Here is a 71,130-nt window from a genome sequence, read left to right as displayed (position 1 = left end):
CACATAACAGATTTTGGACTGTCCAGGCTAATGACAACCTCGGCGAACACTAACATCATTGCAACAGCAGGAAGTCTAGGATACAATGCACCAGAGATCTCAAAAACAAAGAAACCAAACATGAAATCCGACGTATACAGCCTTGGAGTGATCATCTTGGAGCTCCTAACTGGGAAGCCACCTGGGGAACCAACCAATGGAATGGACTTGCCACAATGGGTGGCTTCTATAGTTAAAGAAGAGTGGACTAATGAAGTTTTTGACTTGGAGCTCATGACGGATGCACCAGCCATAGGTGATGAGCTTCTCAACACATTGAAGCTTGCCCTTCATTGTGTTGATCCTTCACCAGCTGCTAGGCCTGAAGCTCAGCAAGTTCTTCAGCAATTGGAAGAAATCAAGCCAGATTTGGCTGCTGGTGATGATGATGATGACGGAACTCTCAAGACTGCTGAATAAATTAAAAGTTTTTTTTTTAAATTTAATTTTGAATTAGTAGAGAAAGGTTCTTTCAATATTTCATTCTTTATTTATTTGTTGATTATTTTGTTTTTGGTGAAATTTGTTGATTCTCAGTGTATGTACATAATCAAGTGAGGAAGTATGCTAAGCAGTTTTGTATTGAATGTTATAGTGGTGTGATGACAATATGATACAAGAAGCTATTGAATGTAATAGTTAATTTATGTTTTGAATATAAAGAAAGTTTTTTCGCCAATGATATATAGCTCAAATGACATAGTCTCTCCATACCCAATTAAGAGGTTGCGGGTTCGAGTCTCTTATCTTTGGTAAAAAAAAAAAATAAAGAAAGTTCCTTCTTATTTTATATACTGAGAAAAAAAAAAAACTAATACGGTAAAAATTTAATAACTAAATATAATAACTTCAAAAAAAGAGAACTAAATAAATAACTTCAAAAAGAAAAAAAAAAGGGAACTAAATATATACTGAGAAAAAAAAAACTAATACGGTAAAAATTTAATAACTAAATATAATAACTTCAAAAAAAGAAAACTAAATATAATAACTTCAAAAAGAAAAAAAAAAGGGAATATCTTCGGGAAGAGGCTAAATTTATCCATATATATAATAAGTTAATAACTGAGCTATTATAGCAATAAAAAAAAATAAAAAAAATGAAGTCACATGAAAGTAGAAATATACTTCAAAGGAAATTGACACTACACAAGTTAAAATGAAGAAAGTAGTTCCTCACTAAACTTCCTAAGTAACAGAAAACCAAAATATATGTTTAAACTTTTTTTTATATCATTCTTAAATTGATAATATTACTGTTATTTTAGAGATTTTATTTTTAATATAAGAATAAATTTACGACAAAATTTTATTAAATTTAAAGTAATATTACAAAAAAAAATGGTAATATCCACACCCATTATATTATCTTATACTACATTTGTATATTTTTTATTAGAATTTAATTTCCAATATTATCATAATAAAAAAATTTTATACTAATAATTAATTAAGTATTACTATATCTGTAAAAATAATTAATTTTTAAATTTATTACTTAAAAAATTATTTAAATATATAAATTTGATTGAACGATCGTATAAAAATTTGATACTATTATACTATTATGTATCAAAATTAAACTCCATTATTATCAATTTTTTTTTTATTAATTTGTATATTTTTCATTTTACAACAATTATACAAAGAAACTTAAAAACAAAAGAGAAAGGAACATAAACATTCTTACAAAATAACTAACCAATAATGATCGAGAGTTTTAATCTATTCTACTAATTATCCTCTTAGTACTTAAAAGAATAAAAACTTTAAATGATAAAAAAAATCAAAATTTTTTTATTTCAAAAATTAGAAGGATGAGTTATATAATTCTCAATATTTTTTTAATTATAAATTAGTGCACGCAAGGTCTTAGTCAATAATAATAATTTTTGTCTTACAACAATAATAGTAGATGAAAATCTTTAAGTGGTTATTCTAAGGTAACACCTGAAATCAAGGTGATATGAATTTACACGTGAGGTTCAAACTCTTTTGAGTGAAAATTTTGACTTGTTTGCTGGTCAAGTGGATCTGTCCGATGTGCTCGCTTGAATGGTGGTGGAAGATACCTACAAGGACTCCAATACTTAAATTAACAAGAGTTTTAAACAGATTTAAGTGAATTGTGATTGAAAAATGCTTGAATTTGATAGAGTATTTATAAAGAGATGTGATGACTTTGCCATCACTCCTATGCTATTCTATTTACAGTAATGGGCTATTTCTCTCCTAATTTTTGGGGAGTTATCTCATATTACAGTAGTAGATGAGCTGTGGATTATCTCATGAAGTGGTGCTTGACAAGATCTTACTTGTCATACAAGTCAAGTTGGGTATGGATTGTGGAGCTCGTGCCTCGAGTAGGTCGGGATAGATCTGTATGCTTGTCTGGGCCCACATGATTCGGCTTCTTTTGTTTTAAAGAGATTAGAGCAACAATTTTTGGCCAAGGCATCATTTTGGTAGCATTTGAAAAAGAGATAGAGACTAAAAGACAAAGACTGAAATAAGCCTCAGTATTGTGTTTGGTGTAAAGTGGGAGACAGAGATTGAAATAAGAATTATAAAGGAGAAAGTTGAAATTAATTCATTGAAATGTGAGTATTTTAGGTATAAAATATTTTTAAAGTTTTAGTTTCTGTCTTAAAAAATTTCAGTCCATTGTGCCCCCACTTTTTAGAAGTACTGAAATACTGAAATTTTAGGGACAGAGACTGAAATTTTAGTAGCAGTCTTTGGACCAACAAACATGATACTGAGTTCGAGTTTTCCGAGTACCTCAAAACAAACACTACGCATGGTAAGAACTAGGGGTGTTTAGATCCAAACCGCTAAAAAAAAATCGCAAAATCGCACCGATCCAAATCGAAAATCGAAACAAACCGCTCAATTTTGGATGTTTTTTAGATTTTGGATAGGTTTTATTACGGTTGGGTTCAGTTTGTGGTTCCACTTTACACAACCAAACCGAACAAAATCGAACCGCATATATAATAATAATAATAAGACCCTTAGTCTTTAGTTTGTTACTGTACTGGCTTACTCCCTTAGCAGAGCACTGCACACACCCCATTTTCCCCAAACAATTATACAAACCCTAACCTAAAGAAACCTCTCTCTTCACTTTTCAGTCTCTTGTATTTGTATCTTACACCTCACTCACTCTCACTGTCAAACACCGACGCCGTCCGCCGCCTCTTCTTCTCAATGATACCCTTTGCCGCCTCCTCTTCTAAGTGATGCTACTGCCGCCTCCTCTTCTCGGTGACGCCGTTCGTCGCCTCCTTTTCTCGGTAACGCCGCTATTGCCTCTTCTTCTCAGTATAATTTTTACTTGTTTTTGTTTAATTTTGTTTTCTTTTGGAAGAATTTGTTCTTGTTTTTGTTAAACTTTGTGTTAAATTTTGTGTTGTTCTTATTATTTTTGATAATTTGTCTTTGTTGATGAAATTTTGTTAAACTTTGTATTAAATTGAGTATTTTGTTCTTGTTGATTGAATTCTGTTTTTTTTTTTATCTTTTGCAAATTTTATATTTGTTCAGTTGATTTTAGTTTCTAATTTGAAGGTAAAAAATGTTAGCTTCACATCTTGAGGTAATATTTTTATTTTTTAATATGTATGTTAGTAACAAACTAACAATTCAATATGTTGATTAGTTGAGAAAAATATTAAAATAACATAAACTGATTAACTATTCTTTGTTATCACTGGATGTTCAAAACAGGGAACCAGAATTTACCAGTGCTACTCCATTCATCTTTGAATCAGTTAGATCTTCAAGACAGTTAGAGTCGATGTCGCCACCACAGCCGCAGTCGCAGCCACAAACTTAGACGCAGACACAGATGCAGATGCAGCCGCCACCGCGCAGTGATCAGAACAATGAAAGAACTAGATCTAAGAGGAGGAGAGGCAAAGCAAATATTGCTGATTTGTCGCCTAATCCTAACTAGTCTGAGGAACCAGGTACAGACACTAAAAAATCTGTTAAACCTAGATCTTGGACTTGAGAGCATTTTAAAAAATATAAAATTGGTCTCAAACCTAGGGCTATATGTAAGTGGTGTGAAGTATCTTATGCGGCTCATTCACATAAAAATGATACTAGCAATCTTAAAAATCACTTGTTGAGTCACTATAAAAAATTTTCAAAAAATTCACTTGATCCCACACAAAAAGCACTTGTTATGTAGCAACTTAAAAAAGAAGAAATGGGCTGGAAAATTATTTGATTGTTGTATTATTTTATTCTGATTTATGTAGACAAGCCCTTACTAGAATGATAATCATAGATAAATTGCCTTTTAGATTTGTCGAAGGGGAGGGGTTTCGTTATTTCATGAGTGTTTTGCAGCCAAAACTTCATATTTCGGGTAGATTTCAGTTGCTAGGGATTATTAGAACTTGTTCATGAATGAAAAACATAAGTTGAAGAGTGTCTTTATAAACTCAAATTAAAGTGTGTGTTTGACCATTAATTGTTGGACTTCTGTACAAAATTTAAACTATCTTTGCCTCATTACACACTTTATTGATTAAATTGAAAGTTGTAAAAGAGAATTCTTAATTTTTGTCTCATCAAGAATTATAAAGTTGAAACAATTAGTAGAAAGATAGAAAAATGTCTTTTAAATTGGAGAATAAGTAGAGTTTTTAGCATCATAGTTGATAATACTAGTTCAAATGATGTTGCCATTTGTTACTTGAAAAATAAAATGGAGGATGGAAATTCACATCCTTTAAAAGGTGAACATTTGCATATTAGATGTTGTGCTCATATCTTGAATTTGTTGGTCAATGATGGTTTGAAAGATATGCATTCTTCAATTAGCAAAATTAGAAATGCTGTTAGATATGTCCGTACTTTCTCTAATTGCATGGATAGGTTTAAAAGTTGTATTAAAGAAGGTAGGATCCAAGACTGCTCTTGTGTGCAATTAGATGTTCTCACTAGATGAAATTTCACTTACATAATGCTTGATAGTATTTTAAAATTCCAAAATGCCTTTAAGAGATTAAGTGAGAGGGATGCTGCGTTTGTAATGATGCAAGGAGCATTCTGTAACACCCTAATTACCCTAAGCCTTACCTCGCGCCGTAAAGCAAAGGTTAATCAGAGATTACGACAGTTCTAAAGCCCATACGTATAATATATATGTAAGAAATAATATAATCTAGATGCCCGATGAAGGATATAACTCAAAAACAGGATTTCAAAAGCGCAAAGCGTACTAATGAAGCTACTATCTTAAGGCATAAGAAACAGAAGTGATATAAACAAGGTAATAGTATAATAGTGAAATATCATAAGAAACTAGCCACGACTCGCGGAGTTTAAGCTGGCTAGCCATATACGGACCATACAAAAACCTAACAGTTTAAAAACAGCTTATACAAGTTTTTCTCTCATAATACAAGTCTCTAGGCAAAGACAAAATACAAAAAGAGAGATGTATAAACAAGATAAACCAAAAGACTCCAAAAGAATCCAAGATCCTCCGCTCCTGTCACCATCCAAAGTAACTCACCGAGGTGGGTTGCGACCTGCATCTGAAAAACACAACAAAGATATGGTATGAGAACCGGAGGTTCTCAGTATGGTAACAGTGCCCAATGATGTAGGATATAAGACCCCGGGATGCCAAAGGCAATCCTAAGCTCCATATCCATCACAAGATTCAAACTTAAGCATTCTAAAACAAATAAGCATAATAAAAACCTTATCATAAATAAACCGGGTAATCTATCTTAAGGGATTTCTATTCTAACCAAACACCATTGTCCCATAGCCTTCACCAACCTATCCTCCATGCGATCCAATCGCCACCGCCTTCCGAACCTCCTCAATCCTAGTAGAAAGCACAATTAATAACAATGCAAGTAATTCACAAGTAAAAGCATACAAGGCAAGTAGATCAATTAAGCAATTAGGCATGTTATTCAAGTAGGCATACAATTACAAGTCGGCAAAGCAAACAAACAGATAGAAAATGCATATGATGAATGCCTACCCTACTAGCTGTGATATCACATTGTCGGTTCAACTGCCAACCCGACACATCTCCATGAAGACGTCGCCCTTCGGATTTTTCATATGGGAACCCCCGAGATATAGTGCCCGGATCACTGTCCAGGTACCGGCGTCTGCACGCCCTATAGATCCGAAGGGATGCGAACGGGATGCTCTTGCCTTAGACCTCACATCTCAACATAAGCGGGATTAACCACCGTCCTTACGCCGTCGCCGCTACCTCGACAGGCGGGATTAACCACCGTCCCTGCCGGGCGCGTAGCATCTCATAATTTCAGTAAAAATATTATTTCAGTGGTTTTAAAAAAATATTTTTCAGTATACAGAGATCCATCATCTCAATCCGAGTCCTCGACTCATCTCAACCACTGTCCATTCATAACTCAGTTTCCAAATATCAAAAGTTCATCATTCCTCATCTCATACATCAATCATCCTTCACCTAACGTCAAACCATTCTCAGCACGCCAGAATCCTAGGCCTTCGTTTTCTAATTCATCATAAAATCATGTACTAGAACCCTTAAGTTATATTCCATGTTCTATTACTCAAAACTAGGCCCAAAAGTCTTAAAATGGTGTTATAGAAGCTTACAACCTTGTTGGGAAGGTAGAATGGTTGAAAAACAAGGAAAATTTGAGAAACAGGACGTGTGCGGCCGCACAGGGGTCTGTGCGTGCGCACGCCCAGGAAATTTTTAAAATGTGTGCTACGCACAGGGGTGTGCGTACGCACAGGTGGCAAAGCTTACAGAATCTGTTCACTCGCACAACCTGTGCCAGCACCCCTAACAGACTGGCTTTCCCAACGTGTGCGTCCGCACAGGTTGAAATTTTTCTTTAGATATGCGCGCGCACAAGTTGTGCTAGCTCTGCAAACAGAACGCACTTCCCTGCCTACGCGTGCGCACAGGTGTGTGCGTCCGTACAGGTCAAAATTCTCACAGGGTATGCGTCCACACAAGGGTGTGTGCTCGCACATATCAGAAATCATGAAATTCTGCAACTTTGCAGAATTTCAGATTTTTAACACCAACTTTGAATGATCATAACTTCCTCTACCAAATTTCAAATTTCACAACTTTATATCGATTTAAAGGGTTTTCAAAGATATTTAATTATAAACAAATTTCAATCAGTTTCAAAAATTGAGGCAAAAGTTATGATCGAGCAAAGTTCACCAAAAATCCAATTATACCAAAAGCCACAATTTACCAAATATTCACAATTCTCAAACCACCTCCAACCAAAACAACATCAACCTCCCATTTATAGCACAATTGCCCTCTTGGGTCAAAATTCATCACTTACCACATCTTTTCATCACATTTCACCATTCTCCAACCATCAATACCAATCATGCAATACCACAATAAATCCCCTTTCAACTCTTCAAATCACATAACCATATCATTAACATTAATTTCACATATATCTTAACATTATCAATCATCATACCTTTACCTCAATAATCATCACACCATCATAAATCATCATTCATTAACATTTCATACAACTCATCAACCATTATAATTCAAACCTATCTTATGGGTCACTAGCCTAAGTGTCCATGAATATTACATACTACATAGAGGAAACTGAAACTATACCTTGACCGATTCCCTTTATGCACCAAAACCCAAATGAGCACAAGCTATGCTTTCCAACATAATCCAAGCTTTCAATTACACTCCAATAAGCACAATTAAGTTCCAAAAGCTCCCAAAGCCACAATAATCAAACTCTTCCAACAGATTTAGATGTCAAAATCCAAGGCTAAGCAAGGCTTAGAGCAAATCTCTCTAGTTTTTTGTATGTGTTTTGTAGAGCTCTTCACGAGGAACGCGTAGCCGCAAACGGTGCGGCGATCGGAGCTCTCTAGCTCAAGATATGAGCTTTGGAAGAAGATGGTGAATAGTGCTTCTCCTTCCCCTTCTCCCCTTTCTATTTTTCTGCTGTGTGTTGTTGTGTTTAGTGGCTGGTGGATTCACTTATGAACCCTTATATATGTTGGGCTTGGGCCCAACTTGGACCCGATCCAACCCGTTAGCGTTTTTAGCCCGTTTGGCCCAACTTCAGGCCAAACCTTTAAAATTAACGCCCGGTTTTCCATTTCTAACATTTTTCTAAAGTTTTTGCCGATTTTCACGTTTCTCATGCAGTACCGGATAGACTTGAACCAGTTCAATCGGTTCAACTGTCGGTTCGCGGTTTTTTGCGATTTTTCGTAGAAAGCACATTTTCTGACTCAGAAAGACCTACTGAGTCCAAAAATCACCTTTAAATCCTCAAATTCTCACTCTAAATTTTCGGAATCTAATTTGGACAATATTAATTACTTGATTATCCGGTTGATTTATTGCGGTTCTTACAGATTCCAAAGAATGAAGATTGGGATAATGCAAGATGCTTTATGAGGTTTTTAAAGATTTTTTCCGATGTAACCAAAAAAGTCTCAGATTTTATATTTATGACCTCTTCTTCATATTTTCATCACTTTTGTTCAATTCTTAGTTCTTTGAAAACTTAGTTTGATAGTAATGACATATTACTTAAGGGTATTGCTACAAAAATAAAGGCTAAGCATGATAAATATTGGGGTAACTTGAGGAACATGAATATAATGATTTTTGCTGTTGTGGTACTGGACCTTAGATACAAGATTAAGCTCGTTGAATGGAATTTTCAAAGGTTATTTAAGAAGGAGGATGCTGATTTTTTATGTGGCAAAGTGAAAGAAGTATTCAATGACTTGTTTAACAACTATAGGGTTGCTCTCAATAGTGATCAAACACATCAAACTGCACAACACAGTCAAGATGTGGATATAAATGATAGTGCCTTTGATGATGTTCGCTTTACAGCAACATTTGAAAAAATGATATACAAGCGAGAGTCTCAACACAAATGAAGTGGATTTGTATCTCATGGAGTCCCTGGAAAGATTAGTTGATCCAAGTAGTTTTGACATCTTAATTTGGAGAAAAGTGAGCTCTAACAATTACAAATATCCTATTCTTAGTCAAATTGTAAGGGATATTCTAGCTATGCCTGTATCAACAGTTGCTTCTGAATCCGCCTTTAGTACTAGAGGTAGAATACTTGATCAATATAGGAGCTCTCTTACTTCAAAAACTATTGAAGCTTTGATTTGTGCGCAAAATTGGTTTCGAGCCAATTCATTGCCAATGAACCTTGAGGAGTGTTTTGAAGAATTTGAAAAATTTAAGAAAGGTATGTTTTATTTTATCTACATATATTGATTAATTTTACTATTTGATAATATATTTAAGTAATTAATATTTATTTGATTATATTTTATTGTAGAATTTGAGCCAATTTTTTAACTAATAGATGAAGAAGAGTCTAATGATAAATTTGATTAGTGATGAGTACTTCACCTCTCTGCTTGGAGTTTTTTATGTTATGTTTTTATTAAGATTTGTATGTTATTTAATTTTGTATTGTTGAGATTTGTTTTTATGCTGAAGAATTATTATTTTATTAAGATTTGTTGAATTTGTTGGATGATGGACATGTTACTTTATAATGTTTTTGGAATTTATATTTTATTATTATATTAGATTGTTAGACAGGTTACTTTTTAATATTTATGGGATTATTAGTACTTTAGTAGTGTATATTTATACTATGTCAGGCAGCATTAATTTTGTAGATTAAGTTATTATTTTTTATTTAAAAAACTGCAAATTCAAACCAATCAAACTGCTTGTGATCGGATCGGATCGGATCGAATTTTCAAAAGAATTCATCCAATCTAAACTGCACTGCACATAAAATAAGTATTTAAATCGGATGACTTTTTTTCCTTAAAATTAAACCAAACTGCACCGCGAACACTTCTGGTAAGAAAAGTTATGTTTGGAAGAGAGAATGAGACCGTGAGATAGAAACTGAAAGGCAGATTAAATTAAGTCTCTATATTGTGTTTGATGTAAAGTGTACATGACTGAGTTATGTTCTAGTATACTGTTGAAAAAAGAAGGGTGAAGTTAGATTTAGAATTTGAAAAGTTGAACTATAGTAATTTTAAAAATAAATGTTATTAAAATTTCATCTCTGTCTTTAAAAATTTTAATCTCTTATGTTTTCACTTTCAAAAAGTACTGAAAGAAATAAAATTTTAATTTTAGTCACTAACTAGCAAACACAATACTGAGTCACAACATCAATTCCTACTTGTTAATACTACTTAATATTAGATATGTAAGTATATAGTGTATATGAGTGTTGTAATTGTAAATTGTAATATATAATAACTAGGATTGGGATTATCCAAACCATCCTCCAACCCAAAAAAAAAAAAAAGAAAAATTATAAATGAGTAATTAGAATAAATTATTAAAATTATACTCAAAATTTTATTATGATGACAAAAATAATTCTTCAAGATATAAATGACAAATAAATGTGAAATTATTTAAAAATACTATAAAAATAACTAATGAGTATAATATTTTTATAAGTGATAAAAAAATTTTATATTTAAAAATAATTTATCCATTTAATTCAAAATTTTTGGCGATATTTGAATAACTATTATAAAGTGCATACAAACATCGAATTAAAATTTGATTTTTATTTTTTATTTTTTTAAAAAATTAGTCATTCACAAATAATTTTTAAACAAAAATCCACTTTACATAAAATTTAGAAATTTTAAAATAAAAATATTTTATTTTTTTGAAACATCTTGATAATATACTCTTAATAATTATGTTCCATCATTAAAAAAAAAAAACGATAAAATAAAATGAGCAGTCGACTACTTGGTTATTTTTAGGAGTGGCAAACGGGTCTAAATTCGCCGGACCGATCCGCGTATCTCGCAAAAAAAAGTGAGTCGAACTAGAAAATTGAGACCGCCACACTTCAAAAGTCTGTCTAACTCGCACCGCTTAAACCACGGGCTTTGGTGGGGTGAGACGAGTCTCCCCGACGGCCCCAATACTTTTTTTGGCTAAAGACATCTTTTGAAGATGTTCTAATTTAGTGTTTTGGATTATGTTTTACGTTTGATTGATTATGTTCTAAATTTGTAGATGTTTAATTATATGTTTTGGACAATATTAGTTTTATTATTTTATTTTAAAAACTTGGTTTATAATAATATTTATCACATATTTATGATTTTAAAGATTTTAATGTTTATAAATTTAAAAATTATAAATTTATTAAAATAATAATAAAATTATATATATTATTTAATATTTAATAATAAAAAAAGATTTGACGAATTTGGTCTGCCAGTTTATAGGAGTGGATCATCTCCAGTAAAAAAAAAAATGAATGATGTCTAATGTCTCATTCTTTATTGCTCTCTCTCCTCTTTATTTTTGGTTCCACGTAGGTAGTGTTTATTTTGAGGTATTGGGACAGAGACTGAGAGACTGAGATTCAATATCATGTTTGTTGGTTTAGAGATTAGTACTAAAAGTTCTGTCCCAAAATTTCAGTATTTTAGTACCTCCAAAAAGGGAGGACACATGAGACTGAAATTTTTAGAGACGGAAATTGAAACTTTAACAACATTTTATATCTAAAATATCTTCATTTCAATTAATTAATTTTAATTTTACCCTTTATATAAATTAAATTAGAATTTTATTCTTGTTTTAATTTATATCTCCTACTTTATACTAAATAGAATATTAAAATTTATTTCAATCTCTGTTTCTTAGTCTCTGTCTCTGAGTCTCAGTCTTTCAGTTTCTAAAGCTATCTAAAAAAAATTAGAGAGAATTCATTTTTCCAATCTACTAAGTACTAACCTGTCATTAAACAAGATGAGGTGAAATTTTAGGACTCCCTCATTAGATAGGGCAGAATGGACCAGGGTGGCTTTTGGCGGGGCGGGGCTCCCCGTGTGCCACCCCTAGACTACTTATTATTGCCAACCCGAAGAAAACAAGTTTAAACGCAAAAAAGACTCACAGTTGCAGACTTCACTCTCACTATCAACCAATCTCTCTCTTTCTCTCTCTCTCTCTCTCCCCACCGTATTCCGCCGCCACCCACCACAAATGGACGACCGGCCGCCGCTACAAAAGATCGCAATCTCCGGCCCAACACTCGCATCCCTAATCCAGCGCTTCTCCACTTCCCCTTCCTCCCTCGATGGCCTCCTTTTCGGCCACGTCACCCTTCTCACTCCTCTCAACCTCTCCGACGATCCCTCCACCGCCTCCTCTGCCACCACTACCTCCGATGAATCCACCTCATCCGCCACCCTCGTCGCCACCGTCACCGGTTTCATCTCCTCCCCTTCCCCAACCTCCACCTTCTACGACTCCACCGGCACCGTCACACAAACCTCCCTCCGCAACCTCCTAAATAACCACCACCACCATAACAACCACCACCTGATAGGTTGGTTCTCCGCCCGCCGGAAAACCCCACTCCGTCCCTCCATGCGCGAATTCTCCGTCACGCAATCCCTCTCTTCTCTCTCCGCATTCTCCTCCCAAATTCAGAACTCATCAAACCCTAATTCCACATCATCTTCAACTGCTTCTTCCTCCTCCTCTTTCTCCCCTTGCATCTTCATCCTCTTGTCTTCTCCTTTCTCCAACGACCACATCCACACTCACGAGTACCGCGCGTACCAGCTACGCGCTTCCTCCTCCTTCGAACCGAAACTGATCGATATCGTCAACATCGGGCCTGCGTTTCGAGGGCATTATGGTTCCTTTAGTCCTAACGCGGCATTCCCGGTGTTGGAATGCGATTTGGGAATGTCAAGCATGAATGAAGATCGTGATGGTAATGCTGACAAGGAAGATGAGAGATTGAGTGTGATGAAGGAGAAGGCGAAGGATCAGAGGGAGCTCGATGGTTGCGCCGAGGGTTTCGAGGTTGGGAGGTTGAGCAGGATGATGGGGTCGGAGGCGAGGAGTTACACTTCGAATTTGGAGGATTTGTATGAGAAGATGCTTGCAAAGGTTGAGAATCTGACTAGGTTGGTGGAGCAGAGTAATGCCAAGGTTCTTGAGCAGGTAAAAATGTTTTTCTTTTTTTGGATTATCATTTTTGCTTTATGACTGAGTAATCATATAACATCTTAAAAGTGAAGTATAAAGTAGATACTTATAATCTCTTGGAATCTAGAAAACAATAAATACGTCACTCGTTTGTTAGAACATAGAAGGATGTTTAGAGGATCTATCATGGGGATAAATCATTTCTCTTAAATGTAGATATTTTATTATTTTTACTGTCCTGAAATCTTAGTAGTTCGATGTTTAGGACAATAAATCATTTCTCTTTATGATGGAATGCGATGCAATGCTTTGATTAGTGTAGCGGTTCCTAGCTAGTGGTGAGCTTGATAAGAATGTGGCGATTTAAATTGCACGAGTTGCATGTGATATTGTGATGTTTCTTCTCTTCGTCATTGTTGTTTTATAATAGGAAGCAACATTGCTGTTTGATCCATATAACCCTAAACCTTAGGTGTTGTTGATTGACTAAACTCTGAAGGGAAACTTTCCATAAAATGCGGTTTGAACTTTGAAGTATTGGTTTATCCCACCTTAGTTGTTGACATTCAGAATGTTGTCAAATTGGAGTCATAATGTTGCCGTGTTGAATGTTAAATAGCATATAGTAACAGCTTTGTCTTGTCGTTGAGCCGTTTAGGTATCCTTCAGAGTTGAAAAACATTAGTGCCTACATAGCCAAAAGTGGTATGAGTTGAATGGTATAGAGCGAGATTTTGTACCTTTCTGCAAGAGTGTCTGCTACCTCTCTTTTGTTAATAAACTTGATAGAAACTAGTAACTTATGTTCATTTTTTCTTTTATCAACTTTGAACAGGAACATTATAATAGAAAGTTGAGGCAAAAAATTAGAGCTGCTGCCTCAGAGTAACTATCATTATCAATGATGGCAATGCTTTCGTTTTAATTTCAGTTCAGGTAATTTTTTTATGTCTTGTATTTGTCTGTTCCTACCCCCCCCCCTTCTTTTTCTCTAAATTTCTAAGCAATCTTCTCAAATAAATAAAAAATTCATGCTATCAATAAAAATAAAGCAGATTTGGTAATAGATCTCGTGATATCAATTATTTGTTTATAAGCTCGTCTTTGCATTATTAAAACTGCATATTCATCAAAGTGAATTGTAATATTACTAAAGCTCATTTGGTTCTTGCTCAAGTTGAGCTAGCTAACTGTATAGCCTTCTAGGGACTCAATTTTGTTATGGCCCTTGTGAGTTTGGAGATGGAAATACAGAAATACTTTTACTCATCATCATCATCATCATGGTGTTAGCTGATGATGTTTGGTGCAGATCTGTAGTCATAATATCCTAGATTCTTAATCAAGCACACTCATTCTATATCAAGAGTCAAGACATTTATTACTTAATTTTGGTCACTGTTGTAAAAATTATAATTATATCATTTCACATATAAATTATGTCCTTAACATGCATAAAATTTTTAGTAGCTTCCTACCTACAACGATACTATTCTTTCAGCTTCTTGTTATTGTGTCTGAAAGAGATCTTATTCATGTTTTCCTTAATAGTAGATGCACTAGTGCATATTCATGTATATTTGATAGACGTTCTTTTCTGGTTTTAGGGTGGTCCACATTGCAGAGCAGAAAGCCTATGTGTATTGTGCTATATAGTCCTACCCAAAATATGCATATTTCATATTGTATTTGAGTTTAGCCTTACAGAAGCATTTTCCTGAGGACGTGCACTTTTATCTCATCATCCTCACCCCTTTCTGTTTTCTTGTTTTGTTTTCCCGGTTTTTGCTATCAATTGAGTTACACAAGTTATTTGAGTTTTGTATAGCTTAGGAAGGATTCTTTTTGAGAATTTGATATAAAAATTAACAGTAAACTATTAATGCAATCAACCTCTGAATGTCAACTATGTTAGTGTTGAATAATGCGACCTTGAGTTTAATGCAGCATTTAAGCAGTATAAAATAGTGGCTTATTTCCTGCAAATATATCTGATTATCTTCTCTTATGCTGGCATATGGTTGGATTACTTATGTCAAATAGCTTCTTGAAACTCACTAATGTCATGCTTATATTAACTACATGTTCCACTTGTTTTCATGCATTATATGACTGGGGCGCACTAGCATGGCAATCATCCATGTTAACAAGCTTATTTTTTGTGTGGCACAAAGCAGAGGAGGGTTAAGCAAATTGACGATTTCAGCCTTGTACACCTGACCTGGATAAGCAACAGTTTCTTCTGGTATCACTGGAAACATGAGACCGGCTGTTTGGACCTTTTGGCAGGCCTATCATATAATCTGTCCTGCTATTGTAGATTTTGTATTTTTTACTTCATGGTGACTCTTAAAGCTGAAGAAGGCGGTAAATCGTGCAGGGTGGTTGAATGGTTTTGGTCTTCCTCAATTCAAAAAGTTTTGAAGCTTTCTCTCCCAAGCTTTTGTGGCACATATTTGCTTCCTGCAATGACATGCCAACTGTATTTTGTATTGTTTGCTTTTGGTTCCTTTTATCCCCTTCATAGAATATTAAAATTTCAGCTTTAATAGTTAGTTTTACTTTGTTGCTTGCACAAAGATCACTGTAAAAGAAAGAAATGAAATCAACAAGCACTCGGTTAATTTTGGTATGTTTACAAAATTATCATTCTATGGTGAACTTCTGAAATTTTCTGTTCTGTAATTATGCCCACCTTCTAGATGCTAAGCATTCATTATAAGCAAAATGTACTACATTATGTACGAAGGTAATTTAATGGTTCAAAATTTATGTCCTTGAGGTACAAGCTATACACTATATGCACTATTGAATTATCTTGGTGCATCACACACTAAATTAAATGTATCATAGCATTCTCTTTGATTATAAATAAGGTACTCTAGTCTTGCATCAAGTACTAAAAATGCTGGGATTCCTCCTCTATTATAGTGGTATAACATCCTAGGGTTGGTTCCAAAACAATGTCTTCGATGAGTAGGAGAAAGAAGCGTATTTTACTAATATTTAAATTTTGAGAAAAGAACAAATAGGTCTCTGTTTTCTTTCGTTCCTGACCATTGAAAAATATTTTTAAGTCCATGACGTCTTTAAAAGTTGGACGGATCAGTCTCTTCGTCCAAATGCTTCCGTCAGACCCAACGGAAAAGTCTGAAGTGGCTCCCGTAATGCTTGTCACGCGTACGCGTGGGTCACGCGTACGCGTCGCACTTCCCTCTCACGCGTACGCGTCGCCATGAATTCAGCAAATCCTCATTTCTTCACGATTTCTCCACTTTGCATACTTTTTTCCCATTTCTTTCAAGTCATTCTTGCCTTCAAAACTTTAAACCACTCAAACAAACATATCAAGGTATCGAATGGGAGAAAAGTAAATTAAATTTAGCCTTAACCCCATTACAACCATTGAAAAGACCTCTTGATATGTGTATTCATGCATTGAATATATGTTGATTGGTAGAAGAAGAGTAAGCCTTAGAAAGCAAGATTAGTAAAGAAATGAGAGAATCGACCCTCAAACACTAGAGAGATTAGAGTGCAAACACTTCCGGTGAGGATTCGATGCTCAATTCCTTATTCCTTGCTTCCACGAGCTTTCTTCTTGCAAGTATATTTATACTTCATTTTGAGAATTGAATTAGTAGAATTCATAAATCATCATACTATCTTAGCCCTACTTGTTCATATATGTTCTTGGAGATTGATTCATTTTTAACCAAATAGGTAGACGCATTTTGCATATTAGTTGATGAACCACAAGAGTTTAGCATGGGGACATGCTAATGTTTAACTGTGGAAAAATTGATGAACCATAATTTTATGGTTTATATTGTATTGAATTTGGTGGATTTTATCAACTTTTTCCACATTTATTCATTAAAATAGCATGGTTTTGTGAATTTCTCCTAAGTGTGCTTAATGATTGAAAACATGCTTTCTAGGCTATTAAATTGCTAAATTTAATTTATTTTTCTCACATTCGATGTCTTGATATGTTTGTTTGAGTGATTTAAAGTTTTGAAGGCAAGAATGACTTGAAAGAAATGGAAAAAAAAGCATGCAAAGTAGAGAATTCATGAAGAAATGAGAATTTGCTGAATTTATGGCGACGCGTACGCGTGACCCACGCGTACGCATGACAAGCATTACGGGAGCCACGTCAGACTTTTCCGTTGGGTCTGACGGAGGCATTTGGATAGAGGGATTGATCTGTCGAACTTTTAAAGACTTCAGAGACTTAAAAGTATTTTTCAATAGTTAGTGACAAAAATATCTAAAAAAAAAAGGTCAAAAAACTATTTATCCTTTTCTCTTAAATTTATTTACTATCTTCTACAATACTACAATGCCAATTTCTTAAAATTTTTAGTAAGCCAATTCGATTGTTTTTCCGGTCAATATTTGATAATAATTAAAACAATAATGATATGATTTATTAAAGTTAATTATTAAATCGGTTATTTATATTGAATACATATTAAAATATAAAATATATATTAAATTAAATTAAATAATACGTATATTTACGCATAAATATATAACAACAAAATTTTATCTCACTAAAAAAGATTACAACATAGACCAATTATTTGTATATATATGACATAATTTAATAATTGATTTTTTTATATGTATAACATAATTCAAATTGTTTAGAATTGGCCAATGGAAAACACGAATAACATTAGCATTAGTAGAACAAGGGCATTTTTTGAGTTTTTTAAATTTGTAAATTGTTATGAAATTTCTTTCAGAAAGTCTTTCTTCTCTTATAAATTTTTAAGTTCATTAGTAAAACAAAAATAAAGCCTATAAGTTTCTTTTTATACCAAAAGAGATGATAACATACACAAATGGAAAATAATAGAAGGTTTGCTGGAATAGTGGTAAGTAGTAACTATTAACAATATAAAACAGCTATGAATCGGAACTGAAAATAGTATATTGTATACTGGGCTTGTATTAAAAGTCCAAATGTTGAGGGAAGGTGGCTGCTAACTTGCTTTATGTCTGGGAGTCGCTGCCCGATTTGTATGTTTGAGAGAATAAGGGATGGTACTTACAAAGATACTCCGATGTCTAAGTTAGTAAGGGGGGTAAACATGTTTGAATGTATTGGAGCCTAGATTTACCTGAGTGAGACAGTGTATTTATAGAGAGGATCCAATAACCACCGTTGAAGTAGTTCTACTTCTGATGGTGGATAACCGTCCCTTTATCTTAGGGTTGTTGGAATCTCTCTTCTAGAGGTGGGTGAGAGATTCAAGGAGGCAGTTACTCACTTGGATAAGTGTTGACTGCTTAGTAGGTGTTGACTCCGAGTTCTTGGTGGAGGTCAGATAGTACGTGGAGGCCATCCTTTTGGATTGGGCCTCTTGTCTTGATTTGGGCCTGGCTTACATTTTGGGACAGGACATAAACAGTGCCCCTACTCGAGTCTGATCTCTTAGCTATGAGTTGGATTCGAGTATTAATCGAACTCGGGGATGCTTTAAGTCGATTTCTTCTCTCATGTCGGAAAACCGACGTGGTTTTTAGTTTTTGAAACCGACGTGATTTTGAATTTTCAAACATTGCGTCTAATCAAATGTCGCATCCGTTTGGCCTCTGTATTTACATGTGGGCGGGCAGTTACATTGGTAACGGCGCGTTCTTTTAATGACCGATCTGTTTTTACGATTATGCCCCTAGTGGATTATGAATGTCTTTCCCTCTTCTTTCTTTCCTTTCTTTCATTTGCTCTCTGAGAACTATTTCGCTCCTTCGCTCCTTTCCTCGCTCACAAGATCCTCAAGCTTTCTCTTTCGTTGCAGCGTTCGTCTTTCTATCTTCTTCTTCCCAAAAGGTTAATTCTTTGTATCTCCTTTTTGTTTTTCTTGATATGCTGCCTGTTTTGAGAGCGAGATTCTTTACTGTTCGTAGTTAGGAACATTTTCGAAATTTTGTATTTTCCCTTTTGCGAGGCTCTCTTTTGCATCTCTTTTGCTATGGCTTCTATTTGCTTTTTCCTTCTGTTTGAAAAGAACTTCTTCGTTATGGGTTGGTTTTTTGATGATTTCTTTTTTCTGCGCAATGTAGGTATTATCAATTTCTCATACATTTTTTCTTTTTTACGCAATGTCTTCCCAAATTTCTGAGGCCCTTTTGAGATGGGTGGATACCTCTGTCCTTTCTGAGAACCCTTTAGTGGATACCGTCTTCATAACTGAACTCAGGAAGCACCATAGGATCTGTAACCTTGAAGGGGACGAACCCAAATATGAGTTGGTAGCCCCTAAATCCTGAGGACCGAGTTTGTTATGGGAGGAATGACGATACTGATCCCCATTTTATTTTTATGTATGACTGTCTTTTTACCCGTTTAGGGGTTACCTTGCCTTTTTTCTGACTTTGAAATAGAAGTCCTGTCCCACTGTAGGGTAGCTCCTTCCCAACTGCACCCCAATTTCTCGGATTTTATGAAAATTTATCAACTTGTCAGCCGAGAGCTTGACCTCCCGATCTCTGTGAAGATCTTTTTCTATCTTTTCTACTTGACCAAACCTTTCAGTAAGCAGAACAAACAACAATGGGTGTCTTTCCGTGCCATTCAAGGCCGGAAAGTCTTTTCCATCTTTGATGAGTCCTTCCACGACTTCAAAAATTTATTTTTTAAAGTCCAAGCCGTTGAAGGCCATCACCCTTTCTTCCTGGATGAGGATAATGAGCCCCGCTTTCCTTTGTACTGGGTAGAAGCCTCTCCCGTGGAGAAATATAGCTTAGCAGACTTGGATGGGGTAGAGGAGGCTATTATTGAGTTCCTTCGAGAGGCTTGGGGATGGGCTCCAAACCTGGACACCAAGAAATTTCTTCTTGGATCTCTGAGTTCTGTCAGGGCCGAGCTAGGTAGTTCTTTATTTTTTGCTTTTATAGTCACACCTGACTTCTCCGACTTGTGTTGATTTGCTCCCGACTTGTGTGCTAATGAATCTTGTTTTTCTTTTCAGAAATGGTGAAGAGCGGTTCGAGAGCAACTTACCAGAAGGTTCAGGAGGCGAAAAGGAATGCTCGCGCCCGAGCTACTGCGCAGGAGGTCGGGGCTTCTACTACTACTCCTCCTCTTCATGGGCTTGGTTAGGGGACTTCTTCCTCTCGGCCAATCTTGGTAAATCCTATTCCTACTCATCCTCCTCCTCCTCCTGCTCCCCTTGTTCAGTCCTCTCCTACCAGTGTGCCATGGAAACCGGCTCCTCTTTTGTTGGGGATGCCGGTTTTGATGGTTCGAAGTTTACTAGGAAGCACATCCTTCCATTCAGCCAGATTGCTATGGATGATGCTGCTATCCGAAATCATCTTAATATTTTGATCCAAGGGGGAATTCAAACCGCTAGGGTTTACACCTCCCTTCTTGATATATTTGATAAAACTCCTTGGAGTACTACCCAAAAATCTTTAGAGGATCTCCAAGGGAGGATTGCCATGTATCAGGAGGATGAGAGGAGGTTACAGGAGGAGAACAACAAGCTAAAGGAAGAGCTTGCCCAGGCCCGGGAGAGGGAGAGGAAGCTGATGTGCCAGTGTGCCATGGCAGAGGGTTTGAAGGAGAAGGCCAAATAGAATTACATTCGCCTTTTTACAGATAAAATTGAATTGAAGGAGGAGCTGGAGAAACTTAGGGAGGGGTACCAGGATTTGGAGGAGTCTGTGGCTGAGGGGACTGAACTGTTGTTTGAGGTGTTGAAGCAGCAAGTTAGGGTTTTGGCCCCTGACTTGGATCTGTCGCCTTTAAACCCTGACAAAGTTGTTGTTGATGGTGCCATAGTCTCCCCTCCACGCCCTGTTATGGATTTCGAGTTGAAGACAGCGGGACAGTGCATTGTTGAATCTCTTTCTCGTGAGGTTGATATGCCGTCTTCTTCCACCGCTCCCAAGGTTATTCCATCTCCTAATGCTAAAGAGATTCCTCTGACCCCTCCGACTTCAGTGGCCGAAGCTCCAAGTTCTCTTCCCGGTGATGATTCCAATCCTCTTCTTGGTCCTCAGTGATTTGAAGCTATTAAGGCCCGGCTTGTGGGTCCTTTTTATAAACTCATTTTATATTTGTTTGTTAATATCTGCGTTGATGGTTCCTAACATTTGATCCTTTTCCACGGGGTCTTTTAACAACAATTTTTGTTTTTTGGTCCTTTTGGATATGGCCTTTAACAAAGAAGTTATTTTTATCATGCATGTTTGTTGTTTTCTTGCTGCTTGATTAGACTCAACTCACTTTGAATTTTCTTAAAGACTTTTTGAAAAAGCTCGAATGTTCTCTAAGGGTAAGTGCTTTTACTGCTCTGTAAAGTTTTCGAGAAAAACTTGCTTTGAATAATTTTAGCAAAGGTTTTTCTTTTGTAGAAAACTTTTGTTTTCGATCCTTGGGCCGAAAGCTGTGAAGTTTTAAGTTCTGAAAAAACCTTTTGCTAAGTAGTCTTCTTCTTAGGCAGGGTCTTTGTGAAAAAACTCTTATCCTTGATTCTTCCCTAAGAAATTCTTGCATCTCTTTGTTTTCCATTACTTTGACCTCGTACGTTCAACTTTACTTTGCTTTATTGAATCATTTACATAACTTAGGTTATTCTTACGATATATTTTACTCTGCTCGGGCTTTTCAACTTATAATTCGTTAGCTATATTATGTCCGAGCTTGTCATGATCGACTTTTATTACCTCTTTACACTGACTTGTACCTCGTCACTTTATCTCACCGACCACACGGGTCGGTTGATGGATTTCGCGCTTTATCGAGCTTAAGTCGATGCGTATCGTAGTAATAGTAAATGAAAATTTAGAGGGAGATGATAAAGAGATAAAAGAGAGATATTATTACTTAATGAATTGTGGATAATGATGCTTTTGCTACTAAGGGAATGATTATTCTGCCCCTAGCTCTCGTTTTGATGCTTCGTTAAAACCCCATCTAGTAAAACCCTTTTGGGAAAAAAACCATAAAGTCAGAAAAAAGAGTACATCAGGGAGCGAAGTTTGCTTCTAGCTATAATATCTCTTCATATTACAAGCATGCCATGATCTCGAAAACTCGGCTCCTCCTAAATCGGACACTTTGTAGTATCCTTTTCCTAAGACCTCTACTATCTTGTAGGGTCCTTTCTAGTTTGTGGCGAGCTTCCCTTCGCCTGACTTGTTTACGCCGATGTCATTTCTAATTAGGACCAGGTCGTCTGAGGCGAAGCTTCTTTGAATGACTCTTTTGTTGTATCTATTCATCATCCTTTGCTTGAGCACTGCTTCGCTTATCTGTGCTTGTTCTCGCACTTCTGGAAGTAGTTTGAGTTCTTCTTTGTGAGCTTGAATATTGCCGACCTCATCATAGAATCTTACCCTTGGACTTTGCTCGTTGACTTCAACTGGGATCATGGCTTCCATGCCATAAGCAAGTCAGAAGGGTGTCTCTCCAGTTGTTGACTAAGGTGTGGTTCGATAGGCCCACAATACTTGAGGAAGCTCCTCAGCCCAGGCTCCCTTTGCTTCTTAAAGCATTTTCTTCAATCCTGCCAGTATGACTTTATTGGCTGCCTTAACTTGCCCATTTGCTTATGGGTGCTCTATCGAGGTGAACTGGTGCTTGATCTTCATACTGGCCAGATTTCTAAATGTAGAGTCGGTAAATTGAGTACCATTATCGGTGGCAATGGAGTGGGGAACTCCAAACCTTGCAATGATATTTCTGTAAAGGAACTTTTGACTCCTTTGAGCTGTAATAGTTGTCAAGGGTTCTACCTCGATCCACTTCGTGAAATAGTCCACTCCCACTATGAGGTATTTTACCTGCCCAGGGGCCTGGGAAAAAGGCCCGAGTAGGTCCAGTCTCCATTTTGCAAAAGGTCATGGGGAAGTGATACTAATAAGCTCTTCTGGGGGGGGGGGACATGGAAATTTGCATGCATTTGGCATGACTGATACTTCTTCACGAAGTCGTTGGCATCTTTCTGTAAGGTCGGCCAAAAGAACCCAGCTCGGATAACTTTTCTGGCTAAAGACCTTGCTCCGAGGTGATTTCCGCAGATGCCACTATGTGCGTCGTCTAGGACTTTTTATGTCTTAGAAGTCGGGATGCACTTCAGCAATGGTGTCGATATTCCCCTTCTATAGAGGATATTTTTCACCAAAGTATAACTTTGTGCTTCCCTTCGGATCTTTTTGGCCTCTTTTTGCTCCTTAGGTAGGATGTCGAATTTAGGTATTCGACCAAAGGAGTCATCCATCTGACTTCACAACTGAGGGTTCTTGGAGAGTTTTTTGAATCAGGCTTTTGTTGTTCCCTCCTGGCTTGGTACTTACTAACTTGGAAAGGGCATCAGCTCTGCTATTAAGCTCTCGAGTTATATGTCAGGCCTCGGTTTCTGGGAAGCGCCTAAAATGTTCAATAGTTTTTTTAAGTACCTTTTCATATTTGGATCTTTGGCCTGATATTCTCCATTGATTTGAGAAGTCATTACTTGAGAGTCATTGAAGACTGCTACTTTGGTCGCGCCGACTTCTTCAGCTAGCTTCAGCCCGACAATCAAGGCTTCGTATTCTGCCTGATTGTTGGAGGCCGGAAACCTAAACTTCAGAGAGACCTCTATTTGAGTTCCTTTCTGATTGGCCAATATGATGCCCGCACCGCTTCCAACTTTATTGGATGAGCCATCCACATACAACTCCCAATATGTGGAAGCTTCCTCTTGGTCTCCCACGTATTCTGCTGCGAAGTCGGTGAGGTATTGAGCTTTAATTGCTGTCCGAGTTTCATATTTCAGATCAAACTCGGACAGCTCTATAGCCCATTGAACCATTCTCCCTGCAATATCCGTTTTGTGAAAGATTTGCTGCAAGGGTTGGTTCGTTCGTACTTTTATAGTGTGAGCTTGGAATTAAGGTTGAAGCTTTCTGGACGGCACTATTAAGGCATACGCAAACTTTTCAAGTTTTTGATACCTTGACTCGGGGCCCTGTAGAACCTTGCTGGTAAAGTAAACAGGATGCTGCCCGACCTCGTCTTCTCGTATAATGCTGACGCCACAGCCTTCTCGGCGACAACCAAATACAAAGATCAGTTCTTCTCCGATTTTAGGTCGAGTTAAAACAGGAGGTTGGCCTAAAAACCTTTTGAACTCCTGAAAAGATTCTTCGCATTTAAGAGTCCATTCGAACTGGCATACTTTCCTTAGTAGAGAAAAAAGTGGTAGGGATCTCAACGCTGATCCCACTAGGAATCTAGACAAAGCTGCAAGTCGGCCATTCAGCTGCTGGACTTCCTTTAAACAAGTCGGGCTTTTCATTTCTAGGATTGCTCTATACTTATCGCGGTTAGCCTCTATCCCCATTTGTGTTAGCATGAAGTCCAGAAATTTTCCAGCCTCTACGGCAAAGGTGCACTTTGCGGGATTCAATCTCATCCCATGCGCCCTTATAGTGCTGAAGACTTGTGAAAGTTTGGACAGGAGGTTGGCCTCATCCTTGGTTTTTATTAACATGTCGTCCATATATACTTCCATTAAACTCCCAAGGTGAGGTGCAAACACCTTGTTCATCAACCTTTGGTACGTGGCTCCTACATTTTTTAACCCAAAGGGCATGACCACATAACAATAATTTGCTTTAGGTGTGATGAAAGATGTCTTCTCCTGATCCGGTTTGTACATTGGGATTTGATTATATCCCGAGTACGCGTCCATGAACGACAAGTATTGATACCCCGAGCTAGAATATACTAGGGCATCAATATTTGGAAGAGGATATGGATCTTTTGGGCATGCTTTGTTAAGATCAGTGTAATCAACACACATCCTCCACTTGCCATTTTGTTTCTTGACCAGCACCACATTTACCATCCAGGCCGGATACTTGACTTCACTGATGAAACCTGCCTCTAGTAGGGCTTGTACTTGCTCTTCGACCACTTGAACCCGCTCGGGACCGAGCTTCCGTCTTCTTTGTTAGACAGGTCGGGACCCTGGATACACAGCCAATTTATGCGACATGAGTTCGGAGTCTATCCCAGAAATGTCGGAAGCTTTCCACGCGAAGAGGTCAGAATTTTCTTGTAGGAGTTTAGCCAGCTTCTGCTTCATTTCTTTGGCTAAACTGGCTCCAATGTTGGTGTTTTTTCTGACTTCTTGCCCGATCTGAACCTCCTCGGTCTTTCCTTCGAGTTGTGGTCGTAGTTCTTCTTTAGCTCAGATTCCTCCGAGCTCAATAGTGTTGACTTCTTTGCTTTTACTTCTCAGGTTCAAGCTTTCGTTGTAACACTTTCTCGCCAGCTTTTGATCTCCTCTAATGGTGACAATCCCCTCTGGCATTGGGAACTTCATGCAAATATGGGGGATAGAAACCACTGCTTCAAGCCGATTTAGGGTTGTCCTGCCTATCAGGGCATTATAGGCGGAGCCCACATCGACGACAATAAAGTCGATGCTTAGAGTCTTGGATCTCCTTCCCCTTCCAAAAGTTGTATGTAGGGGAATGAAACCTAGTGGTTTAATTGGAGTATCCCCCAATCCAAAGAGAGTATCCGGGTAAGCCCTTAACTCCTTCTCGTCTAATCCCAGCTTGTCAAATGTTGGTTTGAACAAGATGTCTGCTGAGCTCCCTTGGTCTACCAGAGCTCTGTGTAGATGAGCGTTGGCGAGAATCATTGTGATCACTACTGGGTCATCATGCCCAGGTACAATACCTTGTCCGTCTTCTTTGGTGAAGGAAATAGTTGGAAGGTCAGGTCCTTCATTCCCGACTTGGTAAACTTCTTTCAGGTGTCTTTTTCGAGATGACTTGGTCACCCCTCCTCCTACGAAGCCTCTCGATATCATATGAATATGTCGTTCGGGGGTTTATAGGGGCGGACTTCTTCGTCCGTGACCTTCATCGCCTCTTTTCCTCTTTCCATGATCGTCCGACCTTTTCATGAGATATCTGTCTAACCGACTGTTACGATGGGTAACCGGAGATTGTTGGGCTGGACTCACTGGGTTGGCCCAATCGTCTGAGGAAGGAAGCCTTCGAGCGGGTCTGCGTCTTGGGGGCCTCCGTCCGACTTGTGAGTATGAACGAATGGGGGTGGTACCTGCAAAGACACTCCGATGCCTAAGTCAGCAAGGGTGTGAGCAGGTCTAGAGAGTATTGGAACTTAGAGATACCTGAGAGGTGTCAGTGTATTTATAGTGGTGAACCAATAACCACCGTTGATGTAGTGCCACTTTTTTAGGGTGATAACCGTCCCTTTATCTTAGGGAGGTTGAGATATGGCTCCTGGAAGTGGTTAGAGAGATTCTAGGGGCAGTTACTCATTCAAACGAATGTTTATCTGCCAGCTAACTCTCGTCCCCGACTTCTTTAGGGTAAGTCGTGGTAAGAACCGACTTCCCAGGAGGAAGGTCGGTGCTGGGTGAGGCTCAACCCTTCAGATTGGGCCCTTTATTTGTACCTGGGCCTTATTGTTGGGCCAGGGTATGAATAGTGCCCCTACTCGAGCCCAATTTCTTTTAAGATTTTGGGTTCGAGTATTCTACTCGGGGACGTAGCCGACTTGGGAGGGAACCGACATGTTTGTTTGGAACCGACGTGACTTTCGTGACTTTTGATTTTTCACAGTTACGTCTAATCAAACATCGCGTCTGTTAGAGGTTCGCGTAGGTATTGATTACCTTGGTAACGCTGCACCCATTAATGACTGCTCTGTTTTTACCATTATGCCCCTAACGTGTTTATAAATACTTTCCCTCACTTTCATTGTTTCGTTTCTGCAATTTTTCAAATTTCCTCTTCACCTGTTCGTGCTGCACTCTTGCGCTTGAAGGCTTTCATTTCCTCCAACCTTTTTCGGATAAAGGTTAGATTTTTCTTCTTCTCCTTTTGCAACATGCTTTCGGTTTGCATGCTTTTATTTTTCGGATGGATAGGTTGATTCGTAGGTTTCTGTTTGATTCCGTACTTCCCCCTTAGAGACCATGTTTTTTATTTTCTTTTCTTTTTCCTTTGTAGGTTTACCAAAACCCTTTTTTAAAAGAAAGAAAATGTCTTCTGTTGAAAGTCTTGCTCAGTGGGTCAATGTTACGGTCCTGGGGGAGGAACCTTTGGTTGACACTGACTTTCTTACTGATCTTCGCACTCGCCACCGGCTCTGCACCTCTGATGAGGATGAGCCGAAGTATTAACTACTTGCCCCGGGTCCAGAAGACCGGGTCTGTTTTGGGAGGGCTTCGGAGGCAGCCTCTCATTTCTTTTTTATGTATGAGAGCATGCTTATCCGCCTGGGCGTTTTCCTTCCTTTTTCTGACTTTGAGATGGATGTTTTACCCCACTGCCGTGTTGCACCTACCCAGCTTCATCCCAATTCCTGGGGTTTTCTGAAAATTTATCAATTTGTCAGTCATGCTTTGGAATTTCCGACTTCCTTGAGGATTTTCTTTTTTCTTTTTCATATGACTAAGCCCTTCAGTGGGCAAAATAATAAACAACAATGGGTGTCCTTCCGAGCTATACAAGGTCGGAGGGTCTTCACCCTTTTTGATGAATCTTTCCATGATTTCAAAAATTATTTTTTCAAAGTGCAAGCTGTAGAGGGTCACCACCCCTTTTTCCTGGATGAGAATTCTTCCCCTCGCTTCCCTCTGTATTGGTTGGAGGCCTCCCCCTGTGAGAAATATGGTCTGGATGACCTGGATGAGGTGGAGGCTGCCATTGTGGGGTTCCTCCGAGAAGTATGGGGGAGGGCCCCATATCTGGATACTAAAAAATTTCTCCAAGGGTCTCCGACCTTTGTTCAGACACAATTAGGTAGCTTTTATTTGTTTTATTGGGTTTCCGACTTGTCTGACTATCTTTTTCCGACTTGTCTAACCTTTTGGCTACTACTTGTTTTTACAGAGATGGCGAGGAGGAATTCGAATGAGTCTTACCAGAGGATCCAGGAGGCTAGGGCGAGGTCTCGGGCCAGGACTGGTGGTGCCAGGGCAGTTATCTCTCCCCCTCCTCCTCCTCAAAATTTGGGGACTCCTTCTGAACCTATTGTTATCTCCTCTTCTGCTCCTTCCCAGCCGTCCCCTCCCCCCCGATCCTCCCCTGAGCTTGAAAGGAAGAAGCGCAAGGCTTTAGAGCCTAGTTCTTCTTTCGAGGGTGAAGCCAAGGTGGATGCCCCTGAATTTATCTGGAAGTACATCTATCCTCATGCCCGTATAGGCTTGGATGATGTTTCTATCCGGAACCACCTCACTATTCTGGCTCAGGAGAGTATCAGGGCGGCGGCGGTGTGCACCAAGTTTCTTGATATTTTCGAGAAGACTCCTCTTAGCTCTCTTGGTTCGTCCTCAAGGGCTAAAGAGATGGAGGAGAGACTTCTTTTATATCAAGAACATGAGAAGAAGTTGAAGGAGGAGGTCGCTAAACTAGAGGAGGAGAGGAAGGGTCTCCAGGAGAGGGAGAGCAAGTTGCAGACCCAGTGCAACATGGGGGTCGGTTTAAGGCTGAAGGCGCAGGAGAGCTATTCAAGCCTTTTTGAGGACCTTGTGGTTGTGAAAAAAGATCTGCTGAATGCTCGGACTGCCTATGCCGAGTTGGAGGACTCTATTGCCGAGGGATCTGAAGAGGCCTGGAGGATTTTTAAGGAGCAAGTCGGAGTCATTGCTCCTGGCTTGGATCTCTCTCCTTTAGATCCTGACAAGGTCGTCATTGATGGTGCTATAGTGTCTCCTCCTGCCCCCCAAGTTGTTTCTGAGTCAGACTTGAAGACTCGGGGGCAGAGGATTATTGAGTCTCCTCCTCGTTCAAAGGATGCTCCGAGCTCTTCAAAGGTTCCTCCGACTTCCTCTCCAACTCCTATGGATGCCTCTCTCCCTGGTCCTGACATTGCTCCGACTACTCTTCCTGGCTCTGGTGGTGATCCGTCTACTCCTCTTCCGAAAAAATAACTTTATTGGCTATATGGGGTCCCGGCCTGTGGGTCCCCCTTTTTTTTAAACTCTTTCTTTGTTTGTGTTGGTGATGATTGAACAATTTCTTCTGGCCTTTTAAGGCCGTAAACAAAATATTTATAAGTACCCTTTTTTTTGGATAAGGGTTTTGAGTTTCGAAAAATACCATTTTTTAGATAAGGGTCTTAGTTACCTTTTGTGTGTATGCTTTTCTGACTTCAGTTTTTGAAAAAAACCCTTTTTGATCTTTTCAGTTTTGAAAATCTTTTTCCTGGCTGTCTGTCCTTTTGGGTTCCTCTTCTCTAAGGACTTCAGGACAGTACTTTACGCTTTAATAGGTTTTTCGATCTTTTTTGCTATTCCTTATACTCAACTTTGTCTTATTGAGTTCTATGACTTAGGTTATTTTTGCGATGCGTTTTCTTTTCTACTCGGTTTTTTATTTCGACTTATAAGTCGGAATATCTCCGAGTTTCTCACGATCGACTTTTATAACCTCTTTACACCGACTTGTACCTTGTCGTTTTATCCTGACGACCATCTAGGTCGGTTCAAGGGATTTTCACGTTTTGTCGAGCTTAAATCGGCACGTTTCGTAGGAAAAAAATAAACGAGAAGGAATTTATAAGAGATATTATAAAAGATCTTTATTTATTGGGGAGGTACCTTATTGCTACTAAGGGCTTTTGATGGCCTATTTTCCCTTAGCCTCTACTATGATGCCTCGTTAAAAACCCTTCTCCAGAAAAAACCCTTTGATTTTGGGAAAAAATCATGAAGTTGGGAAAAGAGTACATCAGGGAGTAGAGTTCGCTTTTAGCTATAGTACCTTTTTCATGTTACAAGCATGCCACGACCTTGGTAACTTGGTGCCGCTTAGGTCGGTCACCTTATAATAACATTTTCCTAGGACCTCGCTAATTTTGTAGGGTCTCTTCCAGTTGGCGGCGAGCTTTCCTTCCCCCGATTTATTGACTCCAATGTCGTTTCTGATCAAGACTAAGTCATTTGGGGTGAAGGTTCTTCGAATGACTTTTTTGTTATATCTTGTAGCCATCCTTTGCTTCAGCGCTGCTTCTCTTATCTGGGCTTGTTCTCGGACTTCGGGGAGCAGCTCTAGCTCCTCTTTGTGCCCCTGTGTGTTTCCGATTTCATCATGGAGAATCACCCTTGGGCTTTGCTCGCTGATTTCTACTAGTATCATAGCCTCTACCCCATAGACTAATCGGAAGGGTGTTTCTCCAGTGGCAGATTGGGGGTTGTCCTGTAAGCCCATAACACTTGTGGGAGCTCCTCAGCCCAGGCTCCTTTTGCTTCTTGTAGCCTTTTCTTCAGCCCTACCAGTATGACTTTGTTGGCTGCCTCGGCTTGTCCATTGGCTTGTGGGTGTTCTACCGAGGTGAACTGGTGTTTGATTTTCATACTGGCCACCAGGCTTCTGAAGGTAGAGTCGGTGAACTGGGTTCCATTATCTGTAGTGATGGAATAAGGGATCCCATACCTTGTGATGATATTTTTGTAGAGGAACCTCCGACTTCTTTGGGTTGTGATGGTAGCCAGTGGTTCTGCTTCTATCCATTTTGTGAAGTAGTCTATTCCCACGATCAAATATTTAACTTGTCCTGGCGCTTGGGGAAAGGGACCTAACAAATCCATTCCCCACTTTGCGAAAGACCATGGAGAAGTTATACTGATGAGCTCCTCGGGGGGAGCCACGTGGAAGTTTGCATGCATTTGGCATGGTTGACATTTTTTCACAAATTCTATGGCATCTTTCTACAAGGTCGGCCAGTAGAATCCCAGCTCGGATTACTTTCCTGGCTAGCGACCTGGCTCCGAGATGATTTCTGCAGATCCCGTTATGGACCTCCTCTAATACCTCGGTGGTTCTCGAGGTCGGTACGTATTTTAACAATGGTGTTGATATTCCTCTTCTATAGAGGATATTTTTCACCAGAGTGTAGTGTTGTGCTTCCCTCCAGATTTTCTTAGCCTCTTTTTCCTCCTTGGGGAGGATGTCGAATTTCATGTATTCGACCAAGGGGTTCATCCATCCGAGGTTTAGTCCGGTTACCTCAAGGACCACTTGCGTTTCCTCCGTTTTTACCACAGAGGGTTCCTGGAGAGTTTCCTGGATCAGGCTTCTATTATTTCCTCCTGGCTTGGTACTTGCTAATTTGGATAGGGCATCTGCTCTGCTATTTAGATCCCGAGTTATATATTTGACCTCGGTTTCCGCAAAGCGCCCAAGATGCTCCAGAATTTTTTCCAAGTACTTCTTCATATTTGGGTCTTTTGCCTGATATTCTCCACTTATCTGGGAGGTCACCACTTGGGAGTCGCTATATACCATCACTTTTGTAGCACCGACTTCTTCTGCCAGCTTCAACCCGGCGATCAGGGCTTCATATTCGACCTGATTATTTGAAGCTGGGAATTCAAATTTGAGGGAAACCTCTATTTGGGTTCCCCTTTCGTCCACTAATATTATGCCTGCACCGCTTCCTGTCTTATTTGAGGATCCGTCTACATAGAGTTCCCATGTAGTTGGCTTATTCTCTTGATCTCCTGCATACTCTGCTATGAAGTCGATAAGGCATTGGGCTTTAATTGCTGTCCGAGTTTCATACTTCAAGTCGAACTCGGAGAGCTCTATTGCCCATTGAACCATTCTCCCTGCAACATCCGTCTTTTGGAGGATTTGCTTCATGGGTTGGTTCGTGCGGACTCTTATTGTATGAGCTTGGAAGTAAGGCCGTAGCCTTCGCGAGGCTACTACTAAGGAGTAGGAAAACTTCTCTAGTTTGTGGTACCTTAGTTCGGGGCCTTGTAGAACTTTGCTGATGAAGTACACTGGATGCTGACTGACCTCGTCTTCTCTTATCAGGGCTGACGCGACAGCCTTGTCTGCTACAGATAAGTATAGGACGAGGTCTTCTCCAACTACAGGTCGGGTCAGAATCGGAGGTTGACTCAAGAATCTCTTGAACTCCTGGAACGCCTCTTCGCATTCAGGAGTTCATTCGAACTGACATCCCTTTCTCAATAAGGAGAATAGTGGAAGGAATTTTAGTGTTGATCCTGCCAAGAATCTAGAGAGGGCTACAAGTCGGCCGTTTAGCTGCTGGACCTCTCTTAAGCAAGTCGGGGTCTTCATTTCCAGGATAGCTTTACACTTATCGGGATTTGCTTCAATCCCTCTCTGTGTTAGCATGAAACCCAGGAATTTTCCAGCTTCTACCGCGAAGGCACACTTTGCGGGATTTAGTCTCATCCTGTGTGACCTTATGGTGTCAAAGACTTGCGAGAGGTCTGTCAAGAGGTCGATTTCTCCCTTGGTTTTTACTAGCATGTCGTCGACGTAGACTTCCATTAAGCTTCCAAGGTGAGAAGCGAACACCTTATTCATCAGCCTCTGATATGTGGCCCTTGCAATTTTCAATCCAAATGGTATGACCACATAACAGAAATTAGCTCTGGGCGTGATGAATGATGTTTTCTCCTGGTCGAGCTCATACATCGGGATTTGGTTATACCCCGAGTAGGCATCCATGAACGATAAGTATTGATATCCCGAGCTAGAGTCTACTAGGGTATCAATACTTGGTAGTGGATAAGGGTCCTTAGGACATGCCTTATTTAAGTCGGTGTAATCGACACACATTCTCCATTTGCCATTTTGCTTTTTGACTAGTACTACATTGGCTAGCCATATTGGGTATTTAACTTCTCTGATGAAGCCGGCTTCTAAGAGTGCCTGTACTTGTTCTTCTACTACTAGGGCTTGTTCCGGGCCGAACTTGCGTCTTCTTTGTTGTACAGGTCGGGACCCTGGGTATACCGAGAGCTTGTGGGACATAAGCTCGGGGTCTATCCCGGGCATGTCGGAAGCCTTCCAGGCAAAGAGGTCGGAATTGTCTCTTAGGAGCTTAATCAACCCTTGCTTTAGGGTTTCCCCTAGGTTAGCTCCTATGTTGGTGTTTTTTCCTTCCTCTTTGCCGACCTGTATTTCCTCGGTTTTTCCTCCCGGCTGTGGTTGCAGCTCTTCTCTGGCCCTTGTACCACCGAGTTCTATGGTGTGAACTTCTTTGCCTTTTCCCCTTAGGTTCAGGCTTTCATTGTAGCATTTCCTTGCCAATTTCTGATCTCCCTTCACCGTTGCTATTCCTGCTGAGGTCGGGAATTTCATGCAAAGGTGGGGAGTGGACACCATTGCTCCGAGTCGATTAAGGGTAGCTCTGCCGATTAAAGCATTGTATGCTGACCCTACGTCGATGACTATAAAGTCTATACTCAGAGTTTTGGATTTTTTCCCTTTTCCAAAAGTAGTGTGTAGGGGTAGAAATCCTAGTGGTCTTATTGGTGTGTCGCCTAGTCCGTACAAGGTGTCGGGGTAGACTCTTAATTCTTTCTCATCCAGCCATAGTTTGTCAAAAGCGGGCTTAAAAAGGATGTCCGCTGAGCTCCCTTGATCTACTAGGGTTCTGTGGAGATGGGCATTGGCTAGGATCATAGTGATTACTACTGGGTCATCATGTCCAGGGATTATTCCTTGCCCATCTTCTCTTCTGAATGAAATGGTGGGGAGGTCGGATGACTTTCCTCCAACCTGGTAGACTCGCTTGAGGTGTCTCTTGCGAGAGGACTTGGTGAGTCCCCCTCCCGCGAATCCTCCTGAGATCATATGGATATGTCTCTCCGGAGTCTGCGGTGGTGGGTCTCTTCTATCCATATCGTCTCGCTTTCTCTTCCCATGACCGTCCGACCTTTCTATGAGATATCTGTCGAGCCGGCCTTCTCTAGCCAGCTTTTCTATCACATTTTTAAGGTCGTAACAGTCATTTGTCGAGTGACCATATATTTTATGGTACTCACAGTAGTCGCTGCGACTCCCCCCTTTTTTATTTTTAATGGGCCTGGGAGGTGGCAGCCTTTCAGTATCGCAAATCTCTTTGTATACATCCACTATAGAAACCTTTAGAGGAGTATAAGAGTGATATTTTCTTGGCCTATCGAGACCGAGTTCTTCCTTCTTCTTGGGTTCCCTCTCCCTCTCTTTCGTTGAGGGGAGATGCCCAGGTCGCCAACTCGAATCTCTCAGTCTAGCATTTTTCTCCATGTTGATGTACTTTTCAGCTCTTTCCTGTACATCGCTTAAGGAGGTGGGGTGTCTTTTAGATATGGACTGTGATAAGGGACCTTCTCTAAGCCCATTGACTAACCCCATTATGACTGCCTCGGTGGGCAGGTCTTGGATTTCCAAACATGCTTTGTTGAACCTTTCCATATAGGCTCGTAAGGATTCTCTGACCTCCTGCTTTATTCCCAGGAGGCTTGGCGCATGTTTCACTTTGTCCTTCTGGATGGAGAACCTCATCAAGAACTTCCTTGAGAGGTCTTCGAAACTGGTGACCGACCTCGGGGGGAGGCTGTCGAACCACTTCATCGCTGCGTTCGATAAGGTGGTCAGGAAAGCTTTGCAGCGCGTCGCGTCAGAAGCATCAGCCAGATACATCCGACTTTTAAAGTTGCTTAAATGATGCTTCGGATCTGTGGTTCCGTCATAGAGGTCCATATCAGGGCTTTTAAAGTTTCTTGGAACTTTTGCCCTCATTATGTCCTCACTAAAAGGATCCTCCCCTCCTGGGGGTGACTCTTCTCTATCGTCACGGGAGTTCCGACCTTTGAGGGAGGATTCTAACTTTAAGAGTTTTTTCTCTAGCTCTCTTCGTCGATCCATCTCCTCTCTTAGGTGCTTTTCTATCTCCATTTGTCGCTCCCGTTCTTGTTCTAGCTGTTCCAAGCGACTTTGGTGGACATGGACTAATCCCATAAGTTCAGTTGCGTGGGACTGTCCGTCCTTCTCCGATTCGCGCCCTTCTGAGGAATTCACCTTCGGAGTTTTGACTCCAGAGGTACCCTCTCTGTGTTGATCGTTGGTTCCCTGGTGGAGGGTTAGGTCCGTGTCATTATTTCCGGTGTCCAGATTCTCTTGTTCGGAATCTGTCTCCACATGACCCTCCTCAGGGGATCTGTCCGCCATCACTGGTTGATCTCTCGGGTCCCCGGTAACGGCGCCAATGTTACGATGGGTAACCGGAGATTGTTGGGCTGGACTCACTGGGTTGGCCCAATCGTCTGAGGAAGGAAGCCTTCGAGCGGGTCTGCGTCTTGGGGCCTCCGTCCGACTTGTGAGTATGAACGAATGGGGGTGGTACCTGCAAAGACACTCCGATGCCTAAGTCAGCAAGGGTGTGAGCAGGTCTAGAGAGTATTGGGACTTAGAGATACCTGAGAGGTGTCAGTGTATTTATAGTGGTGAACCAATAACCACCGTTGATGTAGTGCCACTTTTTTAGGGTGATAACCGTCCCTTTATCTTAGGGAGGTTGAGATATGGCTCCTGGAAGTGGTTAGAGAGATTCTAGGGGCAGTTACTCATTCAAACGAATGTTTATCTGCCAGCTAACTCTCGTCCCTGACTTCTTTAGGGTAAGTCGTGGTAAGAACCGACTTCCCAGGAGGAAGGTCGGTGCTGGGTGAGGCTCAACCCTTCAGATTGGGCCCTTTATTTGTACCTGGGCCTTATCGTTGGGCCAGGGTATGAACACCGACCTTCTCTGTCCAGTTTTTCTATCACATTTGTCAGGTCGTAGCAATCATTAGTGGAATGTCCAGACAACTTATGGTACTCACAGTATTCATTGCAGCTCCCCCTCCCCTTTTGTTCTTGATTAGTCGCGGGGGAGGTAGCTTTTCAGTATGGTAAATTTTCCTGTAAACATCGACCAGGGAAACTCATAGGGGAGTGTAGGAATGATATCTTCTGGGCCTTTCAGACTCGATTTCTTCCTTTTTCTTGGGCTCCCTCTCTTTTTCTTTTAATTGGTTGGGATGCCCTAATCGCCAATTAGGTTCTCGTAACCTGGCGTTTTCTTCCATATTGATGTACTTTTCAACTCATTCCTATACATCACTCAAGAAAGTCAGGTGTCTCTTTGAGATGGACTGGGAGAAGGGTCCTTCTCGGAGTCCATTAACGAGACCCATTACTACTGCTTTAGTAGGTAAATCTTGGATTTCCAAGCACGCTTGGTTGAACCTCTCCATATAGTCTCTCAAGGGTTCTCCAACCTCCTGTTTTACTCCAAGCAGGCTGGGAGCGTGTTTGACCTTGTCTTTTTGAATTGAAAATCGCGCTAGAAACTTGCGCGAGAGATCATCGAAGCTGGTTACCGACCTTGGAGGGAGGCCATCGAACCACTTCATGGCCGTCTTTGTTAGAGTTGTCGGAAAAGCCTTACAGCGGGTGGCGTCCAACGCGTCGGCTAGGTACATCCGACTCTTGAAATTACTGAGGTGGTGCTTTGGGTTAGTCGTCCCGTCATACAGGTCCATGTCGGGGCTCTTAAAGTTTCTAGGAACTTTAGTCCTCATGATATCCTCGATGAATGGGTCATCTTCCCTTAACGGGGTGTCTTCTCGATCTCTGCGGGAATCCTTATTTCGGAGATTGGATTCCAGCCTTGAGAGCTTTTCCTCAAGTTTTCTTCGTCGCTCGATTTCTCTCCTTAAGCTTTGTTCCGCTTCGTGCCGTCTTTCCAGCTCCTGTTCGAGCTGCTCTAGTCGACCTTAGTGACCGTGTAATAGTCCCATTAAGTCAGCGGAGTGTGGCTGTCCATCCTTTCTGAGCTGATGAACTTCAGAGGAGATCCTCTTTGATCCCTGGGTATTGGAGGGGCCTTCACCATGCTGTCCCTTCGCTCCTTGTAGGGATATTATTGCTCTATCATTGTTGACCGTGTCTTGATGCTTTTGCTCAGACTCCGGTGCGGTGTGTCCATCTTCTTGTTGGTCGTCTGCCATCGCTGGTTGATCTTCCAGGTCCCCGGCAATGGCGCCATGTTATGTGGGTAACCTGGAAATAGTATATTGGGCTTGTATTAAAAGCCCAAATGTTGGGGGAAGGTGGCTGCTGACTTACTTCGTGTCTGGGAGCCGCCACCCGACTTGTATGTTTGAGAGAATGAGGGGTGGTACCTGCAAAGACACTCTGATGCCTAAGTTAGTAAAGTGGGTAAGCAGGTTTGAATGTATTAGAGCCTAGGTTTACCTGAGTGAGACAGTGTATTTTTAGAGAGAATCCAATAACCATCGTTGAAGTAGTTTCACTTCTGATGGTGGATAACCGTCCCTTTATCTTAGGGTTGTTGGGACTCTCTTCTACAGGTGGGTGAGAGATTCAAGGAGGTAGTTACTCACTTGGATAAGTGTTGACTGCTTAGTAGGTGTTGACTCCGAGTTCTTGGTGGAGGTCGGATAGTACGTGGAGGCCATCCTTTTGGATTGGGCCTCTTGTTTTGATTTAGGCCTAACTTACATTCTGGGGCAGGGTATGAACAGCTACATCTTTTTATTATATGTTATTTTCAAACTATTTTCTTAAATAAATATTTCATCACAATGAGAATAAAATAATTAAAGTAAAGAATAATTAAAAAAATTTAGTTAATATATGTCGGTATATGATAAGCTTATTATTAATAAAAAAATTTAAATACTTTTATTTAATAAATAAAAAATAAATACATTAAAATTTTAAATTTTTTATATTTTGAATAAAAAAATTTTAATTTTATAATTTTAACCTATGTCCTAAGAACACAAAATAAATAAACCCTTAAAAAAAAGAGTAAAATATCAACTCGGCTCTAACAATTTTACGAAATTCTTTTCCGTCTCTTAACAAAAGCATAATCCCATCGCGACCCCTGGCGATTAACTCCGTGAGACCTTCTACCTCCTCCATTAATGTCTCTGTCTAGATTTAACGGATCTTGCCTACGTGGACTGTTAAGTCAACAATTTAATGGACAAATTTCTCCCTCTTCTTCTTTTCTTTTCTGCTCTCCTCCTTTATGCGAACCAGAACACCACCAGACTAATCCTCTTCTCTTCTTCTCCTCAATATTATTTTCGGCCACCATCATCACCAACATCTACTACTATTCTCTGTTCTAGCTGTACCAACTCGTTGTCATCTTCTTCTTCTTTGTTGCACCAACCCACTGCCAGTCTGCCACTTCCTTTCAATTGAGTAATTTTATATGTTTAAATACTTGAATTTGGTTTGGGATATGGTCTTATGAGTTGTCCTTTTCTGAATTTTGATAATTGAGTATAGATATTTACTTAAAGTATCGATTTTTATATTAAAGAGTGATTTGGTGATTTTGGAGTGCGTCGGTGTTTTAATTTGTTAGAGGTAAAGTTCTCTACTTGAAATGTAGACTTAAAATTTAGTGTGAAACCAAATAGAGACATAGGCAAGCTAATGAGAGAGGGATTGTGAGAATAAGGAGCAGAAAAAGGGAAAGAGTGTAGCCGTAGCGGCGCAGGATTGTCGATGGTGAACAAAGAAGTAAGGGGTGAGATATGAGTTTGTGATTTTGGTTCGGTCAAAAAGAAGAAAAATGATGACAGTAGAATAGTGCTGTAAAAACAGAGAATGATAATGAATGTTGGTAATGATAATGGCCAAAAATAGTAAAGAGAAAAAAGAGAAAATACAAAAAATGATAATAGATATCGATAATATTAAGGGTTGAGTTGGAATTATATTTTTTTTATTGACAAAAATTTTGGTGAAAGAGCCAAAATATCTGAAAGAAGTAATGGATATCGCAATAAAATTATGCTTTTGTCGAGGGACAAAAAAGATTTCCTAAAATGGTTAGAAATTGAGGTAAGATTTCACTCTAAAAAAATCACATTAAAAAATTGGCCATATCTGGTGATATGTGATAATATCGTTCTGAATTGTTGTCAGAACAGTACCAGCATACAAACAAAAAGTGGACCCCTTCGTAACTAAGGAATCTCGAAAGTTGAAACTTGGTAAACAAGACGAGAGAACGAAAAAAAAAATAAAAATAAAAATAAAAACACAGCCGCAAAAAGCAGCCAATACAATAAATAACATAAATAACAAAGAAATAAATAGCCGCAAAACGGGAACTTTCATGCCATTATCTTAGTTACTCAATTACTTGATCCCCAATCCAATGACGTTGGCACTTACATAACAAATTCTTTCCTTTTTTTTATAATAAATAATTAAATACATAAAATAAAAATAAATATAAATATAGTAAGCAATAAAAAAACATAGTAGCACATAATCTGTGTGAAAATGCTATAAACCTCTCTAGAACCCTGAACCTTAAATCTGTGCACTCAAACCCACAACATACCACAAAACAATGAACTAGAACAACAACAACTAATACAATTACATGCTTCTTCAGCAGCAAAATCAAGAAAAGGCATCATGGCCACTGAAATCGTTTCTGGGTCAGTTCAATTACTCTTCTTTCTTTCATAAGAATTTTTATCTTTTACTCAAGCTAAGTAAATAGATAGATAGCTTCATATACTTGTTGGTTATTGTTGATTCAACTTTTATCTGGGATTTTCATTGATTTCTAGTTTGTTGAACAAGTTGTTTGTGTTTTTGTGCTTCTAAGCACACAGACATGCAAAACAACTGACTTCATAGTTTCATTTGTTTTGGAATTTAAAAATTTGGTTAGTGAAATCATAGGATATTTGTCAAAACTTCTTGCTTGTGTTATGAATAACAACTATTTGTTTCATTGAAATTTGATTCAACTTGCTTCTATTTTGACGTCTCTAATTTGTTTTTGGATTTCCCCTGCTGCGAATCACAAGCTAATTTCTGGTTGTTGCACAAGTTTTTGGTTCTTCTAAGACTAATTGTAGTTTCTTTTGTTTTGGACTTTGAAAACTTATATCTGTCAAAACTTTTGAATAATGACTATTTAGAGTTCTAAGAAGAGTTCTGTTTTTGGTGGTTGATGCAGAAACAGGAATTCGTCGAAGAGGCGCAGGTGTGGAAGTGATTCGTTGGAGGACACTCTTGAGAAGTGGAAGAAGAAGAACATCGACATTCAACATGATTTCTCCACAAATGGGGTGCATGTGGTTCACAAAGTTCCTGCAAAAGGGTCCAAGAAAGGGTGCATGAAAGGTAAAGGAGGGCCTCAGAACTCTGAGTTTAGATACAGAGGTGTGAGGCAGAGGATTTGGGGTAAGTGGGTCGCTGAAATTCGCGAACCAATCAGCAACCATGAGAGTAAGAAGAATGCAAAGAGGCTTTGGCTTGGCACTTTCACCACTGCATTTGAAGCTGCTCTTGCTTATGACAAAGCGGCTAAGACAATGTACGGTTCAGGCGCACGTTTGAACTTTCCGGAGCATGATTTGGAGTCAGTAGGCTCTGAAGAATCACCAAGTAAGAATGGAATTATATTGAGTAGTGGTGAGGCTCCTAAAGCTGAGGATTTGGATGGTAATTTTCATCAGTTTCGTGAAGACAAACCTAATTTTTCTTATGTTGAAGCATTCGAGGGAACAAAGGAAGAAGATCATGATGTCCAAAAAAATGAGAAATGTGATGATGCAAGTGTTGTTCATAAGGAAATGAAGGATATTGAAGCTAAAATACCTGGAGAAAGTGAAGGAATCGAAGGAGAATCAGAAGAGGTTTTAAAGTGTCCTGGCTCTGGTGTTGAGTTTATTGGTATGGCAATGAATTCTGGAGCTGATGGCGCGGCTTCTGACGCCAACGAGCATGAGATTGTAGCGAATAATATAGAAGTACCAATCGAAGAATTGACCAAAAGTTTAACATCATCATGTGATTTGAGCAATATTGACAACCATTCTGATGATTACTTTAACAATCAGATATCAGATGAGGATTGCAACCCCAAACCTAATTATGATCAGTCAAACATAAAAAATGAGGCATATATGGTGAAGAAGAAACATGTGGAGGAAGTAATTTCTGAAATTCTAAGACTTTATAGCAACAAGTGCTCAAATAACTGTATTCAATCTCAAAATGAGAATGATGAAAATCAACCTTCTGTTAATGTTGAAGAAGAGAAGCCACTGATGCCAGTAGAAGCTGACATGGTACATACTTGCAACTGCTACGGCTGCGATAATAGCGATGATGAAATTAAAAATGAGCCTAACGGTTCAGATGACAATGTTGGAGAAATGTATGAGTTTCAGGCTTTGAACAGCAACATTGATAGGAAGCTTGAATTGCAAGAAAAAGGAGATGATGGAAATGTGTTATCTGAATTCAGTTCCAAGCGTAATAGGAAGCTGTGTGAACATCTGAATAATATGCAGGTTGCTAGCATAGAAATGGATCATGATTATAGTTTCTTGAGACCTGACTATGATTTTGGGTTATTAGAAGAGCAGAAGTTACTTGATTTATGCTTTTCACATTTAGGATCTTAGGAGTTCACAAATGCTTACAAATTTTGTTTTCATTTTGATGAGGTTAGTGCATGAACATATTGATGTTTTTCTACCCACTATTGTTAATGTAAAAGGCAAATTAGTAGACTCATTCTTTTATAATGATGAGTGTAATCTTGATCCACAGTCAATGTAAAACGTTTTACACAGTTGTCCAGCCACATTCGTTTTTTTAAATGACTATAAACGTAATTTATATAAAAAATAATTATTTTTACAGACGTAGTATTACGTAATTAGATGCAGGTGTAGAACTATTTTACTCTGACAATCCATCAAAATTAAATTCTTAAGATATTATATTTTCCTCACATTTTGGATTTTGGAGAACTGCTGGTAGATGTTAAAAAATCAGACTCATCCACAATTCACCCACTACATTAACCATTGAAAGCTACTCTTTTTTATTCACAATTCACAAAGAAATGAACCATTCCCCCATCTAAGACTCGACCTTAATTATTGAAAACAAAAAATACCATGCATTTAGCATAACTTTGAAAATTCAAAGGATCTTAATGCATGTGGAGCTATTGCCAAGTCAATATATATAGTGACATTCATGGAAGTCTTATCTACCAATACATCAAATGTTTCCAAGAAATGCAACAAGCAAAATCTTGGCTTTGTAGCTGCAAGCAATGTCATCCAATAGAATGATTTTCTCCCTCTTGTACTTTCTTGCACATTCAGCTTCCATGTAATTGTACAAGTAAGATTTTGGCAATTGTTCTTCAGCAACACTTGCTATCCTGATTCAAAATAAATGTCGCTTTCACTTTTTTGGTACATCGAAAAATTTAATATTCACGGACACGATTTGTGTACGTATTTATTGAATTTTCAATGTACTAGAAAATGTGAAAGCTAACATTTAGTTTAAAAAGGAGGAAGTAATTTGTTCTCTTGATTGATCTTCTAGAAGGAATGAGTTTCTAGCAAGAAAGTGCACATCCTCCAAAATGTTAAAAGAGCTTGTGACTTGTGAGCACCATCATTATGTTCTCTGACCAGTGTGCAGTGTAAAAGTGGGGAAACTTAGGGAAATTTGAGTGTAAATGCCTCGGTCAATCTTCTGCTCCATCTTTATACCAGACCATATCCCATGGTCCACTTTTGCTACCCAACCTTGTAAATAAAAATAAAAAATAAAAAATGATAAGAAAACAATAAGATCAAAATATGCATTTTTGGATCATTAGGAAGAATTCCTTCCCTTCAAGTAGATAACCTCTAAAAAATGTTTGTGTTAATGAATTAAAATACCTCCAAACTCCGGCTAGAACACGCAAAACCATGAAAAGGAACAATCCTGTCCACACTCCGGGAAGTCCAAGGACCGGAGAAGCCACCAATATAAAAACTGATGAAATCAGTGCAACTAGAACCTACAAATCAAAGCCAAATAAAGGGCCAAGAATGTCAGAAAAATGGGAAACAAAGTAAGATAGAGTGATTATGTGAAATGTTTAACTATCTTTTGATCATTGAACTAGATAATTACCATAGAGTATGCAGCAAATCCAAAGTCTGATACTCCGTAATAAAGTCCATCAACAACAAATGCCAAGGCATTCACTGGTTGAGATCCAGCAACAAACTGCATGTGTGTACATTTCAGATTTATCAAAGTTACTGATCATGCATGCTAGAAGGTTACAATTGCAAGAACACTTCAGCTAGTTATTCCTTTGACAAAACATTGCATTTCTGTCAATGATTGATAAGACAAGATAATGAAGTGTCGAATTCGCATCTTCATTTCAGTATAAACAGGCATCAAAATGTAAACTTCATCTTGAAGCTATGAAAGTAAACTCAGACATGTATTCGGGTTGGACGCCGAATCTGTTACTTTCACAATTTTTTTTTTTAACTTCTATTTTGAATCTTTATATGCGTGTAACTGAAAATGCCATTATAATTAAACACAAGTGCATTTTCTTGTGTTTTCAATGCAATGATATCTACTAATTTTAAATCATAATTTTTCTCTATCACTTTTAGAAATCGTCATCTCTTCTTGGCCGCATTATTTCACATCTTTGTATTGTGTTGTATATTCAAGTTTCATTAACCATGAGACAGGAACACGATAGGATTATTGTTAGGGGAAAATGCCACAATTACACTTCCTGTAACAAAATAAATCAAAAGCAGCAATGTTAAGAAGCTCCTTGCCTATACATTCATTATCACCAAGTAAACTTAATTAATTGTGGTTTTTTACCAGTAGACCAGACTGAGCAACATCCTGAACTTCAGAGTCTGTGCTGAATAAGCTAGAAAATGCCCCATACCCAAAGAATAAAATCATTGATAAGGTAATTCCGGTTCCCAAACCAATCTGTTTGACATTAAAAAATGAGAGTATGAGGAGAAAAGAATCTTGGATCAGTAAATATCCAAAATCTCATCCAAAGAAGGTGTGATGAGGAATAACCTGCAATGCTCTATATATAAGGTGGCGTGATTGCTCGTAATTTCCTTGCGAGTAACTACCAGCAAGTATAGCCTGTAAAGAAAATATTGTTACTACAACACAGCCTAACAAGTTCTCAGTCAGTTATACATGAGGAAAGTGGTTCATGGTTTTCTTATTGATTTGATAGCATCATAAGAATGAAATATGAACAGAAATGGAAGACTCTTGAGACATACGACTGGCTAAGAAATTTAGGTCAGAGTACCTTGTGAGTTGGAAACAGGATTAGCTAAACTACTTGTCTTTTTTATCAATTGATCTGGTCCAACTTTTTCATAGATGTAAACAAAATGCATGATATGGTCAACTGTGATATTACAGTGTTACCTGACCAGCAAGCGCAAGAGCATCGGTGAGGGAAGATACTGACAACCAAACTTCCATGCAAATTTGATGACCAGCCATAGGTGTAGGGCCTTGCTTAGCTGCTGCGGATGTTGCCACTGTCATTGTCATAAGCACAGCAATAGTCCTACCGATCAGAAGACCACCTACAAAACGCAGTATATATCGTTGAAAGTAGAAGCTAATTTTTATTGCTCCATTATTTAAATCATATCAAGTTGCAAATCAACCAAAAACTTTTTCTAGCTAACTGAAATAAATCCTGTTTGAAAGATGAGGACCGTTGAAACTACGATACAACTTAATATAGAAGTACATACCTGATTTCAGATAGTTGAAAATTTTTTTCCAATCGACATCGGAAGGGAATAGAAGCACATTGTCACTTAATTTCCATACAAGTATAAAAGCTATCAAGTATCTGGTGAACAGAAAGACAAATTATGCTTAATATGAAGTGAGCAATTAGTAAGTGACAAGTGCAAGATGCACGGATAATAACATAAAGTTTTACCACATCATCGACGTACTCAGATATCACAGTAGAAACGGCAGCACCACCAATTCCAAGGCCAAAGAAAAATATCAATAGTGGATCCAGTATGGTATTAATAATGTTTCCAGCTCCTGGAATTCCAAAACAAAGTCTTCGTTACTCACACATTCAGAAAATCATTCTAGAAATTCAAGGATGAACTTTATTTTCTTAAGGCCTTTGGATCCAAATAAAATGAGTTTCATTGAAGTTTAAACAGATCTTTGGAATATTGGAAACAATAATGAGACAGAGGAAAAAGGAAGCATCAGCATCACTTGCCAATTGCATACAGAGGAGTCTTTGTATCTGTAAATCCACGAAAAGTTCCTTGTGCGGCTAATGAGATCACGATTGCTGGAGCACCAAAAGCCCTCATTGTTAGAAAATGCTCGGCAGGTTCACGCATCGGAGAATCCTACATACAAATAGAACAAATAATACAAATGAAGAGCCATCATTCACATGCACATCTTAAGTCATAAAAATTTATGACAATCAGGAAACATAAAGGCGAAACTGTGAAATGCATGGATCAACAATCAGTGAAGAATTACATACAGCAGGTATACCCATGATATTCATAAGAATGCCTGAACCAAAGGAAAGCGCCACAGTTTCAGCAACTCCAAGTGCCGTAGCAAGTGCTAACGAAGTTGATACTGAAGGAATAAGCTTCTTGCTTTGGTACTTCCCTGCCAAATCCGTATAACATCCATGAGATCAGGACTCACAGAATATATACAAATTTGCAGCTATAGTGAAGGAGGAATTATGCCCCCCAAAGTGGTCCTTCAGATTGGTTGCACACACTAAAATAATCCCCGAGATTCCAATTGCAACAATTACATCCCTGTCCATGAGATTGACAAAAGTCACCATGTTAGTCCCTCAGTCCTTTTCTATCAAGTGACTATCAAACCATTAGGTATTAAGGTGGTGCACTTATGCCAATATCAGGGACGTAATTGGGCAATCGGGATCTCAAGAACTATTTTAGTTGACCACTTTGGGACTTAACTCTTGAGGTAGCTATGCGAAACTTACCATTATTGTTACTTTGATTGTGGTCACCTTCCTTTCTAATCAGTGCCTGCTCCTCAGCAACAAAGGATGTAGTGATATTAAGCAAAGGAACATTGAACAAGTCTGAAATTAGATTAAACACAGAAGCTGAAACCCCAACAGCAGCCAATTCAACCGATCCTGTATAGTGAAATTTCAGTTATGCAAAACTCTCTTATGATGGTAACTAGAAATCAACCCTAGAAAACTAGAATTACTAGCTTCCCAATCCAGGATATAATCAAATGACCAAGAAACCACTTCTTCCAAAAGTTTAAACTGGTTGCGGAAGGAACATGATATATCGCTATCAACTTAGAATCAAATCCCAAATTCTAATTTCCCCTTAAAAATTTGAAAGCAAAACATCAATAAAAAATGAAATTCATTACCACAAGAACTTCCTTAACTTACCTATATGGCCAACAAAGGCTGTATCAACCAATGAGGCAAGAGGGTCAGCTGCCAAAGCCAAGGCAGCAGGTATTGCAATGGACAACATTTCCATTCCCATATCATCAAATACAAGCCACCCATTTCTGTTCATGAACCAAACAAATAAATAAAACTTCAAAACCAACGTATATACATACACACAAATAACAAGAGGATGAATTTGATTTTCCAGCACCAAATCCATGAAACCAATAAAGTACCTGAACTGATGTATGAAAGAAGCAAAGAAAGAACCTTGAACTGATGAAGATGAAGGATTATGAGAGGGTGTAGTGGTGGTGGTGGTGGTGGTGGTGGAGGAGGAGGAGGAGCATGGTTCTTGCTTATTAGAGGCAGTTTCTTCAAGGGAATCTGTTTTGGTGTCACTGTTTTTGTGACTTAGACATGATTTTGGAGCAACTCTTGGAGTTGGGAAGCAATGATGATTGTGAAGCTTTGATGGTTTAGAGTTGAAGAACAACAATGAATGGTTGTGATGATGGTGGAGAATATTATGCATAGGGTAGTGATGGTGAATATGCATGCAAAGAAAAGAAGACGACGCCATTTTTGAGCATCTGGATGAGAAATCAAAGACTCACTCTATTGGACGCAAAAATAAAACCATATCTATCTACACCAAAATCTAACGTTGATGTGGAATTTGTACACACTATGTTTTCCTTTGTTAAATTCTATCCCACACATTTAGGCTTAACAAAATTTTATGCTAATGGTTAGAGCGAGGAAGAAAAACGGTGAAGACATGAAGATTTTTTGATAAATAATTAATTTTTCTTTTGTATCTTACAAATAGTTGAATGTTTATCTAAAAAATATGTTATTTTATTTTTATTATTTTTTAAAATAGATTATATTTTTTTCCATTTTCTCTATCCAAAAATCTTTTTATAATAAAATTATTCAAATTTATTAGGGTTAAAATAATTATAGTTTAACTTTTTAAATTAGAGTTAAAATATTAAAAAAATATTTTTTATTGATTATCTTATTTTATACGGTAAACTTGTTATTTGCAAAAAGTTTAATTTAAATCCCTAGCTTAAATTTAAAAATTTAGCTCAACTAAAACTAAAAAAAAAAAAAAAAAATACATACAACAACAATAACAAAGCTTTGACTCACTAGATGGGGTCGACTACATGAATCAAACAACGTCATTGAACTCTATCATGTATCATGTCTACAGAGAGATCGTTTACATGTAGGTCTCGTTTTGACCACATTATGGATGGTCTTCTTAGGTCTTCCTCTTCTGTCGGTCTTCTTCTCACATGTCCAAACTACTTGAACGCAATTCTACCATCTTTTTCATAATGGGTGCTACTCCAACTCTCTCCCTTATATTTTCATTACTTATTTTATCCAATCGCGTATGACCACTCATCCATCTCAACATCTTCATCTCTGCCACACTCAACTTATGTTCGTGCTCTCCTTTAGCCGCCCAACACTCCGTACCATAAAGCATAGTCGGTCTTATAGTAGTACGATAGAATTTACCTTTAAGTTTTAAAGGCACTTTTTTGTCGCATATAAAACCAGATGCACTCCGCCATTTTGACCAACTTGCTTGGATCCTATGATTTACATTATGTTCAATCTCTTCATTATGCTGTATGATGCACCCAAGATACTTAAAACTTTTAACTTTCCGTAGGATGTTTCTCCAATCTTCACCTCTATATTAGGGGTTTTCCTTCTCAGACCGAACTTATATTCCATATATTCCGTCTTGCTACGGCTTATGCGCAGACCATACACTTCTAGAGCTTCTCTCTATAAGTCTAACTTCTTATTTAGGTATTCCCTTGACTCTCCTATAAGGACGATATAATCAGCAAAAAGTATGCACCATGGCACAGGCTCTTGGATGTACTCTGTGAATACTTCCAAGACTAATGTGAAAAGGTATGGACTTAATGATGATCTCTGGTGTAATCATATACCAATAGAAAATTCTTCTGTCACACCACCTTGAGTTTTTACATTAGTTGTGGTTCCATCATACATGTCTTTAATTGCACGAATATATGCGATCCTTACTCTCCTCTTTTCTAAAACCTCCCATAAAACCTCCCTTTGCACCCTATCGTACGCTTTTTCCAAATCAATAAACACTATATGTAGATCTCTTTTATTACTACGATACCTCTCAATCATCCTTCTTAACAGGTATATCGCTTCGGTGGTGGATCTGCTTGGCATAAATCCAAATTGGCTGTTACTTGTGTCTTTTTTTTCAACCTCTGTTCTATCACCCTTTTTCATAACTTCATAGTATGCCTCATGAGTTTGATCCCTCTATAGTTTTTGCAACTTTGTATATCTCCCTTATTCTTGTAAATAGGTACCAAGGTGCTCTTTCTCCACTCATCAGGTATCTTCTTTGACCTTAAAATCTCATTAAAAAACTTGGTTAACCAGTTGATACCTTTTCCTCCAAGGTCCTTCCAAACCTCAATCGGAATATTATCAGGTCCTACTGTCTTGCCATTTTTCATCTGCTTTAGAGCCTCTTTTATCTCGAAGTCTCGAATCCTTCGATAATAGTCAAAATTTTGATCTTCTTTCCTTGTGTATAACCGACCAAAATTCGGAAGAATCTTATGTCCTTTATTAAATAACTCGTAGAAGTAGCTCTTCCACCTTTCATTAATCTTCTCCTTTTGAGCCAGCACATCTCCATCTTTATTCTTTATGCACTTAACCTTATTTAAATATCTCGTTCTTTTTTTACAGCTCTTTGTGATTCTATATATATTTTTTTCTTCTTCTTTCGTATTCAAAGATTGGTAAAGACTCTTATATCCTCTTGCAGAGAGAGAAAATATATGAGAAAGCAAATGGCATCGAAAGCAAATGGCATCGTGACGAAATACATTAACCACTTAATAGCCATATCGAATTTTTTTTGTTAGTCATTAATGCATCAAAACAACGTATAAAAACATAAAACTTATTTATATACGAAAACTAGAAGATGGAAAATCTAATAAAATTTTGTTGAAAACAGAAGTATCAGACAATATTTTGGGACATTGATATGAAACAAATAAATTAAAAAGAAGAATTATTGTCCATCCATGTTTTGTAACTAACGGATATGTGACAAGTCATAAGCGACTAACATCATTCAATAGAAATATCTATTGGTGGGTCCTTCCATACATATTTGTGGCATCAAATTTTTTGCTTAACTTCTGCATAGAGAAATTGTTAGTGAAAGCACAGTTTTACTATATTAGCACCTTAGAGTGGTAAATCCATGAACTAGTAACAGTTAAGACTTTTACATCTTACTATAGCTTATATCAACTACTAAAATGTATGTACTATAGTGATAGGAGATTATATTGTAAGTTTGTAACCTTTGCATATATACATTACTAGGATAAATAGTTTTTTTTTTTTTTTTTTTTGGTCAGTGAATAAATAGTTAGATTATGTAATAAGTAAAAGGAAATATGAAAATACGTTTTTTTTTTTTTTTTCCTCAAGGACAACTCTTTTCAAGGGATGAAGCTAATAGGCCGCACTTCCCGGGTTCTAGGCTTTTTTTTTTCTCATATTGTTTGGGCCTTTAATCCATTTCCTATACCCTAAAAAGGCTAAGTGACAATGTACCGAAAGTGTGCTGAAAATATTTGATCTATAGAAAAAAAAAAAAAAGAAAATAAAAACAAGAGAATAATGATTGGGAATTCTAATTTATTCATCTTATTATTCTTTTAATACTCAAAAGAGTAAAAATTTTAAAGTATGTTATTTTTTAAAATATCAAAACAAATAAAAAGTTCAAAACTTTTTAATTTAAAAATTAAAAAAAAATAATTAAGAGGATAAATTAATACTTTTAATTATTTTTCGAAAGCAAAAACATGTTATGCAGAATAAATCCAAGAAGAGACAATACACAAAAAGGAAAAAGAAATCGTAGAAGAGACAAGAGACTTCTATTAGCATTCTTTGGACCTGTCAAATTAAGCTACTAGGAGTCTAGGACTCTACAAATTGAAAACAAAAATACAAAATCACCTACTACATCAACCAGCATTAAAGTTGAAATATAACTTCTATTTGTACTCTTAATTATCAACCAATAATCAATTGAAGGAAATGAAAGTAGTAAACTGCTGTATTTCTTAAAAGGGAAATTCTAAGGTGCCTAACACATGGGTGTTTAATTTGCCTAAAAGTTGAAAGAGGCAAAAAAATATACCTTAGTTTTTATTTTTGTTTTCCATAATTAAAAAGTTAGACACCATAGAACACACTTTCTTAGAATTTGATAGTTACAAACCAAGTTTATTTTGTAGAAACTAACTAGTCTCAATTAATGCTCAAGGTCAGAAAAATTTTTCCTTTTTCTTCTCTTTCATATTTGTAGAATCATCTTAGCAAAATCAATTAAAAGTGTTAATCAAATCAAACAGTGGCACAACATGATGCTGAATTGATCTGCCAACTCAAATCATAATGCATGGAGTTAATCATGGTATCATTGTAATCATGTTCAGGATGCAAGCAATAAGACCAGACAAAATTTAAATAATATCCAACAACTTTACTGATATTCCACCAAAAAAGAATAAGAATGAAGAGAGACCTTGATAGTTACAGCTCTCCAAAAATTGCTTCAGTACCACACAACAAGTTAAGTGCCTAATCAATCCAAGATGGTAAAAAATTGCATCACCATCTCAAATTCTCAATATCCCAATCATAAAAGAAAAATCTTCTCATGACCACCACAAATATTACACATATCTTGATCTTCAAGTCAAATGCACCTTCACCCTCTTGAAAATTATTGTAGAATTTAACACACTATTTTTCAAGCACACACATAAAAATTGATAGGATCTATAAACAGTGAAAGAATATTAAATGAAATTAGCAGCACTCACTTTTATTGCAAGTGTACTTAAGAAATGGTGTGTTAAACTTGTGTTCATGCAACTAGGTCTGAATTCTCTTACCATTGGAATCTTACTATGATCCAATCCTTTCAAGATTTTCAGAGACAGTTTTCATTCTAGGCCTAACTTCGGGGTCACCTTCAGTGCATGCTAATGCTACATGAAAAACAGCCAACACTTCTTTCTTTACACGCACTTCTTGTAGCAATGATGGATCAACCATTTCAGATAAGGGACTCTCTTGTTCAAAGCCTTTCCTTACCCACCTCACCAAATCAGGAACTTCCACAGAAGAAGTTGAAGTTGTCGGAGAAGATTCCGGCGTCCTGCCAGTTAGCAATTCAAGCAGAACAATCCCAAATGAATACACATCCCATTTCTGTGTTGGTCTGGAGCTGGGGAAGCGTGCCTCGGGCGCCTTGTAATTGTTGGTCTTCTCTTTCTGTGATGAGTTCATGTATGGAAGAGCACCACCCATTAGGCCGCCAGTCGACGGGGTGTTGCCGGTGATGCTGATTAGCCGGTTGAGCCCGAAATCGGATATGTATGGTTGGTAGTCATTGTCAAGTAGGATGTTGGAAGGTTTGATATCACCATGGACAAACTTTCTTGGACTGCATTCATGGAGATAGGACATGCCTCTTGCTGCTCCTTTGGCTATTCTAAGCCTTGTTGACCAAGAAAGGTTTGGAGATGGTTGTCCACTTCTCCCTGTATTTTCAGAACGAGGGATGTTATTTGAACATAAAAATACAAAAGATAAATAGATTTGAAGGTTGAAATGAAAAACTGCATAAAATCTCTAACAATCATAGAGTAGATGTTAAAGAAACATTTTCAATCAAATTAGAGTGTACTAGGCAATTTCCTAAGGTGAATTGTTTATTATTACCAATGAATTTAGTCAAGTTTATAACATCTAGAACATAGTGCAAATGCAGATTCTTGAGTAGTTTTAAATTGCCAATTGCAAATTTATGCTGGCTTTAAATATTTTCTATCAGTGTTAGGATTGGCATATGGTTGCATTAGAAGCAAGGAAAGGATAGGAAAAAGTTGTAATAGGGACAGGGTTGAACCAAAGAGGTTAATGAATCTTGTTGATGCTTTTATGCTTCATACGGAAGGAAGTTTAAGCCTAAAAGACAAAACAAATCATGAAACCACAAAAGGCACCCATTTTCCACTAACAAATGTAACCTTGTTTAAGCTGAATGGAAGGCAGAAATTGGGACAAATTGCGCCTTCTTTTAGCTTATGCTTTCAAGTACAACACCGTTACAAGACACAACGTCAGACACTAATTTCAAAATGCGATTCAAAGACTTAAAGAGGGTGATCAAGGAAGGAAGATAGGGATTCAAAAGTCAATAAGCAGACAATTGAAAGAAAACAAATATGACATTGAAGTTTGAAGGAGCTTTCCTAACTATTATGTCCAAGCTTTTTTTAATTTATCTTGGCGGTTAAAAGCTATGTATAAGCTGTTTTGGTCCCAAACAAATATGATTGTGTTCCTATAATTCTATCACTTCATCTCTCACACAAATTGATGGAATAGGGTGGTCCAAGTCATCAATGATAGAAGACACGAAACTTCCATTTCCAATCCCCCTCTTCCTTTCTATTTCTAATTCCAAGCAAGGAAATATACTATAAATTCTATTTGTACAATATCATTTCTTTAGAAATAAATAAGGTGTACCCATTTTCTTCCTCTTATTTTTTTTCTTATGATTTAAAATTATACACAGGAATTGAAAAGATTGGACCTCATGTCCTCATCTACTACACAATACAAAATTACCCATGTGCCGTCTCTTTATCTCATTAAAACAAATGGGACCAGACACAGTCAGTTCACAATTCACATACCGTAATAGGATCTAAATACTTGTTTTTAATGAGAAAATAAAATTTAAGCCATTTAAAAAGTTGAAAAAGATATTATAAATGGTGGTGTTTGACAAATTATAGAGTCTTAGTGCACCCATAATTCCAAATAAGCAAAGGAGCAAAAATAGTTTATGTGCATGTTTGTTAAACTCTTCTCATGTGTCACGTGGCAGTTGAGTCCCAAATTGCCATGCATGCATGATTAATTAATCGGTTAAACTCGACTATAAGTTCAAAATTTTAGCCAACCATTAGTCTTCTTTTACCCCTAATTATTGTTACCTATCAATATCATTGTGATTACGTTTTTCTTCAATTACAACCTACTATGTTTGGTTAGGTAGGCATGTCCCTCGATTGAAAGAGTGAAAATTTAGAGCAAACCCCCTTCTCCTTCAATCCAAACCAATAAATCAAACCATTCTTGCATAAAACATGCCTCTCTCCTATATTTTAGGCACATTGTTAACAATCAATTACTTATACTCCACTATAGTGTAAACAAAGTATATCAATTACACATACATTTTTAGTATTAAATAAAGTATAAAATTTATACAAGATAATGTTACATCTTGTATAACAATGTATAAATATTTCAATTTCTGAGAAGGAAAATCCATAGCAGCTAAAATAAATCAAATGACACACATTAAGGATGTGAAAATGAAAGAACTAACCTCGAAGTGCTTGAGCCAAATTGCCATTAGAGATGAAATCACTAATGAGAAGCTTCTCATCATGTGCCCAATAATAAGCCCTCAATCTCACAATGTTAGGGTGCCTAACCTTCCCAATGGCATGAACCTCAGCAGCAAACTCCTTATACCTCTGATCACCACCCTCTCCCAATCTCCTCACCGCCACAGGAACACCATTAGCAAGCACCACCTTGTACACTATCCCCAACCCACTCTTCCCCAACACATATGCCGATGCCCTTAGAAGCTCATCAAGCTCAAACCTAAACCCTTTGTCTATGTTCACCAAACCCCCTTCAACTCTTCCACCTTCCCCCGCTTCCTCTTCCTCTTCCTCCTCCTCCTCGTCGCTCTTCACTCCATTCATACATTGCAATGCACACAGATTCATCTTCTCCTCGCCACCGCCGCTGCCGCCAAATTTGCTCTTCCCTGCACAGCTACAGGCATTGCCATCATCCTTCCTCTTCCAATAAACATATACGATTACTAGCCCGATGAGGGCGACCCCAGCAGCGTCGGCTGCTGAGATCAGGATTATGAGGCCGGGACTCAGGCCTTTTTCTGAATGGAAGGTCCCCGCATGTGCTGCCGCGTCGGGACCTTCCTGTGATCCCCGGCCTGAATCCGAACCGTTGCATGATTTTCTTAATGGAAATCCGCAAAGGTTTGGATTCCCAAGGAACGCAGTGGGGCCCTGATTTGAAAATGAGCCTGTTTGGGGAATCTCGCCGGTTAGATTGTTGTTCCGGAGATCGAAGCTCACGGTCGCCGGTAACTTCCCAAGCAACGCCGGAACCTTACCGGATAAGTGATTGAACGAGAGGTTTAGTGTGCCAGAGAGAGAACTCAAATCGCCGAGTTCGTCAGGGATCGGACCTTCGAATTGATTATCGGAGAGATCGAGCTGGACGAGCTCATCCATCCCCGACCACACATTGGCCGGAATATCGCCGGAAAAATTATTCCTCGCCAGAATCAGTCTCTGAAGCTGCTTGCAGTCCTTGAGCTCCGGCGGCAGGTGGCCGGAGAACGAATTCTGGGAGAAATCGAGGTTCTCGAGGCGGCGAAGTGTGCAGAGCGACGGAGGGAATGGACCGGAGAGGTTGTTCCGGTGGAGGTACAAGCTGTGAAGCGCGGTGGCGTTGAAGAGCTGCACCGGAACGACGCCGTAGAATTCATTGTCGTGCAAATTGAGTCGCCGGAGGTACCTTAATGTCCCAAGCTCCGATGGAATGTATCCCCGGAGTGATTTCCCGGCAAGCGCGATGCCGACGACGCGAGGCTCAGGCTCGCCGGAGATGCTCGAACATGCGATACCAGACCACCGGCACGGCGTGGTATCGCCGTCGTTCCAATCGGAGAATGTGACTGCACCGCCGTCGACGGCAGATTTTAGAGAGAGAAGCGCGAGGCCGTCGGAGGAGAGAGAAAGCGCGGAAGGGAAGATTAGTAAGAGAAAATAGAGAAGCGTAGACGGTGTCATTGAGTGATACGGCGTCGTTTTGTGTGATGATTGATACGGCACCGTTTATTATGAACCGTTTATGTTAGTGTAGTTGCAGAGCTTTTGAATGGCGAAAGAGAGTGAAAGAGAGAGTGAGGGAGTGAGAAACAAAGAGAGGTAGTTGTGTTGGTATTTATGAGAAAAAAGAAGATATAAATTTGTTTTTAATATTGGTGGGGGTCTATGACCCGCCAAAATTAGTGAGGGACTTGCTAACTGAAATTGTGAGATGAGACAAAGAGTGAAGTGTAATGTAAGGAAAAAAAGTAACACAAAAACAAAGGGGAAGATTTTTGGCTTTACACTTGCAAGTTCATCTTATGTCATTAGATTTGCTGAATTACTTTCTTTGTAACAATGTTTCATTATTGGGGTGAAACTGTCATCTCACTATTCTTTTGTTTGTATTATCCTTTTTTTTTATTCATGATTTAATTGTATTGCTACAAGCCTACAACACTGTATTTCTATCTTAAAACATTTATAATTAAAAGTTTAAAAAGTTTAAAAGATGGAGATTTAATCCTCTCTTGATACACTTTAATCATAATGGGTTGGCAAATAGTTAATGAAACATTAACGAGGCTTATAAGAATAGAAACAACCATGCTATGTAATGAAATTATTTTTCTCAATTGTGTCAACTCTCAGAAACAAAAATGTTGGACATTATTCCTTATGTTATATGTTATATCATATTCGCTGTAAACTAAGCATGATTCTTGGCGCTTATCACCACAATTAGCATGACAAAGAGATGTTGATAAAAAGAAAACTCAACCTTTTTGTAGAAAAGGAGCTTTTGTCTACATCAGCATATATTATGTCACATGTAAATTTCTAAGAACATTAATTCTTAATATTTTTTTTTTTTTTGGGTGAGTAAATCACTAAATCCTCAGTATTTTTGCTTATTTCAGTAATGCCCTTTCATGTAAATTTTATCTTTATGGATAAACAAATCACTGGGTTAACTAATGAAAAACAAGAAAAAGGGGGGGACTAAGTACAACAACAATATGCATTGTACTCAAATTACTTAACAAAGAATCAACATTATGTATCAACATAGAAGTAGATTAAAAACAGATTAAAATAAATTCGAATCAAACTATTAATTTAACTGAAATTAATGGTTACCAAGTTACAAGAAACAATATCAACATAGAAAATTAATTTTGATATAATATTAGTGTAAAATGTTATATACTACCAATAAACATTTGTTATTGCATCTGTCATCAACTACTACATTTGTTAAGGCCTTTAGTACTTAATTATTTATATAATTTCTAATCATTATAACTAAAAATTTCTCCTTGAAATTTATTTATGCTAAATAAGTTTAAAATCTTGCAACCGTCTACATTATTAATTATAGATTTAATTATTCTAATAGTCTCTATAGTTTCACTAACTTTACAATTAGATTTTTATATTTTTTTTAATTGAATTTTTACATTGTTTTTAATTTTATAACTAGGTTCTTCTTAGTGTAAAAAATATTAGAGTTGAGTATTTACTCCGTAAATTAAATGTATCTACAATTAAGAATATAATTAGATCATTTACTCCGCAAATTAAATGTATCCATAATTAAGAACCTAATTAGATATTTGACAAATGTTTTTTGGGAGAAATATTTCGTTAATTTTAATGTTTTTGATATGAAAATGATCTAATTACAAAATTAAAAGTAATATAAGAACATAATTAAAAAATATATATATAAAAATCTAATTACAAATTTAATAAAATTATAATAACCAATAGAATAATTAAAATATAATTATGTTATATATAACGCATGTGGTAGCTATCTTGAACAAACACTTACAAGAAGTCACGATCATTGTCAAGACATTTCAAACTGAAACCTCCATGTGCTTCAAAAAAGGTTTGTTACAATTATATAAATTTAACTAAGTGTGGTTTGGTGACTCATTACTTAGTTGTTTAACCAAGAGATTGAGAGTTCAAATCCCACCATGAAAATCGAAAGCATCATGTGGTTAGTGTTTGTCCCTTAAAGAGATTATTAATCACTGTATTCGACGGTTTACATATTTGAAAAAAAAAAAAAAAACATATGAATTTCAATGGTGCAAAAAGAATCCTAAACTAAAAGTGGATTTTGGTTGAACAAATACAAAATGAAGTTTGAATTATCATAAGTTCAGCACCCTTTTTGTTTTTTTACAGAAAGATAATTAGTTCAACAAATTTGAATTCTATTTCCTCTTTGACCACAATTATTTTTTATAGACAAATGTTATTACATTTTTGTGGGTGTGAAAATTTTTCCATGTTTAGTAAAAAGTTTCGAAATATACAAAACATTTTTAAAAATTTAATTTCACCTACTTAATCCTCTAAAAAAACATATTCATGAAAGGGAGAAAAAAGTCTCAAAATGTATAAATTTGAGCTAGTACAAAATAAATTCCACAATAATATCATCTCTTCTAGTTATCATGCTTTCTCCATGATATTTGTCCCAAACGACTAGAATTTTAAAGTGCCATCGTTTTTCCCAAACCAAACGCCACTCATACTAAATAAATGAGTGAGGCCTATACCTTAAATTCTACTGCAAATACTACCGTTTTTGTTCATTCACTTAATTGGGCAATGCCCAAAGACAAAGCCTCTTTTCTAATTATTAAATCGTTGAGTTGAACTATATGCACTACAATTACACATCTGTATCTCAATCATGCAAGACAAACTTAGAAGCTAACAAAACAAAGCCACACACTAACCATGACATAATAACGCAATTTCTTTTTGTACTCTTTTTTTTTTTTTTTGTGCTTATGATTCCATTAATGATTTCTGTGAGCCACGAAAATGAAAGAACTTAAGCTTGGCCATAAAAACAATTAAAATCTTGCCCCATACGTCTAACGAATTGGTCTAACCCCGAAAGCAAATATATATATATATATATATAATTTAATATTGCTTCGCTAATTTGCTTTGTACCGAAGGCATATATAAAGAGTGGTGATGAATCAATTCAACGGTAACAAATAAATATTGACGTGTTTAAAATGAAAAATTGGAAGAATTAGGTATTAAGAATGGGGCCAAAAGAAAATTAAAAACTGTTTGCTGAGCATATTGTACAAGTATTTTTTTTTTATTATTATTAAACAAATGATTCTGAAATTTAAATAATCTATTTTGATAAGCTTGATCAGGATAAAGACCACACCAAAAGGGGAAGAAAATATGGAAATGTGTGTTTGTTGGCTTAATTTACAAGAAAAATTAAAAAATTAACAAAGACGTATCTCTGAAATTTGAATAATCTATTCCATTTGGATGAATGCTCAAGAAAAATAGAAATAGAAAATGATCACCTTTCCACTTACAAGGCAATGCAAAACACTCAAAATTCAGAGAACCATTCTATTTAACACATGGGGAGCAATTCCAAAGTGCACTACTCAACAACACCACCTCTAAGTTTGTAAATGGTTATTTTTTGTTATTGTTGTTGTTGGTATTTTTTCTTTTAAAGAACTTAATTGGATAGTGACACTTAGCATTGTGAGCTAATATAGATATATTATCATCTCAGACAGAGAAGAGGGCATAAGTTATCTACTTATATATTAAAACCAAGATTACCAGAAGAGTAAGGTAGTCTGACTTCAGGATGGTCAACACACCACATCATATGGCATCCACCATCTTTAGCAGCAGTTCATTAAGGTTAGTAACACTAATCATTGTTCTCAACTCAATTTACCTAGCTCAATTTGCATCTTCTGGTTTGAGCCTTCGATTGTTTTGGGACCTCTCCTATAGACTGGGAATTAATTCTGGGGTAAATTACATCGGCTTCCTCTCAGGTTAGGCGATATATGTGCGACACTCCTTCATTTGTAAAACTATATACAAACTTTCCTTTAAATTTAAGTTATATCTTCCATGACACCAAATACCCATTGTATAAGAAATCAAAGAATGTTGTATGTAATATTACCTAACTCTAGGGGAGTAAATATATTTTAACCTCAATTCTATCCATGAAGCCTTCCCTGCAATGTTATTAATCTCTCACTCTAATGGGTAATCCTATTTTTCTTAACAGGGGATTTTCAAGGTGGGGGGTAGAAGTGCTGTAAAAATAAGTTAATATAATGAAATCTTAGGCTTTTATTTAGAGAGAAACTAGAGGTGAATACAATACAGAATAATGCATGTGAATATATGTAATTACCAAAGAAATGTTCTGGAAAATATGCAACATAATCATGAGAAAAATTTATCCCTTTTTTCTTTTAATCATAGTACACTACAAAACCATTTGCATAGATGGTAATAAAGATCAAACATTCACGTTAACTTGGCAACCTAAACTCTAGCAATACTTATGTGAAAATGAGATTGGAGAAGATTTGTTTCCAAACCATCAAGGTACAAGCTAATCAACCTTAGAACGCTGCACAATAAATTTCTCCTGCCATAACAAATTTAGAGATGATGTCAGAATCTCAAAATGGAGAATAAATGGGGTTTTGGATTTCTTCTAAGACGATGACAGCACCAGAGGTTACATTTCAAGCTTTCTTACTAATAGTAACAAAACAGCATAATCAAATTCAAGCTGCAAAAAGTATGCATATAAACCATTTCTACTATACTTGAATAAGGTATCAAACTACTAGCTGACTCTACTGTACTTTATTTCCAGTTCCATTTACGTCAACAGCAAAACTGCTGTAGATTTGACAACTAAGATTCTTTCAATACCTTGCACCAATTTAGGGAGGAGGTGCTTCAGTGCTGGAGGGTACATTCTCAGATACTGGTGCGGTGGGAGGAGTATATATGCGTGCTTTCTTGAGAATTTCAGCAACAATCCAATGTTTGCGCTTGCTCAAAGGCCTAGAAGGATCCAGTCGAACCTGAAAGAACAACAGCAAAAGAGATTGCTTACTAAGTTTTCTTGCAAAATCTAGAGAGTATATTAACATTTAACCATCAAGTGATAAGAATAAATGAATAATACAACAACTACCAAGCCTTATTCCACCAAGAGAGATCAGCTATATGGATCAAATGCCATCATAATATCCTATCATAAACCACGTCTATAGTTAAAATACTAAACTCCCAAGATACAAAGACAATACTAATAACTAAGTTCAATATTTTAAGAAATAAACAAGGACTGCAAATTAGATGGGTAAGTAGAAAGTTGTTACCAACCCGATCACCAATGTTACATTGATTGTGTTCATCATGCGCCATAAATTTAGAAGTTCGCTTGATGTAACGGTTGTACACTTTGTGGTGGAATAGCCTGTCCACTGCCACCACCACTGACTTCTGCATCTTATTGGAAACCACCATTCCTACGACTTGCTTCATCGTTCTAACCCAACCTACACAATCTCTAAGCCAGATTCTGATGTACAGCAACTACAACACAATAAAAAAAAATATAAATAATGAATTCCAAAATTACATTTCGGGAACAATAACCAAGGACAGAAATTCTGATGTATCAGGGCATTTTTCATTACAATCACCACCCCCAATTTCCATAGCATAGTAGTTTCATTTATGGCTAAAATTTCAACATTATTGAATTTATTCAGTTCAAATAACATAGTTTCATGTTCAAATAACACAGGAATCCCAGCACATACACGTACTCCATAACAAATAAGTAAAAGGCATATCAATAACACAATAGAAATCAGGCCTTGATTGCACATTTGCACATAAAAACCTAACAAATGAAGAAAGCATTCTAAGTTTCTAAGTACTCAGCTCAATTGACGCATTTTAACAAACAGGTAAAGGGCGAGGCTGTGACCACAACAATCTCACTCGTTTTGTTCTGTGATTCTTACAAGTCTCATGCTAAGTACGTTTCAGATTTACATAAAATCGTTAAAACCCAAAGGTTTCGAGAATTTTCTTAATCACTCAAATAGTAGAGTGGTTCTCAATCTCCCCCACGTATGTATTTATCTACGTATGTAGGTACGTACAATTGGATAAAATACGAGAGTGGAGCTTACTGAGATGAACGGGAAGATATTGGCAGAGACAAAGGGGGCGACGGGCGGCGGCTGAGGGCAACAACTGGCGGTCGACTGGCGGCGACACTTGCGAGAGAGGGACACTGCTGCACTAATCGCTTCAGAGTGTTTTATTTTAATTTAGTCTTTTATTTTTTTTATTTTTTTTATTTTTGATAGATATCTTTTATTATTTTTAAATTTTTTTTCTCGGGTTTGGCATGGGCTTGGGTATGAGGAATATGTAAAATTTTGAACAACAAAACAATGGGCTTGGAAATGTTGGATGGCCAAGCCAACTTTGGTTGACGCACATGGTTAGGTTCCAACTCTATTTCAAGACTCTCAATAAAGACCAAAAATAAAAGACTCCATGAACGATATATGGTTCAAGTACTCCTAGAACAATTTCAAAAGGAAAAAAAGACCCTCCTAGAACCAATAAGTTTTTAGTAAATGGGCTACCTTTCATGGGAAGATCTCTTATAAGAATAGTTTGAGACTCTCTATAAAAAAAAAAAAGAAACAGTTTTTGACTCGTTTGAGTGATCTTGAGCTATCCATTTTGAAGGGGAAAAGATGTTATAGAGTGAGGAGATTGGTAAAATATTAAGGATAAGAAACTAAATTTTAATTAATTATTATTAGACACAATTTTTTTATTGTAAAACTACTTTTTTAATCCACACTATTTGGAGCATGTTCCAAAAAAATAGTTGAAACTGAAGTGAAATGGGCGAAGATGTGTGGTCTAGACTTTTTTGTGTAAAGACTTTGATTCATTCATTTAAATGATGAAGTTGCCTGACATCTTCGAATGAATGACAATAAAAAGTACCTGAAAAGATTCCGATATTTAAATTAACAATAATTTTAGACAACTTTTACATAAAATGGAGTTGTTCAGTACTTAAGGTTATTGAAATATTTATAAAGGAAGGGATGGCTTGACCATCACTACATAATCTTTCCTCTTAGTAGTAGTGAATAGTTGTTCCCTTGATATTTGGGGAGTTACTCCATGTAAGAGTAGATACTAAGCTTGTAGATATCATTAGTAGTGAGATTACTAGTCTTTTTCTTGCCACGCAAGTCTTGTCGGTCGCGAGTCTTGGAGCCAATGCTTTGAGTAAGTTGAGTAGGTTGACCTATGTTAATTATGATCATGTTGATCTGGATCAGCAAATTTGTTAGACTTCTTCAAGGTGGCCCAATTTTTTTTTACTCCATGGCCCTGAGTCATCTGGGCTAGGCTATGATCAGAGAATTTAGAATTTGTGAGTTAAAATTTAGGATTTAAGATTTGAAATTTAGGAATTAGAATTTAAAATTTAGGATAAAAGAGTTATTCAAATCTGGGTTAGGGGTAGCCCATTCTATCAAGTAACATCTTACTCAAATCGGACTATTACTCTACAACTTAACCCAAAGTGACGAATCTAGACTTCTGGTCCAATTTACACAAGTCGGATCGACTATGCTACAAAATCCGTATCCAACTTAATTTCGGGAGCAAATCAGATGCACCCTACTACTTCAATTATCATCACTCAGGTGATAACCACCTCTAACATGGAGTGTAACTTCTCACTCTATGAGGGAATAACCACCCATAATTATCTGAAGTCATCCTTAAGAAATAACTTTGATTTATTTATTATCCTATAAATATTTTAACACTCATGTATTTTTTTTTTTCAATTCATTCAACACTTAACCTGCTAAAATTTTTACTAATTTAAATATTGGAGTCATTTGTAAGTACTTCTACCACTATTCAGACAAAAATATTATCGACACTTACAAGACATTTAGATTTTACATTCAAGTACAAAATTACTGTCCGATTTCAAATAAACACTTCGAAATAAAAATAATGCAAAGAAAATGGCTGCTATTGACAAAAAATAATTGATCTTTTAGTTAATATTTCTTTATTAATATTTTTTAATTAAAAAAATTCCCAGCCAAAATATTTAGTTAAAATGTAAAGTTAGGTAAAGAAAAAGGCTTCATCTGAAGAAACAGTTCTTTTTAGGTGTATTATTCTTTCAATATTGATCATTACTCAATCATTCCCTTAAGTTAGGAAATTGTAGCAAAGTTAGGAAAATTAAATGTGATAAGAAATGTATGTCCATTCAAATAATCAAGACTGAATATATACTTTCAAAAACTGTGCAATCACAGAGAAATAGTCCATCAGATATACATTCTAATACAAGTAAATGGAAATGACATATGCCTACCCCAACTGTAACATGTTTCTTTAAGGTTCCATCATGAAATTTTTTGCATGCAGATATATTTCCCCTGTCAATCTATCCCTCAATCATACGAAATTGATAAATGGAAATGCCTCTTCCCGAGACAAGAATACCATATGGAGTAATAGAGAGAAAATCAGATCATTAATAATGATGATCATTTTTTCCTTGCATCATTCAATGCCAAAATCTTTCATGAGACGGGTTGCTATGTATTGTTGTTGTTAACATTTAAAAGTAGCTATTGATAAACACCATGTAATGATCACGGTTTTCTGGAGAGAATTATATCTGATGAGTTATGTACTTACGTTTTGTTTCAAAGGATTTTCACTAACAAAAGGTTAATTGTGATTTAGTAAATCCTAATAATTTAGTAAAGTGCGCTCCATGTAGTCATTAATATATTCAATAATATTTAGAAGATAATAAAAAATTAATTAAAATTTAAAATTATTTTATTTAGTATTTATTAATTATTGTCAAAATAATTATGTAATTTTAAATACAATAAATATATAATTATAAATATTATATATATGAAATTATTAATATTATATTATATAAGATAATTTTAAATATTATCTCTTCAACATTACTATATAAGATATTCAAATGATAATGTAATAAATTTAAAAAATTAATGTTGTTATAGAAGTTCCTTTAAGATCAAACAATTATATCGAATTGAGTATGATTGTATGTGTAATAACATCTACCAGTTATACCAGAAATATCAATAAATTTGATTATTGAAATTATTTAGAAATGTCCTTTTTTTAGTTTCTAAAATTTATTTTTTAGTTCAAAATTAAATCTGACCCCTCTTATCTTTTTCTTTTGGAGTGACATTATCAATAATAATAATAATAATAATAATAATATCACCCTATATTTAAAAAGTCATCATGATATAAAAGAAATGTAATTTAAATATAGTTTAAAGATGTCAAATAATTTGTAGGTTAAACTAATTAAATATGTGGGTTTCGTATATTTTTCTAACTCATGTTGTTGATTAGGTCAATCCAAAGTTAGTGGAAAACTTTGGGTTGTTTAAATAACATATCTTTTCATACAAAGATTTTTAAGATACTCAATTTTCTATATCTAATAGTTAGTTTTGAAGTATAATTCTCTTAAAAACTCATACTTTTTATACGTCTAATAAAATAAAAAAGCAAAAAATTCTGAAAATATAATAAAAATTACGTCAAAATTTAAAAGTGACAAGATAGGTATTTTTTTTTTTCGATCTTTAGTTGAAAATTGAAATATATATTCGACCATAAGCAGGGAACAAAGTTCAAGAACTACTCAATGAAACAACACAAATAAAGCCAAACAAACAAAACAGGATCCAATCTCACAAGTCCACACAAACAAAAATCAAATCAACACAACATTTACAAAAATAATTCATGAGTACAAAAAACAATCATAATATATTTGTGTATATTTATATTTATCAAAATAAATGGTTGCAATGATTTACGAAGAATATGGATTAATCTATCTTTTGTATCTCCAAAAATTAACAAAAATGACGTCTGAGAATAATTAACGCGCATATTACTTTTCACAACTTATAAAATACGAAAAGAGTCAATAAAGATTAATCTTTTTGCAATCTATGAAAAATTTAGGAAGACGACAGGTGTAATTTGTTGCTTTTTGCAAACTACAAAATGTTTTTGTGTTAGATAAGGTTGTTTTTTGCAACCTTGCAAACTCAATTGGGTAGAACTCCCATTCTAAATCTATATTCAATTTTGAGACTAAAAAATGTGTACTCAATTTGGTTCTTGAATTTATATACGAGTCTTAATTTAGTTTCTAAAGTTTCAATTGTCTTTATTTAGTTCTCAAACTTTACAAACATGACTCATGTTAGTCCTTGAAATAATTTTCAATGTATACACGTTAATAGAACACTATCATGGACAGGCAGATGCCACACTAAACTCTATAAAATGATATTTTGGTTTTAACATTCAAATAACCAAAAAACAACATCATAAGTGGTGTTTATTGAAACTTTACCTAACAAAACAAATATGCGACATCATTTTTGAGCTATTTCAATGTCAAAACCAAAACTACATTATTTTACATATTTCAGTGTGGCATTTGATTGACCATTTCAACGCTCCATTAACTTTTTTAAACAAAAAAATGTTTCAGGGGCTAATGTGAGACACGTTTATTAAATTTGAAGACTAAATAGAGATAATTAAAATTTCAAGAACTAAATTGAGACTTGCATACAAGTTCAGAAACCAAATTAAATATTAACTCCAAAAACGCCAAAGATATTTATTTATTAAGAACTTATTCGGAGCTATTTTTATGTTAATAAAAATATTTAAAAATGTTAGAATGTAAAGTACTGCTCAAATTGGTTAACAAACAAAGGCAATTAAGTTTGAAAACTAAGACCTGAATGAATGCCTCACATGATATTTTTGTAAATGTTGATGCCATTCAAGTCCAAGTCTATGTCAATCAACATATCCACATGTGATGAGCAGCAACATTTATCCATTAATTCTCACATCACACTTTTTGTTTCCGTTAGAATTTAACAAAGGAATAAAAAAAGCTCCATCAACATGAACTGTCAAGTGGCAACAACAACAACACTACTCATCATCAAACATTCAATTCAATTCAAATCATTGCTCTTTTTCTTGTAATAAATTAAAACCTTATGGCAATACTCAACCTCCTCCTAGAAAAACGAACACAACAAATTTTACCAAGAAAAGTTGAAGAGAAATTATGTTAGGCCTGGCACTAGACCCATGAATATAGGAGCTACACTGTTGATTGAAATTAATATGTGACAGGTTTCGTAAGGGGGAAGCAGACAAGAGTGTCAAATATAGGAATCAAAATCAAAACCCATTTTTAAATTAAACCTCTAAATGGGCCTTGTAAGTTTTCCACCGGGTCTCTCTGTGCACCATGAATGAGGCTTTTATTTCAACCCTATGAGCCCACCAAATTTAAGATGGGTGGGCCCACTTTTCTTGAACGGGGTACCACTCAAACACCACATTGCATGGTGGTCCATCATTTGGTTTCATTTTTCCTCAAGTTTTGTTTGTTTCCTAGGTTGATTGGTTTGATAGGTTTTGAACATGGTGGGTATTTTAAATTTTTAATATTAATGTCTTTAAATAAAAATTACATTGTAAACAATTTGATAGTTTAGTCAAATATACTCAATTAAATATGTTGATTTATTTAATGGTTCGTAATGTAATCTTTATATAAAGGCATCACCATTAAAATATATATTTTTAAACCATTTATGTTATTTACATATTTAACCAAGTTAGTTGAGTAATTATTTTATTGATCTGTTTAAAGTTTAAGAATCCGTTTGGGAAGTAGCAGAAACTAATTTTTTTTACTTTTGAATTATGAAAAGTCAGAATATGCGTGTTTGTCACCATTTTAGAAAAAGTTTTTAACTTCTCGAAAAGTTAATTTACAGCTTTTTGAAGAAGTAGAAATATATGACTTCTCTGCTTTTCGATAAGTCATTCTGCCACTTCTTTAAAAAAAATTAATTTCAAAACAAAAAAAATCTACTTTTCTTAAAAAATACTGACCCTTCACCACCATTTTCACGCAAGGTCTGCTAGAAGTATTGGCCTTCCACCATCATTCCACCATCATTCCACCATTATTCTCACGCAATGTTCCAAACCTCACCATTTTCACGTAATGATTCATGTGATGGAAGTATTGATCCTCCACCACCATTTTTATTTTCATACAATATTGCATCTGAACAACCTACTGCATATATTCCTTCTAAGTATTTTTTTTATCATTTTATCACTCTATTTTTTATTATTAAATTTGTATTTAACTGTGGTATGAAATTTCAGTTTTAATTTTATTTTTTTTATATGTGATTTTATAACTTGTTATTATTTTCATAGTTAATTATAGCAAGTTTTTTACCTCAATAAAGGAGAAGGGAGTTTTAATAGGAGTAAAAAAAATAAAAAATGCAACAAAATATACATTGAAACACATTTTATATTTATTTTTTATTTTCACCTACCATATCATACACAATATTAGTGATTAGGTTATGTAAAATCAACATTTAATATTAAAAAGTATTTGTTATCATTGTTATTTTAATATTCATTCTCTTCTGTACAAAAATTTTTATTTTGAGTTATTTATCCAAACACTACAACTTTAAAATAATTACTTTTATAACTAAAAATCTAAATACAAAATAACTTATTTATAAGATGAAATTAATAAAAGTTCTTATGCTTTAAGCTCTTTTTCCAAAAGAACTTATTTAAGTTATTTACCCAAACTGGCCTAAATAAATGTTGAAAGTTTAAATCTTAGTATGTACATGTAATAAGTTATTGGCCAATAACAAATTTTTAAATAGAATTTTGATCTGCGATAGATTAATTTTTAACTTAAGAAAATTATAAAAAATAAAAAAAATTATTTGCATATTTAAATTGAAATAATTTTCAAATGAATTAGAGGTAAAAATACTTTTTAGATAAAGTATTATGATAAAATAATGAGAATATGACGTGTGAATATTTTATTAATATTTGTAGATATAATGTTTATTACTAGCTAGTCATATGCATTTTTGGGTGAAAATTGTCGATATCTTTTCCACAAATCCGATGCACTGAAGTGTATTATTGTGTCTAAATGAATTAGTAATTACATTATTAGTTACGAATTACTATCACTAATTACTAATTATAGTAGTCAAATATGAGTAAATAATACATCAGTCATGTATATCAATCTCGAATATACCAATATAGTATAGGTGCATTTAGGGTAGGTTTAGCTTTTTCAATTTTTTTTCTCCAAAAACTATTGTAAAACTTTCAAGTATACAATTACACGTTCTTTCAGTGAATTTTAACTGTTAATTTTAATTTTATATATTATATATATTTTTTATAATTAAAATTAATAATTAAAAATTATTAAAAAATTAATATATTAGCGTATTTAAATTTTTTTTTAAACAATTAACAATAAATATTTTTAGATACTAAACAAATTTTAGTATAATACTTAGTTATTAAATTTTATAATATTTTTTAAAATTTTTAAAATGAAACAATATATTTTTTATATTGTATATTTAATATTAAAATATATAATATACTTTTTGCATATTTTATATTTAAATATTAAAAATACAATATATTTTTTATAAATTGTCTCGTTTCTAAAATTTTAAAAAATATTATAAAATTCAATAATTAAATATTATACCAAAATTTGGTCGATATCCAAAAAAATTAGCCATTATTAGCATAGCATTAGAGTTGAGCTTATTTTACCTTGTACTATTGGAATTGGAAAATTATCACGTATGCACTTGGAAAAAGTGGAATACCATATTCATATAATGAGGGTTGAAATGACTAAAATAACCCTAATTGTAGAGGCAAATATCATGAACAGGTAGCTCTAAAATAAGGGTGTGGCCAAGTGATCAAGGGCTTAAGGTGACTATGTATTCCATCAATTTCTTTTGAAAGTGACTCAACTTGAAACATATTTCACAATCGAAAATGATTGGGAGTAATAATTTGGAAATAAAAAAGAGTCATAATTTGCTCCTTTTTTTTTGTTTTTTAAATGTATTTATTTTTTATTTTATATTTTTAATTATTACTAAAATAAATAAATGATTTTATATAATATATATAAAATTATAAATGTTAAATTAAATAAAATAATTTTATATTATTGTCTTCCTAGTATTATTTTTTATAATCAATAGAATTCATTCTAACAAATTACAAGTTACGTCCTAAAATACACTTTACTATTTACACAATATTTGTTCAAAATAAACAAAATATTAAACCAAAAGCCATTATTACAAACAATAAAAAATAATAGGAATACAAAAATAACATGCAGACTTTAACAATAGATTGATATATTATTTCGAAAAAAAAAAAAAACATATTGTTCAAAATTTTTATTTGGTTACAAATATTATTTTTGTATAAGTATGTGCAATTTTTTTATTGTTGACTTTTTATATTATATCTTGTTCATAAATAAAATTGAAAAGATTGAAAAAAATTGTAAACAGGAAAACATTACCTTAAACATTGTGTGTAAAAAATACCTTTCAACAATTTGTTATTTATATTTGAACTTTAATACAGGACAGTAATTTAAAAGTGAAAATAAAAAACTAATTAGAATTGTTTATATATACTTTAAATTTGTCACTCAAAATAATACATATATAATATATAATAAACAAATAAATACAAATTTTACATTCATCGAAACCATTTAATTCGACGATAAGCTCACCCGATTTTTTCTCTCCTAAAAAAAATCTAACTAAATCTTTGACTGCATGTATTTTGAAAGAAATATTCTATTAATTTTACATGAAAAAAATACAAAAGCCAAACCCAAAATCTCTAGACTTTAATTCCATCAGTTCAGACATTATGGTGGAAGCTTTGAAGAATTACGAAGCACAACACCCTAATTCAGAGCAACAAAAAGGGCATGAGGGCAGATGGAAGTGGAAGGAGCGGGGGAGCAGCCCACAAGTAGTAATAAAGGTCCTGGAGTGAATACTATGCGTCTAAAGGCCTGAGATGGTATGTTCTCCTGTTCACCGTTAAATGATTATTTTCTGTTGGAATTGTAGAAAAGCGGCCAGTCAAACCTTTGGTCGCACCCTAAAAGAAATTACTCGTATGAATAAACCAAATATTGGTAATTTAATGAAAACTCGTTATAGTGGGTTAATGGCAAACAGAGTGATTAGAGGTTTGGGATTCGAGTATTGGCATATGGATGAAGCGATAGGATATAGTGGGGCCATTTGGGTGATGTGGAGAGATTCTAATTTATAAGTAAATGTGATGGAATCAAAGAACATGTTTGTGCATATGAAAATTAATAAAGAAGATGAGAAAGCTTGGCTGTTAACTGCAGTGTACGCTAGCCCTTAAGAGAATAAAAGAAGCGGCCTTTGGAGAGACCTTAAACAACTTAGTAGATATATTAATTCTGAATGGATGATGCTGGAAATTTCAACGAGATTACAGCTTCAAGTGAAAAGCAATGAGGAGGGAGAGTGGATTTAAATGCCTGTAGGAGGTTCAAGGACTAGATTAATGAATGTTCCTTTAATTGATTTAGGGGCTGTGGAATACAGATTCACGTGGAAAGGACCTAAATGGGAGAATTTAGAGAGGGTTTTTAAGAGGTTGGACCGAGCACTGGAGAATGCAAAGTGGAGAGTGAGATTTCAAGAAGCGAAAGTGAAAGTTTTAGCTAGGGTAAAGTCGAATCATCACCTACTATTGGTCTCGTTGAAGCTAGGAGAGTCCATGATAGGAGAGAAACCTTTCCGGTATGAGGCAATGTGGAGCTTACACCCTGATTTCAAAGACTTTGTGAGGCAACGATGGAACTATAACTATCAGGAGGACAGATTGCTGAGCAACATTTTTAAAAAGATGTTGAGATGGAACAA

The 71,130-nt window shown here is 36.4% G+C and overlaps 7 protein-coding genes across 9 annotated transcripts in view; 3 read left to right on the top strand and 4 right to left on the bottom strand.

Moving 5' to 3' along the window:
- The window catches only part of LOC112728072 (probably inactive leucine-rich repeat receptor-like protein kinase IMK2), a 3,421-nt gene extending 2,703 nt beyond the window's left edge, over nt 1-718 (top strand). Inside the window, exon 2 of the mRNA XM_025778055.3 lies at nt 1-718. This exon is cut by the window's left edge and continues 152 nt beyond it. Coding sequence (XP_025633840.1) covers nt 1-459 — 459 coding nt within the window. The 3' untranslated portion in view covers nt 460-718.
- Nucleotides 719-11,861: 11,143 nt separating this feature from the next.
- LOC112728070 (uncharacterized) lies at nt 11,862-15,745 on the top strand. Of its 2 annotated transcripts, none has more exons than XM_025778052.3 (3): nt 11,862-13,090; nt 13,911-14,011; nt 15,253-15,745. In XM_025778052.3, exons 1-2 carry the CDS (start codon nt 12,119-12,121, stop codon nt 13,962-13,964), a joined length of 1,026 nt encoding a protein of 341 aa, XP_025633837.1. In that variant the 5' UTR covers nt 11,862-12,118; the 3' UTR covers nt 13,965-14,011; nt 15,253-15,745. The 2 variants fall into 2 exon arrangements, with proteins under 2 accessions (XP_025633837.1, XP_025633838.1); XM_025778053.3 differs by having other exon boundaries at nt 15,202-15,745.
- Nucleotides 15,746-25,275: 9,530 nt separating this feature from the next.
- On the bottom strand, nt 25,276-25,905 carry LOC140176844 (uncharacterized). Its single transcript, XM_072208398.1, has one exon. The coding sequence runs from the start codon at nt 25,903-25,905 to the stop codon at nt 25,276-25,278; it is 630 nt and encodes a 209-aa protein (XP_072064499.1).
- Nucleotides 25,906-39,030: 13,125 nt separating this feature from the next.
- Nucleotides 39,031-41,525, top strand: LOC112728069 (uncharacterized). The gene is made up of 2 exons (XM_025778051.3): nt 39,031-39,357; nt 39,888-41,525. Exons 1-2 carry the CDS (start codon nt 39,335-39,337, stop codon nt 41,341-41,343), a joined length of 1,479 nt encoding a protein of 492 aa, XP_025633836.1. The 5' UTR covers nt 39,031-39,334; the 3' UTR covers nt 41,344-41,525.
- A 219-nt stretch (nt 41,526-41,744) lies between these two features.
- On the bottom strand, nt 41,745-47,056 carry LOC112728067 (protein DETOXIFICATION 44, chloroplastic). 2 transcript variants are annotated; one of them, XR_003812758.2, is made up of 13 exons: nt 46,451-47,056; nt 46,209-46,333; nt 45,777-45,935; nt 45,291-45,424; nt 45,012-45,147; nt 44,725-44,821; nt 44,515-44,615; nt 44,177-44,340; nt 43,808-43,879; nt 43,595-43,711; nt 42,869-43,499; nt 42,631-42,752; nt 41,745-42,492 (listed from the first exon to the last, which is right to left on the bottom strand). XR_003812758.2 is itself a non-coding variant. In XM_025778049.3 (13 exons), the coding sequence occupies exons 1-13, from the start codon at nt 46,795-46,797 to the stop codon at nt 42,432-42,434; spliced, it is 1,731 nt and encodes a 576-aa protein (XP_025633834.1). In that variant the 5' UTR covers nt 46,798-47,056; the 3' UTR covers nt 41,745-42,431. The 2 variants fall into 2 exon arrangements, 1 of the variants encoding a protein (XP_025633834.1); XM_025778049.3 differs by having other exon boundaries at nt 42,869-42,964.
- Nucleotides 47,057-50,796: 3,740 nt separating this feature from the next.
- On the bottom strand, nt 50,797-55,413 carry LOC112728066 (receptor protein kinase-like protein ZAR1). Its single transcript, XM_025778048.3, has 2 exons — nt 53,749-55,413; nt 50,797-51,883 (listed from the first exon to the last, which is right to left on the bottom strand). Exons 1-2 carry the CDS (start codon nt 55,253-55,255, stop codon nt 51,246-51,248), a joined length of 2,145 nt encoding a protein of 714 aa, XP_025633833.1. The 5' UTR covers nt 55,256-55,413; the 3' UTR covers nt 50,797-51,245.
- A 4,129-nt stretch (nt 55,414-59,542) lies between these two features.
- Nucleotides 59,543-61,487, bottom strand: LOC112728065 (uncharacterized). The gene is made up of 4 exons (XM_025778046.3): nt 61,321-61,487; nt 60,500-60,712; nt 60,041-60,195; nt 59,543-59,747 (listed from the first exon to the last, which is right to left on the bottom strand). Exons 2-3 carry the CDS (start codon nt 60,659-60,661, stop codon nt 60,052-60,054), a joined length of 306 nt encoding a protein of 101 aa, XP_025633831.1. The 5' UTR covers nt 60,662-60,712; nt 61,321-61,487; the 3' UTR covers nt 59,543-59,747; nt 60,041-60,051.
- Between the last annotated feature and the right edge of the window lie 9,643 nt (nt 61,488-71,130).

Source organism: Arachis hypogaea, chromosome 12, assembly GCF_003086295.3.
Source record: "Arachis hypogaea cultivar Tifrunner chromosome 12, arahy.Tifrunner.gnm2.J5K5, whole genome shotgun sequence".
Taxonomy (NCBI): domain Eukaryota; kingdom Viridiplantae; phylum Streptophyta; class Magnoliopsida; order Fabales; family Fabaceae; genus Arachis; species Arachis hypogaea.
This window is presented reverse-complemented; position numbering and strand designations above follow the sequence as displayed.

Bases quoted from the DNA above. Each gene is read 5' to 3' on its own strand.
- LOC112728070 (XM_025778052.3), top strand. From the start codon at position 12,119: ATGGACGACCGGCCGCCGCTACAAAAGATCGCAATCTCCGGCCCAACA. The intron at 13,091-13,910 runs GTAAAAATGTTT...AACTTTGAACAG, and splicing joins ATGCCAAGGTTCTTGAGCAG to GAACATTATAATAGAAAGTT.
- LOC140176844 (XM_072208398.1), bottom strand. From the start codon at position 25,905: ATGATATCGAGAGGCTTCGTAGGAGGAGGGGTGACCAAGTCATCTCGA.
- LOC112728069 (XM_025778051.3), top strand. From the start codon at position 39,335: ATGGCCACTGAAATCGTTTCTGG. The intron at 39,358-39,887 runs GTCAGTTCAATT...TGGTTGATGCAG, and splicing joins GCCACTGAAATCGTTTCTGG to AAACAGGAATTCGTCGAAGA.
- LOC112728067 (XM_025778049.3), bottom strand. From the start codon at position 46,797: ATGGCGTCGTCTTCTTTTCTTTGCATGCATATTCACCATCACTACCCT. The intron at 45,425-45,776 runs GTAAGTTTCGCA...CGGATTTGGCAG, and splicing joins CAATCAAAGTAACAATAATG to GGAAGTACCAAAGCAAGAAG. The intron at 44,341-44,514 runs GTATGTACTTCT...TGCGTTTTGTAG, and splicing joins TTTCAACTATCTGAAATCAG to GTGGTCTTCTGATCGGTAGG.
- LOC112728066 (XM_025778048.3), bottom strand. From the start codon at position 55,255: ATGACACCGTCTACGCTTCTCTATTTTCTCTTACTAATCTTCCCTTCC. The intron at 51,884-53,748 runs GTTAGTTCTTTC...CTGAAAATACAG, and splicing joins TTTGGCTCAAGCACTTCGAG to GGAGAAGTGGACAACCATCT.
- LOC112728065 (XM_025778046.3), bottom strand. From the start codon at position 60,661: ATGAAGCAAGTCGTAGGAATGGTGGTTTCCAATAAGATGCAGAAGTCA. The intron at 60,196-60,499 runs GTTGGTAACAAC...TTGTTCTTTCAG, and splicing joins AATGTAACATTGGTGATCGG to GTTCGACTGGATCCTTCTAG.